At 40.0% G+C, this 72089-nt stretch overlaps 1 protein-coding gene across 7 annotated transcripts; it reads left to right on the top strand.

Annotated features, from left to right (window-relative positions):
- The first annotated feature begins 26409 nt into the window (after positions 1–26409).
- Positions 26410–69487, top strand: ZNF169 (zinc finger protein 169). Of its 7 annotated transcripts, none has more exons than XM_038527359.1 (7): positions 26427–26533; positions 33285–33403; positions 34309–34393; positions 38580–38650; positions 49841–49967; positions 50432–50527; positions 67889–69487. In XM_038527359.1, exons 4-7 carry the CDS (start codon positions 38618–38620, stop codon positions 69403–69405), a joined length of 1773 nt encoding a protein of 590 aa, XP_038383287.1. In that variant the 5' UTR covers positions 26427–26533; positions 33285–33403; positions 34309–34393; positions 38580–38617; the 3' UTR covers positions 69406–69487. The 7 variants fall into 7 exon arrangements, with proteins under 7 accessions (XP_038383291.1, XP_038383286.1, XP_038383287.1 ...); XM_038527361.1 differs by lacking the exon at positions 26427–26533 and adding an exon at positions 27128–27145; XM_038527362.1 differs by lacking the exon at positions 34309–34393 and having other exon boundaries at positions 67892–69487.
- Positions 69488–72089: the final 2602 nt, after the last annotated feature.

Here is a 72089-nt window from a genome sequence, read left to right as displayed (position 1 = left end):
CATTTTCTAGTCATCACATTAAAAAGAGTAGTAAGAAAAAGGTGGAAATTTTAATGTATTTTATTTATACCAGTGTATCTAGAATATTGTTTCAATATGTAACCAATGTAAAAATATTATTAATGAGGTACTTTATGCTCTTTTTTTCATATTCAGTCCAAAATCCCATGAGTGTTTTCCATGTAAATCTTAATGAGGCCTAGCCACATTCCAGTGCTCAATAACCATCACGTGGCTATTGGCTACCATATTGGACAGATCCAGCGTGAGATCTGGCCTCGGGTACAGAGCCATGCTGCCATCTGGTGGTTACGCCATCAAATAGCAGCCTGCGCGCCCCCCACCCGGGCCAGGTCCTGCCAGGCACCAAAGACGACAAAAGTTACTGCTTCTTGCCGGGGTGCCCTCAACCTAGTGTGACAAAAAAGGTGGCAGAGAGAACCAAACTTCAGAGGCTACCCTAGGATTTTAAAAAACCGAGGATGATACTCAGCAGAGATAGACTCTAGGAGTCACTTCACAGATGAAGTGGATGAAGAGGAATGACCTGCTTGGGGTCGCGTGATAAATAAGCAGCCGCCCCAAGGGGAGGAATCCCTTCACCAGGATGCCAGCACCTCTCACCTGGACCATGGAAATTGCTAAAAATTCTCTTTCTTTCCTTCTTTCTCTCTTTCTCTCTTTCTCTCTTTCTCTCTTTCTTTCTTTCTTTCTTTCTTTCTTTCTTTCTTTCTTTCTTCATCATTTTTATTTTTTTTGTTTTTTTATTTTTTTATAATAAATTTATTTTTTATTGGTGTTCAATTTGCCAACATACAGAATAACACCCAGTGCTCATCCCGTCAAGTGCCCCCCTCAGTGCCCGTCACCCATTCACCCCCACCCCCCTCCCTCCTCCCCTTTCACCACCCCTACTTCATCATTTTTAAAATAAAGGTTTTACTTATTTATTTGAAAGGTGGGTGGGGCGGAGGAGAAGAGGGAGAGGGACAAACAGACTCCATGCTGAGTGCAGAGCTGATGTGGGCCTGGATTTCCTGACCCTGAGATCATGACCTGAGCTGAAATCAAGAGTCAGATGCTCAGCTGATTGAGCCACCCAGACACCCCAATACTGTTTGTTTTTAAACTAATTAAGAGTACATTCAATGATTCCAAATCCCAAAAGTACAAAAGCAAACAGTCTCCCTCCCATTCCCACCACTAACTACCCTGTTCCCCTTTAGTGAGGCATCCCCAACAATGCCGTGAGAACCCTGTGCACAAGCTATACCATGTGTGCAAGTATATCTGTAGAATGTTTCCTGAAATGGAATTACTGGGCCCAAAGATATGTGCATCTATAATTTTGATGGCTGAGGAATAGCTTTAAAAAAACAGTTTTATTTAGATATAATTTACATACAATAAATTTGTGGTTTTAATTGTATCATTTGATGAGCATTGAAAAATATATATAGTTGTATAGGCACCACCATAATCAGGATATAGAACACTTCTACCTCCCCATAAAGTCACCTCATGGCCCTTTACAGGAAATTTCCTCACCGCGACCTCAGCCTCCGACAACTACCGATCTGATTTCTGCCCTATAATGTGGCCTTTCCAGAATATCACACAAATGGGAAAGGATATGGAATGTAACCTTTCCTGTCTGGATTCTTTCACTTAGCATATGGATTGTGTGATTCATCCATGTTCTTAGGCATCGTGTGTCAAAGTCATACTCATTTTTATTGTTGATTTGTATTCTATTCTATGGATCCATCACAGTTTATCCACTCAGCAGTGGATGCACATTTGGGTTGTTTCCAATTTGGGGCTATGATGAACATGCAAGTATAAAATCTTTAAGTGCTCCTGGATAAATACAGAGGAGTGGAATTGCTGGGTCATATAGTAAGTGAATGTTTAACTTTATATAAGAAACTGGTATACTGTTTTCTAAATCACTTGTATCATTTGGCATGGCCACTAGCAGTGAGAGCTCCAGTTGCACTACATCCTTTCCAACAGTTGGTACAGATGGTCTTTTTAATTTAATTTCAGCTATTCTAGTAGTATCTCATTGTGGTTTGGACTGCCCTTCGACTGATGCTGCACACTGTCCATGTGCTTCTTTGCTGTTTGTATACATTCTTAGGGGAAGTACATTTCCAAGTCTTCTGTCCATTTTTAATGGAGCTTCTTGTCTTCTTGGGTGATAAGAGATCTTTGTATGTTCTTAGATACAATCCTTATATATCCTTTGCGAGCATTTTGTGTCTGTGGTCTATTTATAATCTTTTAAGATTTTGTTTATTCATGAGAGATACAGAGGCAGAGACACAGGCAGAGGGAGAAGCAGGTTCCCTGCGGGGAGCCCAATGCGGGACTCAATCCCAGGACCCAGGATCACGACCTGAGCTGAAGGCAGATGCTCAACCACTGAGCCACCCAGGAATCCCTGTCTATTCATAATTTTATCAGTGTCTTTTGATGAACAAATGTTTTCAATTTTGATGGAGTGATTTTCTGGTTTTCCTCTCTGTTGTCCTTGGGTTGCGTCATCACTCTGGGGCAAGAAAACCTTTGTTCTGGTTCTCACTGTGCTGGGTGGAATGCTTCTGCATTGGTTCTGGGCTGCGGCTGTTGTCTGAGGCCATGGTTTCCATTAACTCCTCCTTCTCAGAGTCCTCTGTTTTCAGAGTTGTCACCTTTTATGGTCAAGAGATAATATTCTCTTTTTTCAGGTTTCATGTTATAATTTTTAAAATTGATAGTCATTGCCCCAAAACCATCAGGAACACACCTGCAGTCAGAGTCATATTTGTTACTCTGCAAAAGTGGAGAACAGAGATCATATGGAACTGCATGGGGCATCTCAGGGTGGAGCAGGGTGTGGGCTGGGAGGGGACGCCTGGGGGCTGGAGTTGGTCATAGATGGTATTGGCAGGGATTATTCAGAACTTATAAATTAGAGACTTGACTATAACAAATAGTGTTCTATTTTTTAGAATGCACAAGTCTCTAGGTCACTCTTGGGCTCATTCATCTGTGGTTCTATCTTAGAATACATGTGGGGTCAGAACAAACAGGTGTTACAGAGTTGCAGAGTTAGTAATGGACATCACAGTTTGGGTTTGGTAGTTTCTTTTGTGAGTCAGAGTGTGTTTTGTAAGCTGTGCTTTCTTCATTTTTATCTATTTTGGAATTCCTGTGGAGTTTTTAAAAAATATTTTATTTATTTATTTGAGAGGGAGTGAGAGAGAGCACATATGAGTGGAGGGAGCAGCAGAGGGAGAGGGAGAAGCAGACTCCTCACTGAGCAGGGAACCTGATGCTCCTTGGACCCTGAGATCATGACCTGAGCTGAGGACAGATGCTTCACTGACTGAGCCACCCAGGTGCCCCTCCTGTGGAGATTTGGTTACTGAAGTGCAGGGCTCAGGAATATAAGATTAAGAAAACAAAAATAAGTGGTAAAGACCCAGAGGTTGGTAGAGGCTACTGGGGCAAGTGGATGGCTATTTGGAAAAAAATATATTCACATCTCTACTATCTGTATTCATGATTCACCCCATATATAATGGATTATAAGTAAAGTATCTAAATGAATTAGAAGAAAATATGGGAGAATATTTTTAATGTCAATGTGAGGAAGGTATGTCTAATAGTCACAAAAGCTAGGATACATCTATACAACAAAAGATTAGAAATAGTAATATATTAAAATATATAAAATATATAAATATATATGTGTATATATTTCTTGTTGCTAGTGCTTTTGGAATCATACTCATGAAATTGTGGCTAAAACCAATGTCATGAAACTTTCCCCAACATTTTCTTCTAAAAGTTATACCCATTTAGTTGTTATGTTTAGATAGCTGATCTACTTTGAGTTAATATTTGTATGTGGTATGAGGTAAGGATACAATTTCATTCTTTTGAATGTGGATATTTAGTTTTTCTAGCACCATTTGGAGAAAATATTATCCTTTATTCATTGAATGGTCTTGGCACCCCTGTCAAAAATCAATTGATTATATAAGTGAAGGTCTATCTCTGGACTCTACTCTGTTCCATTCCAATAATCTCCACCTGTCCTTCTGCCAGTACCAAATGATTTAGTTACTGTAGCTTTGTAGCAAATTTTGAAGTTGAAGTTGAGAAGTATGCATCCTTCAACTTTATTCTTATTTATTTGAAAGAGTTATTTATTCATGAGAGACACAGAGAGAGAGGCAGAGACACAGGCAGAGAGAAAGCAGGCTCCCCATGGGACCCTGGGATCATGCCCCAAGCCGAAGGCACATAGATGCTCAACCACTCAGGTGTCCATCCCCTTCCTTTTCAAAGGTCAGTTTTTATGGGTATAGAATTATTGGTTAACATTTTTTTCTTTTAGCACTTTGAATTTTCGACCCACTGCCTTCTGCCTTCCAATGTTTCTGATGAAAAATTGGTTGATAATCTTACCAGGAATTTCTCATATGTGATGAGTTGCTTCCCTTTGTTCTTTCATAATTATTTGTCTTTTTCTTTTGACAGTTTAATTATAACGTATCTTATGTGGGTCTTTTTGTGTTTATCCCACTTAGAGTCCATTAAGCTTTATATTTTATCTTTTATTGATATTTTCATTTTGTTCATACCTTGTTTTCCTGTCCTTGTTCATGTATTCCTTTAGCTCTTTGAATATCTATCTTCAAGACAATTTTTAACAAGTATTTGTCTAGTGAGTCTGATGCCTGTGTTTCTTCAGGGCCACTTTCTGTTAATGTTGTTCTCTAAAATGGGCATATTTTCTTTTTCTTTATGTGCCTTGTGATTTGTTGTTGTTGTTGTAGTTGAAAATCAGACATTTGGCTCTTATAATATGGTAACTCTGAAAATCATATCCTCTTTCTTCCCTAGAGTTTGCTCAAGAAAACCCTGTTCTGCTAGTCAAAGGACTGAAAAAATATGGCTTGAGAGGATAGCAAAACAGTTTTAACAATATATACCTTACCCCAGCCAAACACCATTAAGACTCTCCTCCACCATGGACTTAGTGGGCTGAGTAAGAAGTTGATCTTCCATTCCATGTAGCAGGAGGTGGCATTCTTATCTCACTATTTATCCTTTATTTTTGAAGGATAAATTCACAAGGTAAAGAATTATAGTTTAGTATTTTATTTCTATCAACACTTTATATATTTCTTTTTCTTTTTAAGATTTTATTTATTTATTCGTGAGAGACAGAGAGAGGAGAGAGAGAGAGAGGCAGAGACACAGGCAGAGGGAGAAGCAGGCTCCATGCAGGCAGCCTGATGTGGGACTTGATCCCGGGACTCCAGGATCATACCCCAGGCCAAAGTCAGGCTCTAAACCACTGAGCCAACCAGGGATCCCCAACACTTTATATATTTCAAGTCACTTTCTTCTTACTTGCATGGTTCCTTGAAGAGAAGTCATATGTAATTCTTGTCTTTTTCCCTCTGGCCTCTTTCAGAATTTTTTCTTCATCTTTAATTTTCTTTAATTTGAATTACAGTACCTCATGCTTCCACAGGGCAGAGGATGAAATATGGTCAGCCTGACATCACCAACAAGAATTTAAAGCAGCGACATAAAAATGCTTCATCAAGAAATTACAAATTCTCTTAAGGCAAATAAAAAAAAAAAACAAACAGAAAATATCAGCAGAAAAATTCGGAATGCTGAGTGAAGTAAGTCAGTCGGAGAAGGACAAACATTATATGTTCTCATTCATTTGGGGAATATAAATAGTAGTGAAAGGGGATATAAGGGAAGGGAGAAGAAATATGTGGGAAATATCAGAAAGGGAGACAGAACGTAAAGACTGCTAACTCTGGGAAATGAACTAGGGGTGGTAGAAGGGGAGGAGGGCGGGGGGTGGGAGTGAATGGGTGACGGGCACTGGGGGTTATTCTGTATGTTAGTAAATTGAACACCAATAAAAAATAAATTAAAAATAAATAAATAAATAAAGCAGCCATGCAGCAAGGCCACCAGGTGGCAACTGATGCATCAAATGCCCTGTCAATGACAAAAAAAAAAAAAAAAGAAAAAGAAAAAGAAAAATTCGGAATCACAAAAAAAAAAACAAGAAATTATTGAACTGAAATACAATAACTGAAATTAACAACTCATTGATGGGCAGAACAGTCTGCATGTTAGAAGGAAGAATTAATGAAGTCAGTGAAAGATAAATAGGAATTACACAGTCTGAACAACACAGAGAAAATAGAAATGAAATGAAAATATAAATAGAAAAGAATGAGCAAGGTCTCAATTCTTTGGGACAATAACAAAAAACCTTGGTGGTAAGCAATTAAGAGGAAGCGGATAGCCATATAAAAGCAAGAAGCTAATTATAGGCCAGATAGTTTACTAGAGAAAACCAGAGGGAAAACCAGCTCTGAAGAAGCTTCCAGGGGTTAGAGCAAATTGCAAATACTGGCCCCAAAAAATAACTCTTCCTGAATTTAATTATATCTGCTGTGCAGCAGTTTTTCCCACAGGAATTTGTTGAAAACAATAGAGTGACAAATAGCAATTAGTGGAGTTTAATGGATGGGTGTAATGCCAGTCAAGGGGAACAGTATAACAAAGAGATTGGCAAAGCTTTTCCTTTTCAGCAGTTAACTTCCTAAAACTTTTGTTATCCCAGGGTAACTGTGTGAATGCCCAGGACTATACCCTCTGAGGAGTGACATCAGAGTCTTCAAAGTTCAGAGGCAATAGAATAATCTACTCATTAAATTTATCTAGCCAAATCACTAAAAAAATAAACAAGTAAACAACAACAAAAGAAGCCATAGAGAGGAGGTAGGGTAATTAACATTCACTTATTACAATATATTACCTAAAGTGTTCAGTTTTCAACAAAAAAAAATTATAAAACTTGTAAAAAAATATTACTATGACCCATACACAGAAAAAAATAGCAAGGAAAAAAACTGAGAGAAACTAGATGTCAGATTTAGCAAAGACTTCAAAGCAGTCATTATAAATATGTTCAAAGAACTAAAGAAAAAAACTATGCTTAAAGGAAACTATGATGGCAATGTCATCAAATAGAAAATATCTATAAAGAGAAAGAAATGACCACATAGAAATTCTGGAGTTGAAAATTCCAATAGGGAGAATGTAAAATTTATTAGAAGGACTCGACAATACATTTCAACTGGCAGAAGAATCAGCAAACTCAGAAATATATTTATAGGGGTTATGCAATCTGAGTAGCAGAGAGAGAAAAGGATGAAGAAAAGTGAACAAAGCCTTAGAGAAACATTGAACACCATTAAGTGCACAAAAATATGCATAGTACAAGTACCAGAAGAGAAGTGAGACAGAAAGAAGCAGAAAACAATTAGGAGAAATGGCTGAAAACTTTCCAAGTTCGATGAAGAACATGTATTCACATAACCAAGAGGCTTAACGAACTCCTAGTAGGAGATTTATACCAACTGCAAAATAGCTAAAATCTTGAATGACAAAGACAAAAATTAGAAAGCAGCAGCCCCCTACCCCAACTCATTACGTGTAAAGGAACAGCAATAAGATCTAACTAGGGGACTTATCAGTAGTAACACTGGAGGTCAGAGCAAATTAACACATTCAAAGAAAGTGTCAAAGGAAAAAACCTGTGGCCAAGGTGAAAGAGGTTGCTGCCTGGGTTCTCCTCTAGGATTCTGATGGATTCCTGTCTCATATTTAGGTCTGTCATTGATTTTTACTTTTGTGTATGGTATAAGAAAGCAGTCCAGTTTCACTCTTCTACATGTGCCTGTTCAGTTTTCCCAACACTATTTATTGAAGAGACTGCCTTTTTTCCAGTGGATATTCTTCCCTATTTTATTGAAGATGAGTTGACCACATCACTGAGGGGCCGTTTCTGGGTTCCCTATTCTGTTCCATTGATCTATGTGTCTTTGTGGCAGTACCATACTGTCTTGATCACTATAGCTTTGTAATATAACTTAAAATCTGGAATTGTGATACCTCCATATTTGGTTTTCTTTTTTAATATTACTTTGTCTATTTGGGGTCTTTTCTGGTCCCATACAAATTTTAGGATTGTGTATTCCAGCTCTGTGAAAATGTTCATGGTGTTTTGATAGGGATTGCATTGAATGTGTAGATTGCTCTGGGTAGCATAGACATTATAACAATATTTATTTCCCAATCCATGAACATGGAATGTTTTTGTTTTTTTTTTTGAACATGGAATGTTTTTCCATTTCTTTGAAGGCTTACTTTTATATGGAATGTACAGAATTGGTTAATCCATAGATTAGCTAATAGTCTATCCATAAAGATAGAAAGTAGGCTAACATAGGCCCAGCAGCAGTAAATTTTATTTGTGAATCTGAATCAGCCTCAAGGTGCCTGAATGTTTTGTAAAATATTATTTTGAGTGTTTCTGCAAGGGTGTTTTTGAATGAGATTAATGTTTTCCTTGGAAGAGTAGAGAAGATTGCCGTTCATAATGTGGGTGGGCCTCATCCAGTCAGTTGGAGGCTTACACAGAAACAAAATCCTGATCTTCACCAAGTAGGAGGGAATTCTATGGCAGATTGCCTTCACATTCCATCTACATTACCAGCAATTCTGTCTACTGGACTTCAGACTGGAACTATACCACCGACTCTCCTGGGACTTGAGCCTTCTGGTCCCCACTGCATAGTTTGAACTTTCCAGCCTCCATAATTATGTGAATCAATTTCTTCTGTGCAATGTGTGGGTGTGTATACATAAACGTACATATACATACATATCCTATTCTGTTTCTCTAGAGAGCTCTAATAATGATTCCTGTAATGAGAATGGTTCTGGAGGAATAGAATATTTTTTCTTCCTTTTTAAATTGAGTTAAAATATGCATAAAAATTTACCACCTCCACAGTTTTTAAATGTATAGTTCAGTGTATTAAATATACTCACAGTTTTTTTTAAGATTTTATTTATTTATTCATGAGAGACACAGAGAGAGAGAGAGGCAGAGACACAGGCAGAAGGAGAAGCAGGCTTCATGTAGGGAGCCTGACGTGGGACTCGATCCCAGGACTCCAGGATCACGCCCTGGGCTGAAGGCAGGTGCTAAACCGCTAAGCCACCTAGGGATCCCCACTCACATTGTTTTACAGCTGTCACCACCATCCAAACCTATGACTTTTATAAATGAGACTCTGTACGTGTAAAACAATGACCCTCTTCTCCTCTCCCCCTAGCCTTTGAAAACCACCATTACGCCTTCTGTCTTTATGATTTTTGACTATTCTAAGTACCTCATATAGGTAGAATCATATAGTATTTGTCTTTCTGTGAATAGCTTATTTCACTTAGCACAATGTCCTCAAGTTTCATCCCTGTTGCAGCACATTGCAGAAGTTCCTTCCTTTTTAAGGCTGAATAATGTTCCATTGTATGTATGGATCATGTTTTGCTTATCAGTTCATCAGTTGATGGAATCTTGGGTTGCTTCCATGATTTTCCTTCCACAAAAGGCTGTTGTGAATGTTGTTGCTATAAAAATTGGTATGCAAATATCTCTCCAAGACCCTGCTTTCATTTCTTTTGGTTATGTACTTAGAATGGAATTTCTGGGTAATGTGGTAATTCTATTTTTAGTTTCTTGAGGAACTTCCATACCGTTTTCCATAGTGGCTGCACCACATTGCAGTGGGGCGCCAGGGTTTCAATTTACCCATATCCTTGACAATACTTGTCGTTTTCTGTTAGGTTTTTGTTTGTTTGTTCTGTTTTGTTTTTTTTAGTAGGCATCTTAAGGATGTAGGGTGGCATTGCATTGTAGTTTTGATTAGCATTTCCCTAATGATTAGAGATATTGAGTATCTTTTCACGTGCTTATTGGTCATTTGTATATATTCCTTCGAGAAGTGTTTATTCAAGTTCTCCACCAAGTTTTGAGTTGAGATTTGTTGTTGCTGCTGAGTTTTAGGGGTGTATATTATGAATATTAATCTTTAGGCAGATATATGACTTGCAAATATTTCCTCCCACTAGGCAGCATTTTTACTGTGTAGATAGTGTTTCTTGAAGCACACAATTAAAAAATTTTCATGAAGCTCAGTTTGTCTATTTTTTCTTTTATTGCCTACACCAAGAAATCATTGCTAAATCTAATGTGGGTTTTTTTGCTTTATTATTTTAGATTCTTAGGTCCTTTTTGAGCTATTTCCCTGATCTATTTTGATTTACTCTTGTATATGGTGTTAGGTAAATGTGCATATGGAAATCCAGTTTTCGCAGCACTATTTGTTGAAAAGACTGTTCTTTTCCCATTCACTGGTTTTGGCACCCATGTCAAAAATCATCTGATAATATATGAAAGAGTTTATTTCAGGCTTTGACTTTATTTTATTCCAACATAGTTAAAGACAGTGTTAGTTTCAGGTGTAAAATATAGTGATTCAACATTTCCATACAATACCTGGTGCTCATCACAAAAAGTGCATTCCTTAATCCGCATCTTCTATTTTCCCTAGCCCCCCACCCACTTCCCTTCTGCTAACCAACACTGTTCTCTATAGTTAAGAGTCTGTTTCTTGGGCAGCCCTGGGTGGCTTAGCCGTTTAGTGCCACCTTCAGCCCAGGGCCTGATCCTGGAGACCCGAGATTGAGTCCCACGTCGGGCTCCCTTCATGGAGCCTGCTTCTCCCTCTGCCTGTGTCTCTGCCTCTGTTTGTGTGTGTGTGTGTGTGTGTGTGTATCTCATGAATAAATAAATAAAATCTTAAAAAAAAAGAGTGTTTCTTGGTTTATCTCTCTCTTTTTTCCTTGCGTATATGTTTTGTTTATTAAATTCCACATATGAATGAGATCATATCGTATTTGTCTTTCTCTGACTGGCTAATTTCACTTAGCATAATACCCTCTAGCTGAATCCAAGAGGTTGCAAATGGCAAGATTTCATTCTTTTTATGGCTAAATAATATGCCATTATATTCTTTATTCATCTATTGATGGGCACTTGGGCTGTTTCCATAATTTAGCTATTGCAAATAATGCTGCTATAAACATAGTGCATATACTCCTTTGAATTAGCGATTTTTAAAAAATTGGGGGGGGGGGTGGTAAATACCCAGTAGCATGATTACTGGATCATAGAGTAGTTCTCATTTTAACTTTTTGAGGAAACTCCATACTGTTTTCCAGAGTGGCTGCACCAGTTTGCATTCCCACCAACAGTGCAAGAGGGTTGGTTTCTTTTTCTCTACATCCTCACCAACACTTGATGTTTCTTGTGTTTTTGATTTTAGCCATTCTGACAGGTGCAAAGTGATATCTCCTTGCAGTCTTTTTTTTTTAAATATATATTCGATATTTAATAATACACAACTTATTACATATAGCAGAACCCAAGATTTTGGTCCAACTAACAACGTGAAATATTACCACAATATCTTATTCTTTGGTGATATTCAAATGTCGTAAGACACAATTCTGGTTTCTAGGAAAGAAATGAACATACACCTTTCGGGAGAAAATTGTCCATGGGTCTCTCACATGTCTGCGTGCATTATGAACACAGACACTGACACCCTTTGTTTGGGACTGTCCTTTCAGAGAGACATTCTATAGCAAACGGCCTTGGAGGACAGCAACAGTGTCTCCTTCTGGAACAAAAACAAGATTTACTCTCCAGTGTCTCCTTCCAGTGCAAAGGTCAGGCCAGTTTCCCTCCCATTATAAAAGATGCAGGTTCCTTAAGCTCGGGGTTCTTCTCTGGTGCAACCCACTGGATGGACAAGAGTCCCCTGATCTTGATTTGCATTTCCCTGATGCTCAGTGATGTTGAGTAACTTTTCATGTGTCTGTTGGTTATCTGTATATCTTCTTTGAAAAAAAAATGTCTATTCATGACTTCTGCCCATTTTATAACTGGGTTATTTGTTTATTGAGTGTTGAGTTTCTTAAGTTCTTTATATATTTTGGATACTAACCCTTTATCAGATATGTCATTTACAAATATCTTCTCCCATTCAGTACAGATTGTCTTTCAATTTTGTTGATTGTCTCCTTCACTGTGTAGAAGCTTTTTATTCGGATGTGGTCCCATTGGTTTATTTTTGCTTTTATTTCCCTTGCTTCAGGAGACATATCTAGAAAAATGTTGCTGCAGCTCATGTTGGAGACCTTATTACCTGTGCTGTCTTCTAGGATTTTTATAGTTATGGGTCTCATATTTAGGTCTTTCATCCATTTGTGAATTTCTTTATGTGTATATAAGAGAATGGTCCAGTTTCATTCTTTTGCATGTTACTATCTAGTTTTCCGAACACCATTTGTTAAAGGGACAGTCTTTTTCCCACTGCATATTTTTTCTTCCTTTGTTGATGATTAACTGACCACATAATTGTGGGTTTATATCTGGGCTCTCTATTCTGTTTCATTGATTGCTTTGGCTATTTGGGGTCTCCTGTGGTTCCCTATAAGTTTTAGGGTTTTTGTTCCAGCTCTGTGAAAAATTCTGTTGGTATTGTCAATTTTGTTGATCTTTTCAAAGAATGATATATTGGTTTCATTGATTATCTCTATTGTTTTTTCTATTCTCTATTTTATTTTTCTCTGCTCTAATCATTATTATTTCTTCCCTTCTACTAGCTTGGAGTTTGGTTTGTTCTTTTTCTAGTTCCTTAAGTTGTAAGGTTAGGTTGTTGATTTCAGATTTTTCTTTCTTGTTTGTTTGTTTTTAATGGCATGGAAGTGCTTATAGCACTTCTAATCTCTCCTTTAATCCTGCTGTTGCTGTGTCCCATAGATTTTGGTTATGTTGTGTTTTTGTTTTTGTTTTTGTTTATCTCCATGTTCTAATTTCCCTTGTGATTTTTTTTTTAATCCATTGGTTGTTTCAAAGTTTGTGGTTTAGTTTCTACAGTGTCATGAATTTTTCAACTTTCTTTATGTTATTGATTTCTAATTTATCCTCTTGTGGTTAGAGAAGATACTTTATGCAATATGTATCTTTTAAAATATAATAGATTAAATTGTAGCCTAATGTATGCTCTATCCTGGAAAATGTTCCAGGGGCACTTGAGAAGAGTGTGGGCGCTGTTGTTGGTTGAGTGTTCCTTACGTGTCTGTTAGATCTATTTGGTATGATATGTTAAGTCCTCCATTTTCTTATCTTCTAATTTTTGTGCCCATTATGATAATTGGGGGATTGAAGACTCCAATTGTTATTGAAGAACTGTCTATTTCTCCCTTTGATTCTGTCAGTTTTTGCTTCATATATTTTGATGGTCTGTCATTAGGTATGTAAATGTTTATAATTGTTATATTTTCTTACTGTTTTGAGCCTTTTATTAATATATAATGTCCTTCATTGTCTCTTGTAAACTTTTTAAAAATAATTCAGGGTAGTTAACATATGGTGTATTATTAGTTTCAGGGTAGAGTTTAGTGATTCATTAGTTGCATACAACACCCAGTGCTCATTACATCAAGTGCCCTCCTTAATGCCTATCACCTAGTTACCCTATCCCCCTCCATCTCCCATCTAGCAACCCTCAGTTTGTTTCCTATTGTTAAGTGTCTCTTAAGTTAACCCTCTGTCAGGACACTTGGGTGTTTCAGTGGTTGAGCATCTGCTTTTGGCTCAGGTCATGATCCTGGGTCCTGGGGTCGAATCCCATGTTGGGCTCCCTGCAAGGAGTCTGCTTTTCCCTCTGTCTATGTCTCTGCCTCTCTCATGAATAAAATAAATAAAATCTCTTTAAAAAGTTAACCCCCTCTCTGTGTTTCTAACTTTATTTTTTCCTTTCCTTCCCTTATGTTTATTTGTCTTGTTTCTTAAATTCCATGTATGAGTAAAATCATATGGTATTTGTCTTTCTCTGACTGACTTATTTTGCTTAGCATAATATCCTCTAGTTCCATTCACATCATTGTAAATGGCAAGATTTCATTCTTTTTCATGGCTGATGAATACTATATATATATATATATCATACCATATACCTACCATATACACATGTATATATATACCACATACATATGTATATACCATATACCTACCATATACATATGTATATATCATACCATATACCTTACCTATGTGTATATATATATACTCTCTCTCTCTCTCTCTATATATATATATATAATACCATATACCTACCACATACATACGTATATATACCACATCTTCTTTATCCATTCATCCATCATTGGACATCTGGGATCTTTCCATATTTTGGGCTATTGTGGACATTGCTGCTATAAACTTTGGGGCGCAGGTGCCCCTTTGAGTCACTATTTGTGTGTCCTTTGGATAAATACTTAGTAGTGCAATTGTGGTGTCATAAGGTAGTTCTATTTTTAACTTTTTGAGGAACCTCAGTAAATAATCAACAAAACTAAAAGTCAACCTATGGAATGGAAGAAGATATTTGCAAATGACATTTCAGATAAAGGGCTAGTATCAAAAATATATAAAGAACTTATCAAACTCAACACCCAAAACCCCAAAATCCAAAGAAGAAATAAGCAGAAGATATTTCTCCAAGACGACATACAAATAGCTAACAGACACATGAAAAGATGCTCAACATCACTCAGCATCAGGGAAATACAAATCAAAACCACAATGAGATATCAACTCCACTGGTCAAAATGGCTAAAATTAATAACTCAGGAAACAACAGATGTTGGTGAGGATGCAGTGAAAATAGAACCCTCCTACATTGTTGGTGGGAATGTAAACTTTTTTTTTTAATTTAAAATCTATTTTGTCTGATATCAGTATAACCACTTCTTTCTTTTGGGTATTTTTTGCATGAAATATCTTTTCCCACCCTTTCACTTTCAACCTGTTTGTGCTTTTGGATCTCAAGTGAGTTTCTTATAGGCAGTATATGTGTTTTTATCAATTTTGCCAATCTCTGGCTTTTGATTTGAGTTCAATTCATATTTAAAACAATTACTGATAAGGAGGGATTTATTTCTGTTATTGTGTTGTTTTCTATATGCCAGATAGTTTTCTTGTTTCTCATTTCCTACATCCCTGTCTTCTTTGTGTTTAGTTGATTTTTTTTGTTGTCGTGAACTGTTTAAATTCCTTCTTAATTTCCTTTTGTGTATATTCTGTTGCTATTTTATTTGTGGTTACCATGGGGATTACATTTAATATCCTTAAGTTAAAACATTCTAATCTGAATTTATGGCAGCTTAACTCCAATAAGACAAAAAACTCTGTTCTTTTACAATTCTGTCCCCATCCTGATGTCACAAAATTACATCTTTATATACTGTGTGTCTGAAACCCTGAACTAATAATTCCTTTAAGTGTATTAGTCTCCTAAATTATGTAAGAAACAAGATTTGGAGTTATAAATCAAGGTTATAGTAATACCAGCTTTACATTTATAATTGTTTTTTCTTTAAATGCATTAATCTCAAATCATGAAGAAAACAAAAAAATATAGTTACAAGTCATTGTTACAATAACATTAGCTTATATAACCGTATATGTGCTTACCTTTATGGAAATCCTAATTTCTCCATATGCCTTTGAGTGAGTCTAGTACCCTTTTGTTCATCCTCCAGTGCTCCCTTGAGTATTTTTTGCAAGGCAGGTCTAATGTCATAAATTCCCTCAATTTTTTGTTTATCTGGGAATGTCTTGATTTCTCCCTCGTTTTCATGGACATTGGATTCTTAGTTGACAGGTATTCCTTTTAGCACTCTGAATATATTGACCCACTATCTTCTAGCCTCCAAAGCTTCTGATGAGAAATCTGCAAATGTTCTTACAGAGTATTCCTTGTATGTAATGATTCGCTTCCCTTTTACTGTTTCAATATTCATTCTTTGTCTTTGGGGTGCCTGGGTGGTTCAGTCAAGTTAAGCGTCTGACTCTCGGTTTCAGCTCAGGTCATGATCTCAGGATTGTGGGATTGAGCTGGTGTGAGGTGGCATCTCGTTGTGGTTTTGACTTGTGTTTCCATGATGATGACAGATGGTAAGATAAAGAGAACACTGATAGTCAATTATGTGATTTGACAACAGAGCTATATAAAATATTATCACTGGATACTTCTTATTTTATCTTTTAAAATTCCAGCATAGTTAACATACAGTGTTATATTAATTTCAGGTGTACAATATAGTGATTCAATAATTCCATACATTAATCAGTGCTCATCATGATACATGTAGTCTTAATCCCCTTCACCCAGTTCTCTTAGCCCCCTTCACTCGTCCACACGCCCACCTCCCCTCTGGTAACCACTGGTTTGTTCTCTATAATTAAGAGTCTGTTTTTTTTTTGTTTGTTTGTTTGTTTCTTAAATTCACACATGAATGAAATCACATCATCACATCAAATCATTCATCACATCTAATCAAAATTTATAAGAACTAAGAGTCTAAGTGGTAATGTTCATATTTTCAAACATTTTTGTCAAACTAATGAGTATAATGAATTCGGCTGGTTGCTCCTAATGTTACTGAAGGAAATGGAGGGAAAAAAGGATGAGCTCAGGGATTTAAATTTCTAGCTCAATTGCCACACAAATGACTGAAGAGTGTCTATGTCTTCCCTGTAGGAATCTCTTATCTCCTGTAGCCACAGGGTTAGGAATGCTGGAAATTGAGCCCAGAATTGCATTTTGCAATTGGCTGACTTAGAGTGCACATTGAACTTCCAGCTTTTCAGGATGTCTATTGTTAAGGTGGGGGCATTGATTAGGAAGAAATGGGATCCTTAAAGTTGGCATGGGGATGTATGGAAAGACCTTGATGAAGCTGGGGACACTGAGCCCCTAAATTCTTTTTTTTTTTTTTTAGATTTTATTTATTTATTCAAGAGAGACACACACACACAAAGAGAGAGAGAGAGAGAGAGAGAGAGAGAGAGGCAGAGATACAGGCAAAGGGAGAAGCAGACTCCATGCAGGGAGCCTGATGTGGAACTTGATCCTGGGTCTCCAGGATCACACCCTGGGCTGAAGGCAGCGCTAAACTGCTAAGCCACCAGACTGCCCTTGATGAGTCTATTTGCCAGTAGAAGCAGCCTCTCTACCCAGTCTGAGGGGTTAACTCTGCATTATTTGAGGAAACTGTAATGGTCTCTCTTGGGGCAGTTGCCTTGCAAAACAATGCTGATTCTCTTCAGAATCCACCACCACCACCCTTCTCTGCTTCCAGACCTATGGCTTTGTCTAGTTGATTGCGGTGTCTTTAGAAGTGAAATAGACTGGAAGCCTACTCCATTCTTAGTTGGTCTGTATAAGTGAGAGAAGTTCTAGATCAAGTGAACAAAACTTGAACATGAATCATGAAAACAGAGAATCACAGTCCCTGAATCCACTTCTAGACTGGAGCCAGATCCAGAACTCCTTGAGTGAAGGGGAGGATGGGTTCCTTTGAGGAAGGACATGGATATACTGCCAAATTTTGTTAGTTGTTCTCCCAGCCTTCCCAAAGGAACCTGTAGTGTTTACCAGGGTGACTGCATTGGGGAAAAGGGAATAATAATAATAGGTATTTTGAGGACTACTGGGCACTGGCTCTGAGCTGACACCAATTCTGGGAGACTCCATGTCACTCGTGTCCACCAGTCAAAATAGGGGGCTTATGGAGGTTATATGATAAATGGAGTTTTAGCTCACACCCTTCCTGCAGTGGGCCAGTGGGTCCTCAAAACCATCCTGTGGTTATTTCCCCAGTTCCAGAATGCATAACTGGAATAGATAAACTCAGCAACTGGGGAATTCCCACATTGATTCCCTGACCTGTGGAGTAAGGGCTACTATGGTGGGAAACAAATCAGAAGCCACTAGAACCACCTCTACTTAGAAAAATAATAAAATAAAAGTAGCATTGCATTCCTGGAGGTATTGCAGCGATTAGTGCTAGCATCAAGGATTGGGAAGATGCAGGGATGGTGATTCACACCTCATTTCCACTCAGGTGGCAATACCCTTCAGGAATGAGACAAGATTCTTCCAAAGGTTGAATATACTCTGAATCAGCATTCAGTATATGGTGCTATTACTCCCATAGCCAGGATTCACAGGTCTGGGGATCAAGGGGTAGAATTGGGAGTGATACCACTCACAACTACTCCTAGTAATGTGCTAACAATAGTCTTGCTTCCTGTACCCATAGTCTTGTGCTCTGCTGGCCTAGAGGTCTTAGTTCCAAAGGCAGGAATGCTTCCACTAGGAGACACAGCAATGAGTGTATCGAACTGAGAGTTAAGACTGTCATCTGGCTATTTTGGACTCCTCATGCCTCTGAATCAACAGGCAGAGAAAGGAATTGCTATGCTGGCTGGGCTGATTGATTTTGATGACCTAGAGAAGCTGAACCACTACTCCACCGTGGAGATAAGAAAGAGTATGTCTGAAACAGAGGAGATTCCTTGGGGTGTCTTAGCATTGCTATGCTCTGTGATTAAGGTCAATGGAAAAATACAACAATGCAAGATAGGCAGGACTGCTGCTGGCTCAAGCCCTTCAGGAATGAAGGTTTGGATCACCCCACCGGGCAAAGAACCATGACCAGCTAAGATGTTCGCTGAGGGCAAAGGGAATATGGAATCAGTAGTGGACAGAGGTAGTTAGCAATACCAGCTACAACCATGTGAGCAGTTACGGAAATGAAGACTATAATTACCATGAATATTTCTTCCTTATTTTGTCATGAACACATGTGTGTTCTGTGCATGTATATACATAATACAGCAAACTTTGCTTTATCACTCTCTTACCCTTTTATCATGTAATGTAAGCTGCATTGACTTTACATTATAGCATTTAAATATTGTTTTGTTTATACTATAGTATTTAAGTTATAGGATATAGCATATATATATATATACACATATATATATTTAAGTTAAGGAGAAGAGTGAACATTATTTAAGGTCTTTGCATCATCTTCTTGAAAAAGTGTTAGTGTCCTCATTTGTATGCAGGATAATTGTATATTTGGGGGAAGTATGGCCATATCATTCCATACTTATGCATGCCTGAGATATAAATTTTCTAAATATTGTCATTTTGATAACCCAAAGCTGTTTTGCTACCTCTGGGCTCTTGTCCTCTCCAAGTTATACAGTGAAACCCATGGAAAATAGGAAGAAATTCAGTATTTGTTCCTCCCTCACAATCCTCACTTCCTCCATTCCTCCTGAACTATAGTTCTCTTCACCATATGGTCCGCCTATGTTCCTACTATCACCAAAATGACCACTCTTCCTTGGACCATAGTTATAAGGCTGCTAGTTATAATAACCAAAATCATTGTAATTTCCACTGCATAATTTCTTCCTACATCATCGAAACCACATCCTGGTTCCCACAGCCTATATCTCCACCACCATATCCTCATTTTTCTCCTTCATAACCATGCTGCCTCCAAAAATGCCACCTCCAAATCCTCTTCCATACCCATTATAGCCATCCCCAAGTCCACATCTTCTTCCATGCCCATCAAAACCTCCCCCAAACTTACCTCCTGATCCACTGCTTCTGCATTAATCATTCAAGGCAAAATACCTTCATCTGCCACTCCTAGAACTTTTGACTCCCTGCATTTCTTGTCTACACAAAGCCTTTCTTATTTCTGACTACAGATGGTATGGTATTTTCACAGTACAATTTTATCCATAGGGTCATGATCATCAAAAGTAATAAAACCAATGCCTCTCTTCTTTCCAGACTGCCTACCAGTAATGATCTCAAGTGGTATCAACCTTTCTATACACATTTCATAATCTCTAAGGTGGTGTTCCTTAATATCTTCTTTAATTCCACCACAAGTAGCTTCCTTGTAGTTACATGAGTGCCAGGTCTTCCAGATTCTCTTGCTACAGTACACTTTGACTCAACTGCTCTCCCATCAATTGAATGACATCTTGCAGCCATGACAGCACCAACCTCTGCCGTGTATGAAAGTTACAAAATGCAATACTCTAGCTCTTGCTTGCAGGATTCCTTATTGTCACACAGTCTGTAAATTTTCCCCATGGCTTGTAGTAGTTCTTCAAACTTTCTTCTGTGGTTTCAATACTTAAGTTCCAGAATGTCCCTTCTCTTTCCCCATAACAGACTCAGTCACTTCAGCTGGACTTCAGCCCAGAGCAATGAGAGAGAACTCTGCCCATGAGCATGCTTGTCCTGGTGCTACTGTATTGGCCTCCTTTTCTTGTCTCTACTTTGGTGTAATTCATACAAAAACCTTCCATACTACAAGGTAGTTTTCAAAATCATTTATACTCCATCATATAGTATCTTTGATTTCTCTTTTTACATTTGTTTTGTGATCTAGCTTAACTTCCCACAAACAACTATTTTCTCAAGCATTTCAAACCAATTTGAAATCATTCTCACTTTTCTTCTCTCTTTCTACTTCTCCCTTCCTAATTGCTTTACTGACTTTCCCTTTAGTTCCGTTCAGCAGATTTGCACCATCATCACACTGATTATTATAGTTTTATATTGAAATGCTACTAATACAGGAAGTTAAGCTTTATTGTTTATCACCATTGTATTTGTAAATATAGTAATCCAGATAAATATTAGAATTACTTTGTGGGGTTGAAAAGTATGCAGATGTTATTTTAATTGGATCTTATTAAACGTACAGCTCACTTTGTGGAGACCATGAATTTAGGCTTCTTTAAAATTTTATTTTTATTTATGTGTAATTTTGCATACGTAATTCATGCAAAAATGAAAGCGACTTTTAGGATCCCTGGGTGGCTCAGTTGGTTTAAGCGTCTGCCTTCAGTTCAGGTCATGATCCTGGAGTCCAGGGATCAAGCCCCATGTTGGGCTCCCTGCTCAGTGGGGAGTCTGATTCTCTCTTTCCCTCTGTCCCTCCCCTTGCTTATTCTCTCTCCCTCTCAAATAAATAAAATCTTTTAAAAAATGAAAGCAACTTTTAAGATTTCTAAGACATATGTTTTCTCTCCCCAAATTTAATATAACAATTATGTCTATCAAGCATTCAAGCCTAATTTTGCCCCACTATTGAGGCAAAACCCTTTTGAGTACTTTCCTCCATGCCCATGTGAATTATGAAGGTTTTTCAGTCTGAGGGGAACAGGCACTATTCCTGGACTATGTGAGCTCACAGTATTTCCTCCTAATCCTGTCCAGGGGTTCTTTCCTAAGGGTTGCACAAGTGTGACTTGCTCAGCACTCAGCTGATACTTGAAGAGGGAGAGCCTCCACTTGGGTTTCCCTTCTCTGGCTTATGACCTGAAATTTCTCTCCATCCAGGGAAGTTCAAGTGCTTATGTGATTTATTACTTATTCATTTCTCAAGGTCACTGCTCTTCATTGTCTTATATCAACCATCTTCAAACCTATCTCCTCATATATTTTGTCCTTTTAAAATTTATTATAGGCAGGAGGCTAAATCTGGTTCCTATTACTTCATTTTGATCCAAAGTTAATAGGAAGTAATTTGAAAACATTTGTCAAACTCCTAGAAAAAGAATGTGTGTTTCTTTATAAACACCTTGATATTTCTGAGCTCTCTGTTCTGTTACAACTAATCAATGATTTTTGTATAAAAATAACTTTAAGGGACACCTGGTGGCTTAGCAGTTGAGCATCTGCCTTTGGCTCAGGGCTTGATCCCAGGGTCTGGGGTCAAGTCTCACATCGGACTCCTTGCAGGGAGCCTGCTTCTCCCTCTGCCTGTGTCTCTGCCTCTCTCTCTGTCTCTCTGCTTCTCATGAATAAATAAATAAAATCTTTTAAAAAATAATTTTAATTATTATAGCTTTAAGTGTTTTCACATTTACTTTGTAAATATTGAATAAAAGGAAACCTGGTTTAGAATAGAGTCAGAAGGACAGCAGGGAGCACTCTCACACCCTCCCACATTACCACTCATGGGCGTTGGCAGACCCAACAGGAAGAGATGTATCTTGTAAATGGACTCCTTTACTAATCCAGCAGGAGGAAGGAAGGTTTCTTCTTTCTCTGCCACAGCTCAGCCAATGAGAAGTCACTACACTGCCAGCTCCCTATTTATTCCAATGGACTTTTAGTTTACAACAATCCCTCCCAAATTCTCCTTTCCTCTATAAAAGGACCTTTCTCTCCTTTGATTTCTGGATTCACTGATGGTTTGCCACAGCTTGCGTGTCCTGGGTTGCAATCCTTTGCTATTCCCAAATAAACCTATATTTTGCTGGTAAAATAACTGACAGTTTTATTTCTAAGTTTAGCATTACTTTTGATCAGAGGTGAGATTCAGCAATGACCCTCAATCACTCCAAGGCTAGTGAGCAAACAGGTGCTGGTGCCCACACAGCCAACTGGGCTCACTGGGTCCTGCTGACCATTTAGTTTGAGTTTAAATTTTTTCCTGGGTTTTGAGCTCTGCTCTGTGTTCTAGCTCTCTGGGCTTTATTCAGGCTCAGTTGTAAGGTTTTGTTGTACCTATTAAGCCTCCAGTCTGATCCCTTTTGGGAACTGGGCTGTCCTTACTGGAACCATGCTGGCCTTTGGTCTGATTCCTTTTGGAGCCAGACTGTTCCTGTTGAAACTGTGTTGTTTCAGGATTTTTCTTTATACTCTAGATAAAAACCTCTAAGAAATGGGATCTCAGTACTTTGAGGGTACCCACTCACCCCCACAAACATTGGGACTCCAGCTGCTTTTATTTTTAAAAAGACTATGATCCTTCCTCATGTGCACCGACTTAACCCAAAAGTAATTTATTTTACCTTTTTTATTTGAGGATAGCTGACACACTCTGTTATATTGGTTTCAGGTGTACAACATAGTGATTTGAAAAGTTTATACAAAAAAAAGAAAAAAGTTTACACATTATGCTATATTCACCTTAAGTGTAGCTACCATCTGTCACCATACATCACTATCACAATATTATTGACTATATTCCTTATGCTGTGTCTTTTATTCCCATGATTTATTCATTCCATAAATGGAAGTCTATATGTCCCACTCTCCTTCACCCATTTTGCCCATCACTTCACCTTCTTCCTTTCTGGCAACCAACAATTTCTTCTCTGTATTTATAGTTCTGATCCTGCTTTTTGTTTATTCATTTGTTTTTGTTTTTTTTTTAAAGATTCCACATATGAATGAAATCATATGGCATTTGTCTTTCTCGGTCTAATTTATTTCACTTAGCATAATACTCTTTAGATCCATCCATGTAGTTGTGAATGGCATGATCTTATTTCTGGCTGTGTAATATTCCATTGTATGTATGTATGTATGTACCATATCTTCCTCATCCATTTGTCTATTGATGGACTCTTAGGTTGCTTCCATAACTTGGCTATTGCTGATAATGCTGCAATAAATATAGAGGTGGATGTATCTTTTCAAGTTAGTGTTTTAATTTTCATTGGGTAAATACCCAATAGTGGAATTATTGGATCTTATAGTATTTCTATTTTTATTTTTTTTTTGTGGAACCTCTATACTGTTTTCCACTGTGGCTGTACCAGGTTATACTCCCACCGAGAGTGGATGAGGGCTCCTTTTTCTCCACATCCTCGCCAACGCTTGTTATTTCTTGTCATTTTGGTGTTAGCCATTCTGACAGATGTGAGGTGATATCTCATTATGGTTTTGACTGACATTTCCCTTATGATTAGTGATGTTGAGCATCTTTTTGTGTGTCTTTTGGCTATATTTATATTTCTTTGGAAAAATATCTATTCAGGACATTTATTTGTTTATTAATATTTATTAAATTGGATTGTTTGGTTTTTTGGTGTTGAATCATACAAGCATTTTTTTTTACATATTTTGGATATTAACTCATTATTGGATATATAATTTGCAAATATCTTCTCCCATTCAGTAGGTTACCTTTTTGTTTTGTTAATGGCTTCCATCACTAGACGAAACATTTTTATTTTATATAACCCCAATAGTTTATTTTGGCTTTTGTTTTCCTTGCCTTGGGAGACATGTCTAGAAAGTACAGATTTCCCAGAATGGAAGCAGACGGCACCTGACCACATAGATTTCCCACGATGTCTGGACCAGGCCAGGATACCTTCTCACTGTTGTTTCTTCTCTCTTTTGTAGGAAGACAATGCCCCTTTCTGCTTTATCCAGTCCTTGTGAAAGAGGGAAACCTCTTCTTTGTGTCTTTTTAAAACGGCCTCATTATGATCCCAGGACAAGTTAATTTTCACTTGCTTTCTTCAAAGGGTTAGAAGATTCAGAATTCACAAAAGCCTTCTTTCTCCTGAACTGTTAACTGACTTTGGATTCTTATCCAAATTCATGGTCTCTGAATTGGCAGGCTTATAAGCTGTATCATCAATAGCAGATTTGATTCCAAAAGTTCTTTTGAGATAACAACACTGTTTTAGAATGTCTTTGAGTTGTGCTGGTTTTGCAAAAAGTTCATCAGCTGTTGTTTCATATTTATATCTGCATGGTATCTTCCCAAATGTACTTGGTTAATTCTTTCCGTTTGCTCCTGCGCTATCCATGAATCAACTTTTGTGGTTGCTTCTGGCAGAAACTTCCAGGAGGTATACATGACCCCACATTTGCCTTTGTGAGAACCACTCTTCTCTAAGTTGGAATAAATGCCGATAGATATATCAGTTGGCTACTTTTAGACCTAGATTCCTGGTTTAGAACCATTATGAATTGTTATCTTACTTCTGTTGTGTATAATTAAGTTTCATATCTTGTTGCCTGTGAAACCTAAAACAAACAAACAAATTTGATGTACTCAAAAAAGCAATGCAGGCTCAGCCCTTCAAGGTGAGCTTCAACACTTACGATCTTGAGAAGATATGGACTTCAGGTTAGAGTACCTGAGAGTTCTCCCTCCTAAGCTTTCTTGTTACTCAAATGTGGCCTTAAGTGGTCTCCAACTGCTATGCATTTTCCCTCTGATGTAGGCCATGACGACCAGGAAACATTTTTCCTGGCAGAAAGGGACAAAACCACTAAACACAAAAAACCTGACTCTTGATCAGCAGTGCTTTTGAAGAAAGATCTTGATCAAAAGAGGCAAAGGTGGGGCACCTGGGTGGCTCAGGAGTTGAGAAGCTCCCTTTGGCTCAGGGCGTGATCCTGAGGTTCTGAGATCGAGTCCCGCACCTGGCTTCCAGTAGGGAGCCTGTGGCTCCCTCTGCCTATGTCTCTGCCTCTGTTTCTCGTGGATAAATAATCTTTAAAAGAGGGGGGAACGTGAAAATAAAAGGAAATCTCATTTAGAATAGAGAAAAAAAAAAAAAAAGAATGGAGCCAAGAGCCTGGCAGGGGGAGCTCTCAATTCTTAGCTCTCATGGACAATTGGAGATCCAATATGAAGAGATAAACATTGAGATACTTCTTTACTACTCCAGGAGGAGTTAGTTTTCCTCCCCTCCCCTGCCCCCTGTAGCATCTGTGCCAGTAAGAGATGATCACAGCTCAGCCAATGAGAGAAGGTGACAGCCCAGCCAATGAGAAGCCGCTACACTTCCGGCTCCTGATTTTCTCCAATGGACTTTTACTTTACAACAGCCCCTCCCAGCCTCCTCTCTTCCATAAAAGAACTTCCTCTGCTTTGCTCCTGGACTTAATGGTTTTCCCAAAACCTGCTTGTCTGGGATTGCAATTCTCTATTTCTCAGTGAACCCGTTTTTGCTGGTAAAATAGCAGTTTTATTTATGGGCTTGAGCCCATTGTGGGACTTGAACTCACAAGTCAAGATCAAGATCTGAGCTGAAGTCAAAGAGTCTTACTTAACCGAGACACCCAAATGCCTCTGGCAGTTTTATTCTTTTTTTTTTTTTTTAAGGAATGAATTTATTCATTTGTTTTAATTAATAAATTAATTTAATTAATCAATTAATTAATTAAATTTGAGAGCGCACGCATGGGTGCGCAGGAGCCAGGGGTAGGGGCAGCGGGAGAGGGAGAGGCAGACCCCCTACCCAGCTTGGGGCTCCATCCCAGGACCTCAGGATCATGACCTGAACTGAAGGCAGATGCTTAATCGCCCCTGGCAGTTTTATTTTTAAAGTTAGAATTTTTATTCCATTTTTGTTCTAATTACTATTTTTTATGATCCAGTATCTTCTTTGAAAGAGAACAATGCCAGTAACTTTGGCATTTTTTAGAAGTGCTCTCATTTTTACTGTAATTTAAATGTAAACACAGTGGTGAATCTCTGCAGGATGGACAAGTACACAGTCATGTAACTATTTTATTATTCAGCAAAAAATACAAGGGCCCTAGAAATCAATAAGATTTTCCAGTCACGTGAACCACCCTTCTCTTGTAGGGGAAAGTCAGGTTGACTTGACCTGCCTGACGACTTCCCCACGTCTGCGAAAGCCCAGGAGACTACGCGAGTCCCGGAGTGGAGGGGTCCGGCGAGCGCTGCCCGCAGCCACCGCCTGGGGTCGCCCGCGGCGCGGTGCAGTCGGGAGGCGACGGCGCAGGCGCGCTGCGCACTGAGGCACTGTGGGTAATGACGACCCGCGCCCGGGGCGCTGCGGGTAGCGCCGCCCCCCCGGCCGCCGGCGTCGCTTAGGCGGGGGAGCGCTGGGGCTCTGAGGGTGAGCTCGTCAGCCGCGGCCGCGGCCCGGGGAGGCGGGGGCTCGGGGTTCTCGGCGGGGTCGCAGCGGTCCGCCTGGGAGGGGCGGTGGGCGGCCTCCCCGCGGGCGGGGGTGGGGGTGGGGGCTGCCCGGGCGACCTGCTTGGGGGCGCGGGGCGGTGGAGCCCGTGCGCCCGGACGTGGGGGAAGGTCGGCCCGGGGCAGCCTGGAGACGCTCGGGCCCGCGTGGCCTCGGGCCGGCGGGGTCCCTGGTCGCGGCCCCCCAGGCCCCGCCGCCGGCCGCCCCCGCCGCCGGCCGCCCCCGCCGCTGGCCGCCCCCGCATCGCCCGGCGCGGGGGCCGCGGAGGCTAAGACCCCGCACCGAGGTCACGTTTGAATTTCGTTGTGAAAGTGAAAGGAGGCGTAGGCGCGTGCAGGGTGCCAGGGTGCCCGGGTGCCCGCCGTCCTGGAGCCGGCGTCGCGCGCGTCCTCCGACCGCCAGCGCGTCCCGGGGGAGCTGCGGGCCGGCACCCGGTGCGGCGGCGGTGCTGCGGCGGGCTCGGCGGGCTCGGCGGTGCGTGGGCGCGGAGCCGCAGGGGGCAGGCCGGCTTCAGTCGCGAGCTTCCAGCGTCTCGTAGGTGCCCTCCGCCGTGTTCGCAGGGCTTGGGCAGCGAGGGCAGGACCAATACGGGAACAGTGCTGTTTCGGGGACGGTGGTGTGTGTTGGCCGCATTGGGATTTCCGCGGCCGCCCTGGGGACCGCGCGGGGAGCGGGGGTGAATGGCGCGGTAAGGACTGCCGAGGCTCTACCTCACCTCCAGAGTTGATAAAAAAAATTTAAAAGAGGTGCTCTATTTTAAAAGATTATCTCATACATTTAATGCTGATTTAAACATTGATTTTCTCCTGATCCTTGGTCGCCTCCCCTAATGTTACTAACAGGAACCAGGCCGTCCAGTGTTTGCAGTCTGCATATCCCGCCCTTTGTTTATTCATTTTTTTAAAAAAGATATTCCCTTACTTTTTTTTTTTTAAGATTTAATTTATTTATTCATGAGCGACACAGAGAAAGGCAGAGGGAGAAGCAGGCTCCGTGCAGGGAGCCCGACGTGGGACTCCATCCCCGGTCCCCAGGATCGGGCCCCGGGCTGCAGGCGGCGCTAAACCGCTGCGCCACCCGGGGCTGCCCATATCCCCGCCCTTTAAAGTTTCTCCTACTTATTTTGGGGGATGTGGAGGGAGATGGGGTTATTACATTTAAAATTTATTGTGAAAATTTTACAAACACAGCCCAAAGTAGCAAGAATATTGAAAGATCGTGTCTCTACCCCTCACTCAGCTTCAGTATTTGTCAACGTTCTCTTTTTTTCTCCCTTTTGGTTTTCTCTGCTCAAGTGTTTTGCAGCAAATCCCGCACATCATTTTACCTGTGAATACTTCAGTATGCATCTCTTATGAATAAGGAATTTTTTAAAATGTTTATTAAAATTTGTATTAAAGTATAATAAACATAGAATGTTATATTTGTGTACAGCATATTGACTCAGCAATTTTCTACACGACTAGATGCTTACCTTGATAAGTATAGTTACTGTCACTATACAATGTTATTGCAGTATTATTGGCTATATTCCGTATGCTGTACTTTTCATCTCTGTGACTTATTTTATAACTGGAAGTTTGCACCTCTTAATCCCCTTTATCTATTTTGCCTATACCCCCACCCCCACCATTTTGTTCTCTGTATCTTTGAGTCTGTTTTAGGTTTGTTCATTTGTTTTGTTTGTACATTGGTTCATCTATCAGTGGACCCTCAGGTTGCTTCCATATCTTGGCTGCTGTAGATAATGCTGTAATAAACAGGAGTGCGTGTATCTTTTTGAATTAGCATTTTCATTTTCTTTGGGTAAATACCCAGTAGTGAAATTACTGGATCATATGGTAGTTCTATTTTTAAGTTCTCTAGGAAGTTCTTTTTTTCACGTAGACAAGTCTTTTTAACACTAGCCATTCTGACAGGTGTGAGGTGGTATTTCATTGTAGCTTTGATTTGCATTTCCTTGATGAGTGATGTTGAGCATCTTTTCAAGTGTCTGTTGGCCCTCTGGATGTTGTTTTTGGAAAAACGTCTATTCAGATCCTCTGCCAATTGGAAATTTTTTTTTTTTTTTTTTTTGGTGTTGAGTTGTGTAAGTTCTTATGTATTTTGGATTATTAACCACTTATTAGATATATCATTTGCAAATATCATCTCCCATTTAGTAGAGGTTGTCTTTGTTTTGTTGATCGTTTTTTACTATACAAAAGCTTTTTTATGTTGATGTGGTCAGAATAGTTTATCATTACTTTTGTTTTTCTTGCCTGAAGAGGCATATTTAGTAAAATGTTGCAACAGCTGATGTCAGAGAAATTACTGCCTCTGTTTTCTTGTAGGAATTTTATAATTTCAGGTTTCACATTTAGGTATTTATTTATTTTTAAAGATTTTATGTATTTATTCATGAAAGAAACAGAGGCAGAGACATAGAGGGAGAAGCAGGCTCTTCACAGTGAGCCTGATGACATTTAGGTGTTTAATCCATTTTGAGGGTTTTTCTCTTTTTAAAATTCCAAGACAGTTAACATCAGTGTTACATTAGTTTCAGATGTACAATATAGTGATTCAGTAATTCTATACATTACTTAGAGCTCATCAGGATAAGTGTATAATGAATCATTTTCACCTATTTCACCCATCTTCCCCTCCCCTTCTTCTCTAGTAATCATCACTTTGTTCTCTATAGTTGAGTCTGTTTTTTTGTCTTTTTCCTCCCTTTGTTCACTTGTTTCTTAAATTCCACATATGAGTGAAATCATTTTGTATTTGTCTTTTTCTGACTGGCTTATTTCACTTAGCATTATACCCTCTAGATCCATTCATGTTGTTATGAGATTTCATTCTTTTTTTTTTTTAATGTCTGATAATTCCATTTTTTTCTGTGTGTGTGTATCAAATCTTCTTTATCCATTCTTCTGTCATTGGATAATTAGTTTGCTTCCATATTTCTGCTATTGTAAATAATGCTGCAGTAAACAGGGGTACATATATCAGTTCAAATTAATGTTTTCATATTCTTTGGGTAAATACCTAGTAGTGAAATTACTGCATCATGTGGTAGTTCTATTTTTTTTTTTTTTTTGAGGGACCTCCACACTGTTCCACGGTGGCCACACCATTTGCATTCCCACCAACAGTGGAACCCTGCTTGAGGGTTCATTTTTCACCACATCCTTTTTAACACTTGTTTCCTGTATTTTTTATTTTAGCCATTCTGACAGGTGTAAGGTGGTATTTTGTTGTGGTTTTGATTTACATTTCCCTGATGATTAATGATGTTGAACATCTTTTCATGCATCTCTTGGCCATCTGTCTTCTTTGGAGAAATGTGTTCTGCCTATTTGTAATTGGTTTATTTGGGGGCTTTCTGGTGTTGAATTGTACAAGTTCTTCATATATTTTGGATATTAACCCTTTATTGCCTGTATCACTTGCCAATATACCCATCCAGGATGTGTTTTAGGTTTGTTGATTGTTTCCTTTGCTGTGCAGAAGCTTTTTATTTTGATGTAGTCCTAATAGTTTATTTTTGCTTTTGTTTCTCTTGCCTTAAGAGACATATCTAGAAAAACGTTGCTGTAGCTGATATCAGAGAAATTACTACATGTGCTCTTACCGGATTTTTCGGTTTCAAGTCCCACAGTTAGATTCTTAATCAATTTTGAGTTTATTTTTGTGTATGATGTAAGAAAGAGATCCTGTTACATTCTTCCACATGGAGCTGCCCACTTTTCCCAACACCATTTGTTGAAGAGACTTTTTCCCATTGCATATTCTTTCCTGCTTTGTTGAAGATTAATTGACATTCTAATAATGGGTTTATTTCTGGGTGTTCTTTTCTGTTCTACTGACCGATGTATGTGTCTATTTTTTGTGCCAGTACAATGCTGTTTTGATTACTACAGCTTTGTAATATATCTTGAAATCTAGAATTGTGATACCTCCATTTTTGTTCTTTCCTAAGATTGCTTTAGCTATTTGTAGCTTTTTTGTGGTTCCATACAAATTTTAGGATTTCTTGTTCTAGATCTGTGAAAAAGGCTAATGATGTTTTCATAGGGATTGTATTTAATGTGTAGATTGCTTTGGTAGTATGGAGATTTTAACAATAATTATTCTGATCCATGAGCATGGGATATCTTTCCATTTATGTCATTTTCAATTTCTTTCATCAGTGTTTTATAGTTTTCAGAGTATAGGTTTTTTACCTCCTTGGTTTAGTTTTTTCCTGATTTTATTATTTTTCAGGCAATCATAAATAGGATTGTTTTCTTACTTTCTCTTTCTGCTACTTTTAGTGTGTAGAAATGCAACAGATTTCTGTATATTTACTTTATTTCCTGTGACCATACTGGACTCATTTATCAGTACTAGTAGTTTGTGTATGTGTGTGTGTAGTTTGGCTTTTGTTTTGTGGTTTTTTTGTTTGTGTGTGTGTGTGGAGTCTTTAGGGTTTTCTGTATATAAGTTTCATGTCATCTGCAAGCAGTGCAAGTTTTACATCTTTTTTACCAGTTAGGATGCCTGTTATTTCTTGTCTAATTGGATTGCTATGGCTAGGACTTCCAGTATCATATTGAATAAAAGTGGTGAGAATGGATATCCTTGTCTTGTTTTTGATCTTGGGGGAAAAGCTTTTAGTTTTTCACCATAAGTATAATGTTGGCTGTGGCCTTATTATGCTGATGTATGTTCCTTATAAACCTGCATTGGTGAAGGTTTTTATCATGAATGGATGTCGTTCTTTGTCAAATGTTTTTTTCCTTTTTGCATCTGCTGAAATGATTATATGGTTTTTGTGCTTTCTCTCATTGATGTGATATATTACATTGGTTGGTTTGTGGATACTGAACCACCCTTGCAGCCCAGGAATAAATCCCACTTAATTGTTGTAAATGATTTTTGTAATGTATTGTTGGGTTTGGTTCACTAATATTTTTTGAGAATTTTTGCATCTATGTTCATTAGAGATGCTGGTCTGTATTTCTTTTTTCTTTTTTTTTCTCTTTCTTTTTGTGGTGTCTTTATCTGTTTTTGGTATCAGGGTAGTGTTGGCCTCATAAATGAATTTAGAAGTTTCCTTCTTCTATTTTTTGGAATAGTTTGAGAAGAGTATTTATTCTCTTTTAAATGTTTGGTAGAATTCACTTGTGAAGCTGTCTGGTCCTGGACTTTCGTTGGTTGGGAGGTTTACCAGTGATTCAGTTTCACTGCTGGTTAAATGAATAAGATGCTGGTTTCATTGATCTGTTCTATTGGATTTTGTAACTTCTATTCCATTTACTTCTGCTCTAATATTTATTATTTCTTTCCTTCTACTGGCTTTGGGTGTTTTTTTTTTTTTTTTTTTTTTTTTCTTTAGGTGTAAGGTTAGGTTGTTTGAGATTTTTCTTCTTAGAGGTAGGCCTGTATTGCTGTATACTTCTCTTTTGGAAGAGCTTTTGGTGCATCTCAGAGATGTTGGACTGATATGTTTTCATTTTTATTTGTCGCCATGTACTTTATTTTTTTCTTAAAAAATTTTAAAGCCTATTTTTTAAAAAAGATTTTATTTATTTATTCATGAGAGACTCAGAGAGAGAGGCAGATACACAGGCAGAGAGAGAAGCAACCTCCATGCAGGAAGCCCGGTGCAGGATTTGATCCCAGGATTCCGGGATCATGTCCTGAGCCAAAAGCAGACACTCAACTGCTAAGCCACCCAGGCGTCCCATTGCCATGTACTTTTTGATTTCTTCTTTGATTTCTTAGTTCACCCATTCATTAGTAGCATGTTATTTAACTTCCATGTATTTGTGCTCTTTCCAGATTTTTTTCTTGTGGTGATTTCTATTTTCTTAGTGTGTGGTCAGAAAAGATGCATGGTATGATTTTGATCTTATTGAATTTGAGACTTGTTTTGTATCCTAACATGTGATCTCTTCTGGAGACTGTTCCATATGCACTTGAAAAGAATGCATATTTGTTTTAGGATGGAATGTTGTGGATAATTCTGTTAGATCCATCTGGCCCAATATGTCAGTCAAAGCTAATGATTCCTTGTTGACTTTCTGTTTGGGCAATCTATTCATGTAAGTGGGGTGTTAATTAAGTTCCCTTACTATTATTTTATGACTATTAATTTTCTCCTTTATGTTTATTAGTAGCTGTTTTTTGTATTTGGGTCTTCCCATTTTGGGTCACAAATATTTACAATTGTTACATCTTTTGTTGGATTGTTCCCTTTATGATTATGTAGTGTCCTTCTTTGTATCTTGATTTTGTCTGTTTTATAGTCTGTTTTGTCCTAATATATATATATATATATATATATATATATATATATATATATATGTGTGTTTTTATATATATATATATATATTGCCACCTTGGCTCTCTTATCACTTCCATTTGTGTGATAAGTGCTTCTCCATCCCTTTTTTTTTTTTTTAAGATTTTATTTATTTGACAGAAAGAGAAAAGGAGAGGGAAGCAGGGAGGGAGGCAGGCATAAGCAGGGGGAACAGCAGGCAAAGGGAGATGAAGAAGCAGGCTTTCTGCTGAATAGGGAGCCCAAGGCGGGGCTCCATCCTAGGACCCTGAGATCACGATCTGAGTCAAAGGCCAACACTTAACCAACTGAGCCACCCAGGCGCCCCTCCATCCCTTAACTTTCAATCTGTGTGTGTGTCATTAGGTATGAAATGAAGCTCTTGTGGACAACATGTAGATGGGTCTTGTTTTTTATCCATAATGCCATCCTGTGTCTTTTGATTGGTGTATTAGTCGATCTACATTCAAGGTGATCATTGTCAGGTATGTATTTATTGCCATTTTGTTACTTCTTTCATGGTTGTTTTTGTGGTTCTTGTCTGTTCCTTTTTTCTTTTTGTCTCTTAGTTTGCTGGCTTTCTTTAGCAACATACTTCACTTTCTCTTTGTTTTTTGCTTATCTGTTACTGGCTTTTGATTTGTTATTATTAGATTTATAGATCTCATGTATATAGCAGTTTATGTTAAGTTGATGGTCGCTTAAGTTTGAACCTGTTCTTTATTCTTCTCCCTACCATGTTTTAGGAATATATATCATATTTTACACTCCTTTATTTTGTGAATCCTTTGATGTTTTTTAAAGATTATAGTTTTATTTATTTGAAAGTGAGAGTATGCAAGTTGGGAGAGAAGTAGAGGGAGAGGGACAAGCAAACTCTGTACTATGTGCAGAGTCTGACATGGGGCCTGATGTCTTGACCCTGAGATCAGGACCTGAGCTGAAATCAACAGTTGGACACTCAACTGACTGAGCCACCCAGGAGCTCCTCCCTTGACTGATTTTTATAAATATACCTAGTTTTACTGCTTTTGTGCTTCCTACTTTTTTTACTCCTTCTTATGGTCTTTTGTTTCCACTGATAAAGTCCCGTTTAATGTTTCTTGGAGGGCTGGTTTAGTGGTCATGAATTTTCTGTAACTTGTTTGTCTGTTAAACTCTTTATTGGTCTTTCTATTCTGAATGATAGCCTTCCCAGACAGAGTATTCTCCGTTGCAGATTTTTTCCTTTTAGCACTTTGAATATTTTATGCCACATTCTCTGGCCTGCATAGTTTCTGCTGAAAAATCAGCTGATGGCCTTATGGGGTTTCCTTATTTGTAACTGTTTTCTTTTCTCTTGTTGCTTTTAAATTTCTCTCACTGCCTTTTGCCATTTTAATTACTATAGGTCTTGGTGTGGACCTCCTTGGGTTTATTTTGTGGGAGACTCTATGCCTCCTGCATCTGGATTTCTCTTTCCTCCCCTAGATACAGTAAGTTCTCAGCCATTTTTTTCTTCAAATAAATTTTCTGCCTCCTATAATCTCTCTCTCTTCTCTCTCTCTCCTTCTGGGATCCCTATAATACAAATGTTACTACTCTTGATAGTGTCTCTTTGTTTCCTAAGTCTGTTTTCATTTTTTGTTGTTTTTTCTCTTTCTTGTTCAGCTTGATTACTTTCCATTTCTCTGTCCTCCAGGTCACTGATCCATTCTTTTGCTTCCTCTAGTCTACTGTTTATTCCTTCTGATGTATTTTTAATTTCAGTTATTAAGTTTTTCATCTGTGATTAGTTTTCTTTTATGTTTTTTATCTCTTTGTCAGGGGGTCTCATTGAGCTCCTCCACTCTTTTCTCAAGTCCAGTGAGTATCCTTATGACCATTGTTTTAAATTCTCTACCAGGCATATTATCGCCATTTCATTTAGCTCTTTTGCTGTGATTTTGTTCTGCTCTTTCATGTGGGACATATTTCTCTCATTTTGTCTAACTGTTTTTGTGTGTTAGGAAAGTCAGCTATGTCTCCTACTCTTGAAAGTCATGGCCTTTTTTTAAAAAAAAATTTTATTAGAGAGCACAGGATGGTGGGGAAGGGCCAGGAGGAGGAGAACCAGACTGCCCACTGAGCAAGGAGCCTGCTGTGGGACTCGATTCCAGGACCCCAAGATCATGACCTGAGCTGAAGGCAGACGCTTAATGGACTGAGCCACCCAGAGGCCCCTGAAAGTCATGGCCTTATGGAGAATAGGTTTAGTGGTGTCCTGCTGTGTCTCCTGTTCACCAGAACCTGGCACTTCAGGGCTCTCCTGTGTGTTGCATGCACCCTGCTACCGTGGCAGAGCCGCTCTTACCTTTAGATTAGTCATCTGCGGTGGCTCTCTTTGCCTGTTGAAGGCAGGGTTTGGTCCCTGTGTTGTTGGTCAGCCAGTCTGGGCTGCCTTGGGCTTAGTTGAGTCAGACCAGGTGTCTGCCAGAGCTGTGGTAGCACCAAACTGCAGGGTGCCTCTCTGTGTTGTCCCCTGAGAAGCTTTTGTTGGTGGATGGGCCCTGCAATGTGACCAGTTGTCTTACTCCAGCCCTCTGTTGGGGCCGCAGTGGGACTTGTGTGGCTATCTTTCTTTCTCTCTGGGGCAGGAGTCACTGTGGAGGGGAAGCTTGCCCAGTCCCAGGCTTGTGGCACCAGTTTGGATGGGCTCTGCCAAGAGTGTATTGGAGGGGACAAATTCGCAGGGGAATGTGGATATAGGCCCTAAGGTCTCAGCAAGGATTATGCAGGTCCATTGAGGGAAGGGACCTGGAGCTGCTTTAGAAGACTGCTGCCTCACTTCGGGGAGCATGGTGCACAGGGCCAGCAGGAGGGACCAGCATCCCCTGGGCCTGAGGTCAATTGGGTTGGAGGGGATGGATCCTCAGAAGAGTGCAGGGTCAGGCATGGATTGTTAGCAAGGGTTGTGTGGGGCTGTTCTGGGAGAGCTGCAGCAAGGCCCGGCCTGGGGACAGGGGTGGACAGATCTGCAGGAGAACACGGTGGGATGGTGCTTTTAGCACATTAGGTGGCTCGTGTTCATGCTGTGCTGGTTCCTGTAGATGCTCATGTGCCTAGGCTGGGGGGTGAGGAAGGAAATGGTTCTAGCCAGCTCCTTTTTCCTGGAGAAGCCCCCAGAGATCCCTGCCCCTCCAGCACCTGCATGAGATTAGTAAACAGATGTCCCTCCCTTATCTCAGGCATTTCTCATAAAGGTGTTTCCATGCTGTATCTCCGAAGGGCCATTTGTTGTGCTATCTCTTTAAGGACAGGGACTCAGTTTCCTATCACCCTCGGCTCTTCCAGAGCGGAGCCCACGGTTTTTAAAGTTCCAGGTATTAAGCTCCACAGGTTGATTGTAAGAACTTGAGAAATTAGGCTCCTCTGGCTTTCAAAGCCCAATGTTACCGGGACTGGTTTTCCCTAGAGGGTCCCCCATGCTTGGGGTGCAGAGTGTGGGGCTCTGTTTTCCTCTCCTCTCTGTGTATCTCTCTGTGTATATGTGTCCCTCCCTCCCACAGACCATCCCGCTGGTCTGTTTAGCGCCTGTCTGTGCCTCCAGCCTTCCTATGCTGTTGGATGTGGCCCGTTCTCTACATGTATTTGTTCTGCCGGTCCTTGGATCCTTTTCTGGGTTATTTGCACTGATGTAGGTGTTATCTAGTTGTGTCTGTGGTACGAATGGAGCTTAGGACCCTCCTATTCCTCCATCTTCCCCAGAACTCTTGACTATTACATTTCCCTTTTGCCAACACTGTGCTCTTTTTCATCACTGCAGCTTTATAGTTAGTTGTGGAATCTGGTCACGTTAGGCTCCTGACTTTGTTCTTCAGTATTGTGTTGGCTCTTTGGGGTCTTCGGCTTCTCATATAAACTTTAGAACGGGTTTGTTGATACCTCAAGATAATTTGCTAGGATTCTGATGGAGATTTCACTGGATATATGGAGCAAGTTGGCCTGTCAACAACATCCTATCTCCCTATCCATAACACAGACCATCTCTCCATTTATTTAGGTATTCTTTGATTTCTTTCAGAAATTTTGTGGTTTTCCTCATAGAGATTTTGTACAAATTTGTTTTAGATCTAAGTATTTTATTTTCTGGGTGCTAATATAAATGTTGTAGTGTTTTGAATTTAAAATCCCGTTTGTTCTTGGCTGGAACGTAGGAAAGCAATCGATTTTTGTATAATAACCTTGTATCCTGAAGCCTTGCTATGCTCACTTGTTAGTAGTGCCAGAAATTTTGTATTGTTTTGTATTGTATTGCTACACTCACTTGTTAGTAGTGCCAGAAATCTTTGGTATTTTCTAAATAGTCAATCAGGTCATCTGCAGACAAAGATATTATTGTGTTTCTTCTTTCCCATCTGTGAATCTTTTCTTATTTTGTATTGACTCGTACTTGCAGTGTGATGCTCATAGGAGAGGCGAGAGGGAACATCCTTGCTTTGTTCTTGACCTTCAGGGACAGCAGCTACTTTCTCAGCACCCAGCAGGGTATGAGTGGTGGCTTTTCCACTCTTTCTTTAAGCACAACCACAGTTATCTGCAGAGGCTGTCAGCACAGCCTGTTCTTAACTTGAGCCTGACAAAATTAGTATCACTTCTTTACTGTTCTCTAACATCTAGCCAGTGTTCATATTTCCTGGATTGCTCAAAACTGCTAACATGGTCTCCACATGTTGCATTTGGTTGCTGGGTCTCTAAAGTCCCCTTTTATTCCATCAGAGTTCTCTCTTTTCATGTTGTTAACTTGTTGAAAGCTTCACATTTTAAATAGATTACACGTATGTCAATTCGCCCCTCAGTATTTCAGCACCATTTCTTAGTAACAGCTTGTTTTTCCCATGTGCAGAGTATCATGATCACAGCTCCCAGTGTTCACAGTGGTTCTCTAATACCCGGTTCATCCTGAACTATCCTCTGTAACCCCCCAAATGCTTTCTAGTTCATTTGTGCAAACTAGGACCTGGCCAAAGCAAATAATCGTAACCGAAGAATCGTTATCTAATCTTTGCATTCAGGAAAGTCTCTCCTCTTAATAATTTCTTCATGACACTGGCTTGTTGAAGCCCTGGGCCATGTGCTGACTTCTTGTTTCTTAAATTTCAAATCACATTTAAAATCTTGGGAACTCAATCTTGGATATATAAATGGGGGTGGAGGGGCAGCCAGATGTTGGCACCAACCCTTCTTCATGTCCCTGTCCTGGCCCCCCCTCCTTCCCCCCAATCTGCATTCTTTGGAGACCTGTAGCACTCTTTCTGGTTGGGTTTCCTGCAACTTGCCCTTTGGCTTTAGGGCAGATGTGGGTGGGGAATTTCTTTTTTCCCTCTGATGGGTGACTGTCTCTCACCATGAGTGCTCTCCTGTGCCTACTCTGAGGCCCTGTCCTTAATAGAGTCTCCACAGTGAGAAAAGTCTCATCTACCTGCAGGGGTCTGGGCTTTAATTCCTAACTTGAGATTGGAACTGAGTTTACTGCTGATCTGACTCTGGGGGCCCTTTTTAAAAATAGGACACTGGTTACAAATGGGCAGCTCTGATGCCCCCTGCAACCTGCCTGCCTTATCTGTGCTCCCCCGCTGAGCTGGGAGGCTAGTGGAAGGGTACTTCTCCAGAGCGCCCCTTCACCTCTGTTCTTTTCCTCAGCTCTGCCATCTAGGAACGGCACTCAGCTGACCAGGAATATGGCCCCAGGGCTCCTGACAACCAGGGATGAGGTGAGTCCTGAAATTTTTTCTTAGTTCTTGGCAGGATGGACTGATTGCCTTTCTTGGTCCTGGGATTGCCCTGATGGTGTTAGGTCCTATCTAGCCGTGATTTTGGGGGTGTGGCCCATCTTGCCTGGAACCATTTCTCAGATTCCTCTGCCCTATTCATGACTCAGGCATTCACCGAGTAGCAAACCATAATCACAGTTAAGATACAGATACTTACTGGGCACGTAAGCATGGACATACATGCTTACATGCCCAGTGATTCCCAAGGCCTAAAAAAGTGAAGGAAGACTTTTAGGAGACAGCTCTCTTCCGAGCTGTCTGAGCTGCCCCTGATGGACTTGGCAGGTTGAAGAACTTCCAGTGGGAGTATGACAGGAAGTCTACTGTGTCTCAGAAACCGGGTGACTGGCAGGCCGTCCCTCTTCATTTAGAAAGCTTTGAGCAGCCAGTGGCCTTTAGTCACATTAGTTTTCTGTGTGGTGGTGAGGGTGCTGACCTGTTGTCTGTCTGCTTGTGACTCAGGATACATTTAGTTTGGCCAGTCTTGTGTTTTATATATATGTACACACACACACATAAATTGTGTGTGTGTGTGTATTTTTTTAAGATTTTATTTTACTCGAGAGAGAGAACAAGAGAGAACACAGAGGGAAAGGAAGAAGCAAACTCCCCCCTGAGCAGGGAGCCCAATGCAGGGCTCAATCCCAGGACCTAAGATCATGATCTAAGCCAAAGGTGGATGCTTAAGTGACTGAGCAACCGAGGCGCCCCCTGTAGTTTATATTAAATGAGTTTTCCACACTTAAAAATTGGAAGATTATGTCTGAAAGTGTAGATTGCCAACTTCTCTGAGAATAGGTCGTTCATTCACCACTCTCCAGAGTCCACTCTCTTGGCAGATGACAAATAGTTGAAGCCAAACAGTGTCTCCACAGTGTGGTTGTACTCACTTTCACTCCCAGACCCCAAGGCTGAGGAGACTGCTTCACTCATTCCTTTCCTGTCTCCTGAAGGCTTTGCCTTCACCTGCTCTGAGCCTGGACAGCCAAATCACCAGAATCTGGAAAGCTAGGCTGAGGATTGTGGGCCTGAACTTGGAGCAAGCTGGATTTTGAGGATTTTGCCATGTCAAAATCAAGGATTAGGAAATAAATAGTATAGTTGATCCTTGAACAATATGGGTTTGAATTGTGTGGGTCCATTTATATGTGGATTTTTTTCAGTACATACAGGACAGCACTTTAAGTGTATTTTCTCTTATGAATTTCTTAATAATACTTTTTTCTCTAGTTTATTGTAAAAATACAGTATATAATACACGTAACATAAAATATATGTTTATTCATTGTATCAGTGAGGCTTCTGGTTAATCATAGGCTATTGGTTAAGTTTTTGGGGAGTCAAAAATTATACGCAGATTTGTGACTGTATGGTGGATCGGCACCCCTGTAGCCCCGTGTTACGGATCAACTGTAACTGAGTGAATATATATCCTAAAGGAAAGATTTTTATAACCTGTAAGATTAGGCAACAGGTGAACTTGACATAATTGGATAAAATTAACATTTACTAATCACCTAAATAGAGAGCAGGTGGGCTATCTTGTGTTGATTATATCAGTTACACAAAAATAGTGTCAATTGGATTCAGTTTTTCATTGCCTGTCATATCAAATATAGAATTTTTTTGCAAGAAGATCTGAACTTGATCTTAGTACTGGGTTTGTATGGTGGTTATTTGTATGTTACTGTACAAATTAAAATTGATTGGTTATCAGAATCATTAAGAGCTGTATGTCCCTCAGTTGTCAAATATTTTATACCTTTGAGGGAAAATGTTTATGTAGTATATTTAATTCAGCGTGTTACTTAAAGTAAGAGAAAACTTTTGTATGTTTTACTTTACCATTTATGATGTTAATAGAGAAGCATTCCTGGCCAAAATGGAATGTGTCACTGGCTCAATTTTTCTGTCCCTACTGTGCCACTTCCTGTGGGATCCTTAGCACACCCTGAATCTTATCATCCTGTTATCCAAGTGGGGAGGGGTTGAGGAGTGGGCAAATAGGTGAAGGGGATTAAGAGGTACAAATTTCTAGTTATAAAATAAATCATGGGGATGCATTGTATAGCAGGGGAAATATAGTCATAATACTAGAGTATCTTTGGTGACAGATGGTAACTAGATATTGTGGGGATATATTTGTAATGTATAAAAATATTAAATCACTATGAAGTACAATTGAAACTAAGGATATTGTGTGTCAATTATATTTCAATTTAAAAGGAAAAGTTACAAAAGATTAAGAAGGGGGGCAGCTGGGTGGCTCAGTGGTTGAGTGTCTGCCTGTGGCTTTGAGTGATCTCAGCATCCTGGGATCAAGTCCTGCATCAGGCTCCCCACAGGGAGCCTGCTTCTTCTCTGCCTATGTCTCTGCTTCTCTGTGTGTGTCTCTCATGAATAAATAAATAAAATCTTCTTTTAAAAAAACAACAACAAAAACCACGAAAGACTAAGAAGAATATCATATGTTGATAAAAAGTTCACTATGGAGAGAAGATATAACAATTATAAATATGTGCATACCTAGCAGTATAGTCTCAACATATATGGAGTAAAAATGGGCAGAATTAAAGGGAAAAAATGGTTCTACAATAATGGGTGTAGACTTCAATACCCGCCTTTCTATAATGAATAGAACAGCCAGATGGGAGAGCAAAGGAAATACACAATTTGAACTACACTATATATCAGTTGCAACTAATAGGCAAACAACACACACCACCACCACCCAACAACAGCAAAGTAAATATTTCACTCAAGTGCACCTAAAACATTTTCCAGGCTAGACATCTATTAGGCCACAAGGTAGGTGAATTTGAATTTGAAATGATTGAAGTCACACAAAGTAACTTCTGATCGCAGTAGGATGAAACTAGAAATGATCAGAAAGAACTCTGGAGGGCACCCCTGGTGGCGCAGCGGTTTAGCGCCGCTTGCGGCCCGGGGTCTGATTCTGGAGACCCAGGATCGAGTCTCTCGTCAGACTCCCTGCATGGGGCCCGCTTCTCCCTCTGCCTGTGTCTCTGATTCTCAGTCTCTCTCTCTGAATAAATAAATTTAAAAAACCAAATACTTATCTAAAAAAAAAAAAAAAAAAAAGAACTCTGGAAAATTCACAAATATGTGGAAATTAGGTAGTACACTCAAGCAACCATTCTACCCAAGAAGAAAAATCAAGAGAGGGTAGAAAATACACTGAGACAAATAGACATGAAAACTCGACATTCTAAAACTTACGGGATACAGCAAAAATGATGCTTAGAGGGAATTTTATAGCTATAGATGCATAATGTAAAAAGAAGAAAGATCTAAAATCAGCAACCTAATTTTACAATTTAAGAGCAAACTAAACCCAAGCTAGAAACAGGAAGGAAATAATAAAGATGAGATAAAATAGAAAACAGAAACATGATAGAGAAATCAACAAAACTTAAAGCTGGTTCCTTAAAAAGATCAACAAAATTGACAAACCTTTATCTAGATTGACTAACAACAAAATAAGTAAAATAAAAAATGAACTTGGAGACATTACTGTCATTTTTTTTTTTTTTTAAGTAAGAAGGGTTATAAGGGAATACTTACATAAGAGAATAGCTGTATGGCAACAACTTGGTTACCCAAGGTGAAATGGATAAATTTTTAGAAATGCACAATCTACCCAAACTGACTCAGGAAAGAATAGGAATTCTGAATAGACCTAGAAATAGTGAAGATATTAAATCAATAACCCCCCCCCCCCCCAACAGAGAAAACCTCACAACCCGGTGGCTTTGTTAATTCTACCAAACATATAAAAAAAGTTAACAAAATCTTTCTCCAACTATTCCAAAAGATTTAAGAAGACACTTCCTAATTCATTCTATGAGGACAGCATTACTTTGATACCAGGTCTCAAACAGAGACACTACAAGAAGACTATAGGCTAATATCCCTTATGAGCACAGATGGAAAAATCTTCACCAAAATATGTCTAAAGCTAATTCAGCAGCATATTAAGAGTTGTACTTCTTGAGCAAATGAGGTTTACTCTCAGAATGCAAGAATGTTTCAACATGTTAAAATTAATTCTATAATATACCACATTAGGAGACAGCAGGGTAAAAATCACTCATCATCTCTTAGTTGAAAAATCATATGACAGGGACACCTGGGTGGCTCAGCTGTTGAACATCTGCCTTCGGCTCAGGGCGTGATTCTGGGGTCCTGGGGATTGAGTCCCACATCAGGCTCCCTGCGAGGAGCCTGCTTCTCCCTCTATTTCTCTGCCTCAGTCTCTGTCTATCATGAATGAATGAATAAAAATTTTTTTTAAAAAAAGAAAAGTCATGTGACACAACTAAACACCTTTCATGAAAAAACATTCAGCAAACTAGGAATAGAAGGGAACTTTCTCAATGTGATCAAGGCCATATATGAAAAATCCACACTAACACTGTTATTGGTGAAACACTGAATGCTTTTTTCTGAAGAACACAAATGAAATAAGGATGCCAGCTTTTGCTACTTCTGTTCAACACAGTACGGCAGTTCTAGCCAGAATAATTGGTGAGAAAAAGAAAACAGGGCAGCCCTGGTGGCACAGTGGTTTAGCGCCACCTGCAGCCCAGGGCGTGATCCTGGAGACCCTGGATCGAGTCCCATGTCGGGCTCTCTGCATGGGGCCTGCTTCTCCCTCTGCCTGTGTCTCTGCCTCTCATTCTCTGTGTTTCTATGAATAAATAAATAAAATCTTAAAAAAAAAAAAAAAGAAAAACACATCCAAATTAGAAAAGAAGTAAAGTGATCTCTTCACTGAAGACATTCTCATATTCATAAAGCCTTAAAATCCACACAGGTTAAAAAAAAAAGTCAGAGCTAATAAATAGATTTAGTAAAGTGGTGGGATGCAAAATCAACATCGAAAAGCCAGTTTTATTTCTGTATGTTTTCAACAAACTATCCAAATAGAAAATACATATATTTTTAAGTTCCAATAAAATAAATTCCAAAGAATAGATTGCAATAAAGTTTCAAATTACAATAGCATCTAAAAGAATCAAATACTCAACAATAAATTTAACTAAGGAGGCAAAAGACTTGTTTACTGACAACTACAAAATAGCGTGGAAATTAAAGAAGACCTAGGTATATGGAAACACTTCCCTGCTTATGGACTGGAAGACTTAGTATTGCTAAAATGACAGTACTACCCAAAGTAATCCATAGATTCAGAACAATACCCATCAAAATTCTATTCATGATTAAAAAAAAAACATAAATAGAAGAAGCTATCCTAAAATTCATTTGGAATATCACAGGATCTTGAGTCTTGCAGAAACAAGTCTGGAGGAGTCAACTGCCTGATTTCAGTACTTAGTACCAAGAATACAAACAGTGGCAAAATAGGTTCTCACTGACTTAAGGATAAATATATAGAACAATGGAATACAACTGAGAGCCTGAGCGGGGAAAAAAAAACAACCTTCACATATATGGTCAATTGATTTTTGACAAGAGTGCCAAGATCATTCAATTGGAAAGGGATGGTCCATACAAATAGTGCTTAGACAACCGGGGATCCACACTAAAACACATGTGATTAATGAAAAATTAGCCTCTGAAGAAATAGAGATACAATGAATAAACATGGAGATTTCAGAACAAAAAATACATACTTGAAAGATAAAGCTCAATAGATGGGCTTACCAGATTAGAGGTTACAGAGAAATCCGTGAACTAGAAGATAGAACAATGGAAATTACCCAATCTGCACAACAGGGAGAAAATATGCTGGGAAAAAATAATGAACAGAGCCTCAAAAACTGGGAACATAACACAATATCTAATATTTGTGTCATTGTAGTTCTAGAAAAAGGAATGAAAGTAGGCTGGGCTGAAAAAGCATTAGAAGAATTAGTGGCTGAAAACTTCCCAAATTTGGCAAGAGATGTAAACCTACAGATTCAAAAAGTTTGAACATATGCCAAATATGACAAACTCACTGAAATCCATGCCAAGACACCTTATAATGAATCTTCTAAAGCCTAAAAATGAAGAAAACATCTTGAAAGCAGCCAAGGAGAAACAACACATTTCTCATAAAGGAAAAGCTATTGGAATAGTAGTAGATGTCTCATTAGAAACCAAAGAAGTTGGGTGGAAGAGGTGTGATGTTCTTTAGGTGCTGAAAGAAAAGAATTACCAACCCCAAATCCTGTGCCAAATGAAAATACCTTCCAGGAATGAAGGGGAAATTGGATATTCTTGAAAAAGAAAAAACCTGAGAATTTGTCTCCAGGAGTGTGGATAGAGGTGATTTTATAAACAAAAAGGAAACCATAAAAGAGGGAATCTTGGAACATCTGTGTGTGGGAAAGTGTTAACATAACAGGCTATTCTTAGGAAATCCTGCTTGCAAGATTATCCGTTGGCTGGCATTGGGATCTTGCATTTCTGGAGGGTTAGCACCATTCCCAGAACTGATAAGGATGTCTCACCGTGCCTAAAACTATGCAAACTGTAGGGTTTATGCTGAAAGTGCCTGTGTGACCAGACCCCACTAAAAAAGTTGGACACAGCCTCTAATGAGCATCCTTGTTAGACAATATTTAACACGTCACAAGTCCTTGGTGGAGGAGTTAAGTGGGTCATGTGTTATTCTACTGGGAGGGGATTCTTGGAAGTTTGTTCCCGGTTGCCTTTGGACTTTGTCTCTTGTACAATTTCTCTTTGCTGATTTTGCTTTGTATCCCTTTGTTGTAGCCATGGGTAAAACTATGTGGATGAATCTTGCATATCCTAGTAAATATCAAACCAGGGATTGGTCTTGGGGACCCCGACACAATCAGAAAGAAAGAAAACATGGAGAAAATATGGTTATATAGAGGAAACACTCCTTTACACATGAATTTTCTTTTTTTAAGATTTTATTTATTTTTTCATGGGAGACAGAGAGAGAAAGAGAGAGAGGAGAGGAGAGGAGAGACACAGGCAGAGGGAGAAGCAGGCTCCATGCAGGGAGCCCGACGTGAGACTCAATCCTGGACCCCCGGATCATGTCCCAAGCGAAAGGCAGACGCTCAACCACTGAGCCACCCAGGCTTCCCTACACATGAATTTTCTAAACTAATTTTGATGGTTGAAGGAAAAATTATTACAGTCTGATGTGATTCTAAATAAATAAAGAGGAAATACTTAGAATTATTGGAAGGGCAAAGGATGTAATGGGAGGTAAAGTTTCTATATACTTCATTCAAACTGGAAAATGAAGATACCAGTAGACTGATTAGTTATGTGTACATAAGGTAGCTCCTAGAGTAACCACTAAAAGAACCTATACAAACAAATATACAGAAAGCACTGGATAAATAAAAGCAATTCTAAAGAAAAGTCCAAGTAACCCAAAAGAAGTCAATAAATAGAAAACAGACCAAAAAGAACAAAATTATCTAATATACCAACCAAAAGAGACGGGTAGAATAAGAAAAAAAGCCACAACAAACCATATATGCTATCTAATGAAACTTCAAATATAGCATAGGCCAGTTAAAAGGATAAAAAGAAACATCATGCAAATATTAAAGGATAGCAGGAGTAGCTATATTAAATCAGGAGTAGCTATATGAAATCAAGTAAGGTAGATTTCAGCACAAGGAGAGTCATCAGACACAGAAGGTGATAAATGGTCAATTTCCAGGAAGATAGTGACCTAATATGTATGCATCACATAACAATTTCACCGTATGTGAAGAGGAAAATGCAAAGAAGGAATAGACAAATCAACAATTGGAGACGTCGACACCCTTCTCTCAATGATGGAAAAACTAGACTCCAGTAAGAGTTTGTTAGCATCATCAACCAATGAAATCTAATCTTTATAGAATAAGAGCAGGATACATATTCTTTTTAGATACCCACGAAACATACACCAAGATAGATGTATCCTGGGCCATAAAACAACACATAGAACATAAGAATTTGTCTTAACAAATATAAAGAATTGATACCATACAAGGTGTTTCTCAGACCACAATGGAATGAAACCTGAAGTCAGTTGAGAGAGAGTTGACAGAAAGGTCTATAAACACTTAGAAAATAAACTACATGCTTCTAAGTAATCCATGCATCAAAAATGAAGTTTCAAGGGAAATAAAAACATACATGAAAGAATGGAGAAGAAAATACAATATATCAAAGGATGTGGAATACAGCTAAAGCAGTCCTCAGAGGAAAGCCTGTAGCACTGAATATGTATGAAAAAAAGTCTCAAGTCAATAAGTTTGACTCAGGAACCTAGAAAAATAAGAGCAAAATAAACTCAGAGGAAACAAATAGAAGGAAATAATAGTGATAAAAGCAGAAATCAGTGAAATTGAAAATAAAACTAGAGAAAATCAGTTAAAGAGCTGCTCTTCTGAAAATAACATTGAAACAACCTCTAGTAAGACTAAGAAAAAGAGTAGACACAAGTGACCATATCAAGAATGAAACAATATCTCTACGCACTCTGAAGCCATCAAAAGAATATCCACCCATAACTCTCACAGCTTAGATGAAATGACTGCTTCCTTAAAAAGCCCAAACTACCAAAACCTACCCAATATGGAGTAATTTGAACAGCTCTGTAATTCTTCAGTCCAATTTACAATCTAAAAATTCCTGCAGAAGAAATCTATCGGCCCAGACGTTTTTACTGTGGAATTCTCCCAAATCTTTAAAGAAGATGTGACACCAGTGCTATGTGGTTTCTTGCAGAAAATAGGCGAGGAGGAAACACTTCCCAGCTCACTCTGGAGCAGGTGTTGGGTTGATAGGAAATAATCATATGTGGGCAGCCCGGGTGGCTCAGCGGTTTGGCGCCGCCTTTCGCCCAGGGCATGATCCTGGAGACCCAGGATTGAGTCCCACGTCGGGCTCCCTGCTTGGAGCCTGCTTCTGCCTCTGCCTGTGTCTCTGCCTCCCTCTTTCTGTGTCTCTCATGAATAAATAAATAAAATCTTTAAAATACTTCATCTTAAAAAAAGAGAAAGAAAATAATCCTATGCTATTACCAAGTACAGTTTACTTTAGAAACGCAAGATTAGTTCCATACTTGAAATTTAGTGTAATCCACCATATTAACAGACTAAAACACCACATGATTGTATCAGCTGAAGTAGTAAAAGCATTTATTTGACAGAATTCAAGAACCACAGTGGGAACAAAAGGCCTGAGAACAGAAGGAAGGTAGGGGAACTCCTCTACTTGCATACGGATATCTACAAAGATATCTGTATCTTTTTTTTCCCCTCAGCAAGGCCTTTCCTGATTACTTATCTAACATTTCTTTTTTTTTTTCTGACATATACATAACATAAAATTTACTGTTTTTAACTATAAGTGTACAGTTAAATAAGTACATTAGTTCATTAAGTACACTCGCACTGTTGTGAAACCGACCCCATTCTCCATCTCCAGCACTGTTTCATCTTCCTGGACAGAAACTCTGTCCGTTAAACACTGACTCATCATTACCCACTCCTCTCAGCTCTTGGTAGCCTCTATTTTACTTTGTCTCTTAGGTTTGCCCATTCTGCATACCTGCTGTACACTTTTTGGCCTGTTACTGGCATATTTCAGTTAGCGTGTTTTCAAGGCTAATCCTCGATGTCAAATATCAGTTTCCTTGCTTTTTTAAGGCTAAATATATGCCAGTGTATGCATATACCACATATTCTTTATTTATCTATTGATAGGTATTTGAGCTGTTGTTGGATAATGCCATTAGCAACGTTGGCATACAAGTATAGAGAGGTAGATAGATAGGAATGGAATTGCTGGGTCATAGGGTCATTTGTACATTTAATGTTAACGGACTCTTCCACAGAAACCACACCAGTTTACATTTCCCACCAGAAATGCACAGAGGTTCCAGTGTTTTTTCACACTCTGCCAGAATCTCTTCTTTCCTTTTTCTTTGGTAATAGCTATCCCAGTGGGTATGGCATGGCATCTCACCATGGAGTAGTATTCTTAATGCTGTGAGACATAACGCTTTCCTCCTTATGTGAAAAATAAAGCAAAGATGTCTGCTTTTACCACTCATTCTTTATTATGCTAGAAGTTCTGTAATAAAGCAAGAAGAAATAGAATGCATACAGATTGTAAGGGAAGAAGTAAATCTGTCCCTATATGCAGACGCCATGCTTGTCAATGTAGAAAATCTCAAGAAATCTAGGAGGAGGAAAAAAAAACTCCTAGAACTAAGTGAGTTCAGCCAGGCTGCAGGATTTAAAATAAACACAGAAACAACTGTATTTCTGTATCGTAGCAGTGAACATAGTGTCACTGAAATTAAAAATATAATACCATTAAATTCACTTAAAGAAGTTCTTAGGCAGTCACCTGGGTGGCTCAGTGGTTGAGCGTCTGCCTTTGGCCCAGGTTGTGATCTCGGGGTCCTGGGATTGAGTCCTGCATCGGGCTCTTTGCAGGTTGTCTGCTTCTTCCTCTGCCTGTGTCTCTGCCTCTCTATCTCTGTGTCTCTCATGAATATATAAATAAAATCTTAAAAAAAAAGTTCTTAGGCATCAGTCTAATAAAACATGGATTTGTCTGCTATAAACCACAAAATGCTGATGAAAGAAATTAACGTCTCAATAAATGGAGAGGCACATCGTGTTCATGGATTTGAAGAGTCAAAAGTAAAAATGTTAGGTCTCCACAAATATAAAGGTTTAAATACATTGTCAAAATTCCAACAAGGTTTTTGGGTAGATACAAATTAAGATTATAAAATTTATATGGAAAGGACATGTCTTAGACTAGCTAAAATAACCTTTAAAATTAAGAATAAGCAGGAGAAATCAGTCTCCCTGATTTCAAGACTTAGTGATATAGCTAAACAAAACTGCATTTCTGACAGCATCACAGACATCCAAGAGAAGAGAGGAGGGGACCCTTAACTAGACCCATGAGCAATGTGAGAAGGGGATTAACAGTCTTGAACACATGGCACTAGAGTTTGAGTTAAAAGCAGGATCTGTGAATCTCCCCCAGGGTGCCCCACACCAGCATTCTTCCTGCCTTGGCCCTGGGTAGTGGTTTGGGTTTGGCCGACTAGTGCATGTGGCTGGCTTCTGGGTGAGCAGGAATGTGTTTATGTTACAGGCAGTAATGGCCTTCAGGGATGTGGCTGTGGCCTTCACCCAGAAGGAGTGGAAGCTACTGAGTTCTGCTCAGAGGACCCTGTATCGGGACGTAATGCTGGAGAACTACAGCCACTTGGTGTCGCTGGGTAAGGATGGCTTGTCTCAGATCTCAGACTCCCTGTGAGCACCTTAGGGTTTTATGTAGCAGCTGCCATGCTTTTGGCTCAGAAAGAAAAGCAGTATTTTCCCTATACCCCCAGAGAACGTCTGGATTCTGTAGAGTTGAAACAGTAAAGGTGTTTGGGGAGGTGTGGTCTGACCCTGAATTGCCATGCCTCTTCCAAGGCTGGGCCTCTGTCCAAAGTGATCTTTCCTCAAATTTGGGAATACTGGTATTCACTTACCCACAGAGGAGAGTTAGTGTACTGCCTTTAGATCGGGATCCCCACCCCCCCTTAGTCATCCTTTCTCGGCACTCTGGCAAGCCTTTGCACATCGTCCTGCTGCCCGGCCCCCTTCTGAGTTTTTGCCTTCGCCTGCTGACCGAGTTCTGCCATTGCCTCTTAAGCCACTAACCCAGGGTCACCTTGGTTTCTTTCCCTGTGAGCAGGAATTGCCTTTTCCAAACCCAAACTCATCACACAACTGGAGCAAGGCGATGAGCCCTGGAGAGAGGAGAACGAATGTTTTCTGGACCTTTGTCCAGGTGAGTGGGAAGCAGTGGGCAGAGTAGGAGACCGGGCAGTGAGGCACTTAGCAGATGAGGAAGGAGAGCCCATGAGCTCCTGGGGAGGGCTCTTCTGCTAGCCTCCCTTCCATGCCTTCTCCACTCACCCAGAGAGTGCATCCCTGGCAGCCTCCCCTCTCCCAGCAGCCTCATCCCACTCATGTGGTGTCTCTTTTCCAGCACCTTTTCTAGTTCTTTCATCTCCCCATTCTTGGGCTTTTATTGGTTGGCCTGATACTCTGCATAGTGTTTGCCCTCTGAGACCGAGTCTGCTGCCCCTGGGAGACACTGTCCAATTTCTCTTCTTAACCTGGTAACATCTTAGTGCATCAGTTCTACCCCACACATCCCCATAACCTTGTTTCTTTTATGTTGATTATTTAAGATTACAACAGGGTGTGTAGAATTATATGATGCCTGTGTGCCTTCCCTGCGGCCTAGAAACAGACATGAAAGACCTGAAAACAGTCCCTGCACCTTCTTCCAGGTGTGTCCTGCTCCTCTGCACTAGCATTCTCATGTGCCTTTCTTTCCCCACTTGATGAGTCCTTCAGCCAGATAGTGTCATTTTGCATGTTTATAAACTTCTCTGCACATAGTATTGTAATATATACATCCTTCTGGAACACGCTTTTTTTTTTTTTTTTTTACCACCTTAATGTGAGAATCATGAGAAAATGAGTAGATTTATACTTTTAAAAACTGTTATATTGATTTCATTGTGAATATTTCAAATTTTTTTTTTTTTTAATTTTTATTTATTTATGATAGTCACACAGAGAGAGAGAGAGAGAGAGAGAGAGAGGCAGAGGGAGAAGCAGGTTCCATGCACCGGGAGCCTGATGTGGGATTCGATCCCGGGTCTCCAGGATCACGCCCTGGGCCAAAGGCAGGCGCCAAACCACTGCGCCACCCAGGGATCCCTCATTGTGAATATTTCAATTCAGTGCAGTTGAATTATCAGTTCCCTTCTTTTGGATATTTCCAATTTTTGGCTTTTAAATAATGCTGCTATATATTCTTGTTATTTCCATGGAAATAAGGGTAAGAGTTTGTCCAGGATGCAGCACAAAATTTGGTAAGTTTTGACATATGAAGCACAGCTGTGAAACCATTGCCACAATCCAAATACCAAGCATATCTATCACCCCAAAGTTTTCTTGTGTGTTATTATAATCCCTATCTCCTGTCCCTCCCTGTCTTACTCCTTCTCCTCCCTCTCCCCAATACCCAGGTAACCACTGATCTACTTTGTGTCATTACAGACCAGTTCACATTTTCCAGAATTAATATCAAATAATACAGAATATATACCAGATTCTTTCACTCAACATAATTATTTTGAATTCCATCCATAATGTGTGTATTATAGTTCACTTCTTTTTACTGCTGAATAGTATTCCATTATATAGATATTGCAACTTATTTAACTATTCACCTATTGAAAGATCTTTAAATAGGCTCCAGTTTTTTTGTTTTTTTATTTTTTTATTTTTTAATTTATTTATTCATGAGAGACGCAGAGAGAGAGAGGGGCAGAGACGCAGGTGAGAGAGAAGCAGGCTCCACGCAGGGAGCCCGACATGGGACTCGATCCTGAGACTCCAGGATCACGCCCTGGGCTGAAGGCACTTAGGCACTAGGGTTCTAAACCGCTGAGCCACCCAGGAATCCCTCCAGTTTTTTTTTTTTTTTTTAATTGGAGTTCATTTTGCCAACATTTAGCATAACAGCCAGTGCTCATCCCGCCAAGTGCCCCCCTCAGTGAAATAGGCTCCAGTTTTGACGAATACAAGTAAAATAAGTGTGAACCTTCATGACAAGTTTTTTATTTCTTTTGGATAAATATCTGGGACTGGAAAGGCTAGGTTATAAGAGGCTTTTCATGGAACTCAAAAACTGTTTTCCAAAGAAGCTATACCTACCATTCACATTCCCACCAGCAGAGTGTAAGGGTTCAGATGCTCCACATCTTTGTCAAAATTTGGTATTGTTATTTTAATTTTAGGCATTCACATAGCTGTAGAGTGGCATCTGTGTTTTGTTTGACATTTACCTAGTGACTGATGTTGAGAATCTTTTCATGTGCTTATTTGCCTTCTGTATGTCTTTACATCTGTATGTATGTCTTTGGTGAAACGTCTTCTCAAATCTTTTGCCCACTTAAAAAACTGGTTTCTTATATTTTTGCTATTGAGTTCTGAAAATTCTTCATATGTTCTGTATAGTAGGTCATTATCAGACGTTTGATTTACAGATATTTTCCCTATGGCTTTCTTTTCATTCTTTTAATAGTGTCTTTCAAAGAAATTCTCAATTTTGGTGAAGTCTAATATTTAGTTTTTTATCTCATGAATTTCACTTTTGGTAGTGTATTTAAGAAAACTTTGCCTGATCTAAGGTGAAACAAATTTTCATATATTTTTTCTTCTAAAAGTGTTATAATTTTTATTTTATATTTAGCTCCATATTTAGAGTAAATTTTTATACTTAGTACCAGCTCTGGATTTAAGTACATTTGTTTGTTTTGCATACAAATACCCAGATTTTCCAGCGCCATTTACTGTAAAGGCAAGCTGTTCTTTTTTTTTTTTAATTTTTTTTAAAGATTTTATTTATTTATTGAGACAGAGAGGCAGAGGGAGAAGCAGGTCCCCAGGATCACACCCCAGGTTGCAGGCGGCGCCAAACCGCTGCGCCACTGGGGCTGCCCAAGCTGTTCTCTATTGATTTGCTTATTTACCCTTGTGGTAAACTAGTTGACCAAATGTATAAGCGGTCTATATTTGGACTCTCTTTTTTTTTTTTTAAGTTGGCTCCATGCCCAGTGTGGAGCCCGGCACAGGGCTTGAATTCATGACCCTGAGATCAAGACCTGAGCTGATATAAAAAAAATCAGATGCTTAATCGAATCGAATCGGTTAAGACTGAGCCTCCTAGGTCGCCCTGGACTTTTTTTTTCCACTCCTTTTTCTTTTTTTTTTTTTTTAGATTTATTTATTTGAGAGACAGAATGGGGTGAGGAGCAGAAGGAGAAGTAGACTCCCCGCTGAACAGGGAGGGCCAGTAAGGGGCTCGATCACATAACTCCAAGATCATGATCTGAGCTGAAAGCAGACACTTAACCCACTGAGTCACCAGGCGCCCCTCTTTGTCTTGATGTCTGTACCACATGGTCTTGATTAATGTAGCTTTTTAAGTCTGGAACTCAGTATAAATCTCCAACATTTTTTCCTTTTTAGTTTATTTTAATTATTCTAGATTCTTCATATTTCCATATTGATTTTAGAATCAGCAACTTTACAAAGCCTGCTGGGATTTTGATTTGGATTGAGTTAAATCTACCTCATTTTAAATATCATTAACATTGTATCACCCAATATGTGAACACTGTTTATCTCTCCATTTTAATTTCTGTCAGCCTTGTTTTATAATTTTTTATTATACAAATCTTTACATCTCTGGTCAGATTTATCCCTCTATATTTCATATTTTTGATACTACTTAAATTAAGCTATTTTCAAGTTTAGTTTGTAACTGTTGAAAGTTTAGAGAAATACATTTAACTTATGGTTAAGGATCTTGTATCTGATAAATTTCCAAAACTTACTTTTTAGTCCTAATAGCTTTTTTCAAAAATTCTATAGCATTTTCTACATAGATGATCGTGTTATTTGTGAATAAGTTTTACTTCTTTACATTCAGTATATTTTTCTTTTTTCTTGCCTCATTGCACAGGCGAGAACATCCAGTGCAATGATGAATTTAAATGGTGAGAGTGGACATCCTTTCCTTGTTCCTAATCTTTTGGGGAATGCTTTCTCCTAAGTATAAGTTTTATAGCTGCCCTTTATCAGCACAACAAATTTCTATTCTTTATTTTCTGAGAGTTTATTGGGAATGGATGTTGGATTTTTGCCAGATGTTTTTTGGGCATCTTTTAAGATGATCATATCTGGGGTTTTTTTAGTCTTTGATTTTTTTTTTTAAGTTTTAGTTTTAATTTTATTTAACATACAGTGTTATAGCATACAGATTCAAGTGTACAGGGTAGTGATTAAGCAATTCCATACATCACCCTGTGCTCACCTCAACAAGTGCAGTCATTTTTTTTAATGTTTCAAGTTTAAAATCTAGCTAGTTAACATATAGTGTTAACATATAGTATAGTATTGTTTTCATCACTTACGTATAACATCCGGTGTCATCACAACAAATGCCCTCCTTAATACCCATCACTCATCTAGCCCATCTCCTGCCTACCTCCCCTCCAGCAGCCCTGTTTGTTCTCTGTAGTCAAGCGTGTCTTATGGTTTGCTTCTCTTTTTTTCCCCCCTTCCTCCCCTATGTTCATCTATTTTCATTCTTAAATTCCATATATGAGGTAAATGACATTTCTTTTCTTGTTAAACCAGCCCTGTATTTTTGTTAACACAATGCAGTGATCTTACTCAGATTTCACCAGTTTTCCCTTTGCTCTTTTGTGCATGTGATGGGGTGTGTGTTTATCTAGTTCTATGAAATTTTATCCCATCTAAATTCCTGTAACTGCACTATATTCAAAGATACAGAACAACAGCTGCATCACAGGGATGCCTTGTGCTGCTTTTTTATAGTGACAGCCAACTCCCTCAACCACCCACCCCTTCCCCGCCTCTCCTACCTTCTGGCAACCACTAATCTGTTCTCTGTCTTTATGATTTCTGTCATTTCAAGAATGTTATATAAAAGAAGTCATATAGTATGTTACATTTGGGATTGCCTTTTCAGTGTAGTGCTCTTGAGATCCATCCAAACCTAGCACGTACCAATACTTCATTCCTTATATTGCTGAGTCATATTTGTATTAATGTACTACAGTTTGTTAAACTATTCACCCACTGAAGGACATTTGGATTGTTTGCAGTTTTTGGCTATTATAGATGAAGGTGCCTTACACATTTCTATATAGGTTTTTGTGTGAACATAGGTCTTATTTCTGGGATAAATGCTCAAGAATGCAGTTGCTGAGTCATATGGTAAATAAATGTTTAGTTTTATAAAAAAGTGGAATACTCATGTCTAGAATGGTTATACCATTTAAGTTCCCACTAGCAGTGTTGGTTTTTATTTATTTATTTATTTATTTATTTATTTATTTATTTATTTATGATAGTGTCACACACACACAGAGGCAGAGACACAGGCAGAGGGAGAAGCAGGCCCCATGCACCGGGAGCCTGACGTGGAATTCGATCCCGGGTCTCCAGGATTGCGCCCTGGGCCAAAGGCAGGTGCTAAACCGCTGCGCCACCCAGGGATCCCCCCACTAGCAGTGTTTGAATAATCATTTCTCAATCTTCTTGCCTGCATCTGGTATCAGCACTACTTTTTATTTTGGCCATTCTGACAGTTTTTTAGCAAGATCTCCTTGGTTAGTAAGAGTGATAAGTTTAGTGTAAGCAGTTCCTCTTAGGGAGAGCTGGATAGCTGAGCATATCTGAGTAAGAGCTCTGTGTCAAGACTTTATTCTTCCTGGAAAAGAGACTATTGTTCTTTCTGTGGGTAGGTAAAGAGCTTATGATGTCCTGGTTATGGGTGGCTATTGCTGTCATTTTGTGAGGTCATTTGGGATGTCCTTGTTCATTTCTCCTTAGATGCTCTCTATCCCTCAAGAGTAATTGACAGATATAAGTGTGTCTAAAGATCTGATCTGACCACTGAATGGATCTGGCAAAGACATTCTAACAAGTGAGAGGAAAGAGAGTCTGCTCCTGAGTTGGCTCATATGGGTGGATGGCAAGCAGGGACCTATGGACTCAGGTCTAGTGTGTCCACTTAAGCATCTTCAGACACCACATTTTAAGAGGGCAGTCCCTGGTAGTTCATCTCAGCAAGGGAGTGCCATGAAAGGTGGTGGGTAGATGTGTATAATTACCTAGAGTAGTGTACTTGTTCTTTTTGGGTGGAATTTACTTAGAGAAAATACAAAGTCTTATGTTTGCTGGTGTATGAATCCAAATGATGTATACATCTCTAAAACCCAAACTCTATCAAAAACAGATCATTACCATCCCAGATAGCTCCCTTCTGACCCATTCCAGTAAACCCCCACCCTATTCCTCAGAGGTGCCACTGGTCTTGATTTTATTTCATGGTAGATTAACTTTTCCCACTCTAAAATTTTGTGTGAATATAATCATATGTACTCTTTTGTGTAGATTTCTTTTGTTCAGTACATAGTTTTTGAGCTTCAGCCATGTTGTTGCATCCATCAGTAGTCAGTTCCTTTTTAATGCTGAGTGGCATCCCATCATATAAATATACGACTATTTATCCTTTCTCCTCAGTAGACACCTTGATGGCTTTTAGTCCATAGTTATTGTGAAAAAGCTGTTATTAGTATTCTTATGCTATGTTTTTGTTTTGTTTTCATGAACCTATGTTTTCATTTCCTTTGGATAAATACCTAGAGTAAGTTTGGGTGTTTTAGTTTCTTAGCATTCCTATAACAAATTACCACAAACTGAGAGGCTTAAACAAAAGAAATCTATTCTATCACAGTTCAGAAGCTGGAATTCCTTCTGGGTTGACCAGGGTTGGTTGGTAGGGTTGGTTCCTTCTGGACATTCTGGGGGAGATCTGTTCCTCACCTCTCTCCTGGCTTCTGGCGGTTGCTGGCAATCCTTAGCATTCCTTGGCTTGTTGCTGTGTCATTCCAATCCATGTCTTTGTGATCACATAGCCTTCTTCCTTCTATGTATCTCTGTATCCAAGTCTTTTTCTCCTTGTGAGGATGCCAGTTGTTGAATTAAGGCTCACCCTAGGGCAGCCCTGGTGGCGCAGCGGTTTGGCATCGCCTGCAGCCCGGGGTGTGATCCTGGGGACCTGGGATCGAGTCCCACGTCCGGCTCCCAGCATGGAGCCTGCTTCTCCCTCTGCCTGTGTCTCTGCCTCTCTCTCTGTGTGTCTCTATGAATAAGTAAATAAAATCTTAAAAAAAAAAAAAAGGCTCACCCTAATTTAGTGTGACCTCTTCTTGTGTGACCTCTTCTTAACCTGATCACATCTGCAAAGACTTGATTTCAAAGTAAGTCTACATTCACATGTTCTAGGTAGACATGAATTTTGGTGGATACCATTCAACCTAATACACTGGGTTCTAGGGTTACAATATATGCAGTTTTATGAGAAGTGACCATTGAGAGTTCCTTTGCCTCACATCCTGACAGTTTTCATCGTATCTGTAATGGGTATGTAGTGGTATCTTACAGGGGCTTTAATTTCCATTTCCTTGATGGGTCAGTGTTGAGCACTTTCTATGTATTTTTTAATCATTCATATGTATATATCATATACTTTGTGAAGTATACATTCAAATCTTTCTCCAGTTTCCAGTTTATTGCATATTTAAAATTGTTGAATTTTGGGAGTTCTTTATTAATTCTGGACAGTAGTTCTTGGGCATATGCACATTTTGCAAAAATTTTCTTAGTCTGAAGCTTTTCTGTTCATTTTTTTAACAGTTACCTTTGATGAGCAGATGTTTAATTTTGATGAGGAAGTCTAATTTTTATTTAAAATTTATTGTCATGAAAATACATTTTCTAAATGCTGTAAAGTTTTAGCTTTTACATCTAAGTCTGTGACCCATCTTGAAGTAATTTTTTGTGTATGGTGTGAGGCAGGAATCAAGATTTTTCTCATGCATATGGATACCCAGTGGCTCTAGCATTTTTTGTTGAAATGACCTGATTTCCCCTCCTTAAATTGCTTTGTTGAAAATCCAATGACTGGCTGGCTAAGTGTGGATCTGTTTTACATTTTCAGTTCTGTTTCTTTCATTAATAGGCCTGTCCTTTTTTTTTTTTTTTTTTTTTTTTTTTTTTTTTTTTTTTTTTTTTTTAAAACTCTTTTTTTTTTTTTTTTTTTTAGACTTTATTTATTTATGATAGTCACAGAGAGAGAGAGAGAGGCAGAGACACAGGCAGAGGGAGAAGCAGGCTCCATGCACTGGGAGCCTGACGTGGGATTCGATCCTGCGTCTCCAGGATCGCGCCCTGGGCCAAAGGCAGGCGCCAAACCGCTGCGCCACCCAGGGATCCCAATAGGCCTGTCCTTAAACCACAGTCTATATTACTGTAGGACCATTGTCTTGAAGTCAGATAGTGTAAGTCTCTCCCTCTCTGTCAGGTTTTTGGTTTTGGTTTTTTTAAAGATTGCTTTGGGTAGTGTACATCCTTTGCATTTCCACTTATATTTTAGTGTCAGCTTCTCATTAAAAAAAAAAAAAAAAAGAAAGAAAGCAAGGGGAAAGGAGGCAGGGAGGGAGGGATGGAGGAAAGACAAAGAAAACCTAGATAGTGTTTACTATTGATATTTTGGTGTATCTACAGATAACTCACCTTACCAATATCAAGTCTTATAACCCACTCTCTAGGTCTTTTAAAATTCTTTTCAGCAATGCCCCTGTGTGTTTACAGGGACATTGATAGCCTAAAGTGGTTATATTAGAAGAGAAGGAAGGTTTGTGATCAGTGATTTAAACTTTTTACCTTAAGAAGTCATGCTAAGCGAAATAAGAGACAGTTTTCATATGATGTCACTCATGTGGAATTTAAGAAACAAAACAGAGGATCATACAGGAAGACAGGAAAAATAAAACAAGACCAAATCAGAGAGACTCTTAACTCTAGGAAACAAACTGAGGGTCTCTGGAGGGGAAGGAGGTGGGGGATGGGGTAACTGGGTGATGGACATTAAGGAGGGCAGGTGATGTGATGAGCACTGGGTGTTTTATAAGGCTGATACATCATTGACCTCTACCTCTGAAACTAGTAATACATTACATGTTAATTAAATTTAAATAAAAAATAAAACCAAAATAATAAGTCATAGAGATGGTATGTTATGAAAGTTGTCTGATTTCCAGGGATTAATTCTGATTAATGTTGAAAACCTATCCCTTTTACCTGTGGACCAAGGCTCAGAATTCTGAAACTTGTTTAAAAGCAGTGAATGCATGGCATGCCTTCTCTCAGGGGCCAATGTCTAAGACCATTCACTTAACACACAACTACACTTTTCATTCCTCAAATGCAGCTGCAGAAGGAAAATTTTCTTTAAGGAACCATTAGGCATTGATCTTTTCTCTTTGCTTTGTAAAGTTTTGAGTTCATGTACAATTACTGAAGTATTTACTCGTCTAAAAAGTCAATTAGCACAAGAGCAGTTGGAGATTTTAACAGTTTATATGCTGCTTAATTTTCTTTTTCATCCTGAAAAATTTTATGATTAACTATATTTTGTTGGTAAAAATTGTTTTTATTTTTTAAAGAGGGAGGTTGGTGGGAAGAACAGAAGGAGAAGGAGAACCGTAAGCAGGCCAGCTATCATTTCCATAAAGGTGACACTTAACTATATTTAAATCAGCCACCATATGTAATTGGGAAGACACACAAAAGTGCTTCCTCCACTGGAAGGCTTTATGACCCAGTAGGGGTATAAGCAAGCCAAGGCAGACAGAACACTCTGGTTAGTTATTTGATCCCTTTCTTGTAGGAAAAAAAAAATCACTAAAGAAATTTGTAACAAGTCACAGTTACTTAAATTTTATTTAAATTCCATTTAGTTAATGTACAATATTATATATATATATATTTTACAGTATTATATTAATTTCAGGCTTACAATGAAATGATTCAGCAATTCCATATGTTACCCTGTGCTCATTACAAGTGCACTCCTTAATCCCCATCACCCATTTAATGCCATTCCCCTACTCCCCTCCCTTCTGGTAACCATCAGTTCTCTATAGTTAAGAGTATGTTTCTTGGTTTGTCTTTTTTTTCCTTTGAGCATTTGTTAAATTCCACATAGGTGAAATCACATTAATATTTGTCTTTTTCTCACTGATTTATATTTCACTTAGCATTATACCTAGCTCCATCCATGTCATTGCAAATGGCAAGTTTTAATTCTTTTTTTTGCTGAATAATATCCCAATTTTGTGTGTGTGTGTGTGAAAACACAACATCTTTATCCTTTTATTTGTCAATGAACAGGCTGTTTCCATAATTCTGTTGTAAATAATGCTGCAATAAACATTGAGGCACATGTATCCCTTGAATCAGTATTTTTGTATTCTTTGGGTAAATACCTAGTGGTGCAGTTGCTGGATCAGATGGTAGTTCTAGTTTTCAATTTTGAGGAACCTCCATACTGTTTTCTACAGTGGCAGCACCAGTTTGCATTCCCATCAAACAGTGCAAGAGGGGTGGGTGGTTCCTTTTTCTGCACACCCTTGCCAACACCTATTGTTTCTTGGGTTTTTGATTTTAGCCATTCTGACAGGTGTAAGGGGATATCTCATCATAGTTTTGATTTGCATTTCCCTGATGATTAATGATGTTGAGCATCTTTTCATCTGTCTTTAGGCCATCTTCTTTGGAGAAATGTCTGTTCATGTCTTCTGCCCATTTTTAATTGGATTATTCATTTTTTGGGTGCTGAATTTTAGAAGTTCTTTATATATTTTGGATTCTCTCCCTTTATTGCATAGGTCACTTGCCAATATATATCCCCATTCAGTAGACTGCCTTTTAGTTTGATTGTTTCTTTTACTCTGCAGAAGCTTTTTATTTTGATGTTGTCCTAATAGTTTATCGTTGCTTTTATTTTGCCTCAGGAAACATATCTATAAAAATGTTGCTTTGGCTGATGTCAGACATTACTGCCTATGCTGTCTTCTAGGATTTTTTATGGCTTCAGGTCTCACATTTTGGTCTTTAATCCATTTTATTTTTATATATGTTCTAAGAAAGTGGTCTAGTTTCATTCTTTTGCATATAGCTGATCAGTTTTCCCAACACCATTTGTTGAAGAGAACATCCCACTGGATATTCTTTAATCCTTTATCAAAGATTAACTGAGCATTTAATTGTGGGGTTATCTCTAGGTCCTGGATTCTTTTCTGTTGATCTATGTGTCTGTTTCTGTGCCAGTGCCATACTGTATTGATTACTACAACTTTTGTAACATAAGTTGAAGTCTGGAATTATGATACCTCCAACTTTGCTTTTCTTTTTCTTTTTTTAAAGATTTATTTATTTATGATAGAGAGAGAGAGAGAGAGGCAGAGACACAGGAGGAGGGAGAAGCAGGCTCCATGCCGGGAGCCCAACACGGGACTCGATCCCAGGACTCCAGGATCACACCCTGGGCCAAAGGCAGGCACCAAACCGCTGAGCCACCTAGGGATCCCCTGCTTTTCTTTTTCAAAACTGCTTTGTCAGTTTAAAGTCTTCTGTGGTCCCATATAGATTTTAAGATTGTTTGCTCTAGTTCTGTGAAAAATGCTGTTGGTATTTGGTAGGGAGTGCATTAAATGTGTAGGTTGCTTTGGGTAAGTATTGGCATTTTAATATTTGTTCTTCCAATCTATAAGCATGCAGGTCTTTCATATGTCCTTATGTTGTCTTCAGTATCTTTCATTGGTGTTTTATAGTTTTCACACCACAAGTTTTTCACCTCTTTGATTAGGCTTATTCCTAGGTATCTTATTTGGGGGGCAGATGTAAATTGGATTTTCTTAATTTCTCTTGCTTTATTATCAGTGTATAGAAATACAAAAGATTTCTTCACATTGATATTGTATCCTACAACTTTACTGAATTTATCTATCAGTTGTTTTTTTTGTTTTTGTTTTATCAGTTCTTGTAGCTTTCCGGTAGAGTCCTTATGATTTTCTAAATATAGTCTCATGTCACCTGCAAATAGTGAAATTTTTACTTCCTCCTTACCAGTTTGGGTACCTTTTTTTTCTATATATTATCTAATTGTTGTGTCTAGTACATCCAGTATTATGGTGAATAAAAGTGAGAGTGGGGTGGGGGGTGCCTGGATGGTTCAGTCAGTGTCTGCCTTCAGTTCAGGTCATGATCCCAGGATCCTGGAATCAAACCCCATGTTGGGTTCCTTCCTCATGCTCTCTCTTGCCCTTGCTCTCTTCTTCTCAGATAAATAAATCTTAAAAAAAAAAAAAAATGGTTAGAGCAGACAGACATCCTTGTTTTGTTCTTGACCTTAGGGGGGAAAGCAGTCAGGTTTCTCCCCATTGAGGATGAAGTTAGCTGTGGGTTTTTCATGTATGGCCTTTATTATGTTGAAGTATATTCTCTCTAAACCTACTTTGCTGAGGGTTTTTACTATGAATGGATGCTGTACAAATGCTTTTACTGAGTCTATGGAAATGATCATACAGTTTTTCTTTCTCTTATTGATGTGATGTTTCATGTTGATTTCCAGTTATTGAATCACCTTTGCATCCCCAGAAATAAATCCCACTTGATCCTGGGTGAATGATTTTTTTTTTTAAATGTATTGTTGGAATCTCTTTGCTAGTATTTTGTGAAGGATTTTTGCATCTGTGTTCATTAGAGATATCGACCTGTAGTTCTTTGTGGTGGTGTCTTTATCTGGTTTTGGTATCAGGATAATAGTGGTCTCATAGAAGGAATTTAAGAAGAATATTAACTACTCTTTAAATCTTTGGTAGAGGGATGCCTGGGTGGCTGAGCTGGTTAAGCATCTGCCTTCGTCTCAGGTCATGATCTCGGGGTCCTGGGATCAAGCCCTGTATCAGTGGAAGTCTGCTTTTCCCTCTATGTGCTCTCACGTACTCTCTTTTTTTTTTTTTTTTTTTTTTAATTTTTTATTTATTTATGATAGTCACAGAGAGAGAGAGAGAGAGAGAGGCAGAGACACAGGCAGAGGGAGAAGCAGGCTCCATGCACCGGGAGCCCGATGTGGGATTCGATCCCGGGTCTCCAGGATCGTGCCCTGGGCCAAAGGCAGGCGCTAAACCGCTGCGCCACCCAGGGATCCCTCTCACGTACTCTCTAAAATAAATAAATAGTCTTAAAAAAAAAAAAAATCTTTGGTAGAATTTGCCAGGGAAGCTGTCTGATCCTGGACTTTTGTTTGCTGGAAGTTTTTTTTTTTTTTTTTAAGATTTTATTTATTTATTCATGAGACACAGATTAAGAGAGAGGGGCAGAGACATAGGCAGAGGGCGATGTGGGACTTGATCCCAGGACTCCAGGTTACGCCCTGAGCCCAAGGCAGACCCTCAACTGCTGAGCCACCTAGGCATCCCTGTTGGAAATTTTTTGATTGCTGATTCGATCTCCTTGCTGCTAATTGGTTTCTTCAAGTTTTATATTTCTTCTTGCTTCAGTTTTGGTAGGTTATATGTTCCTAGGAATTTATCCATTTCTTCTAGATTGTATAACTGGTTAGTATATAGTTTTTTGTAATTTCTTAACTGTATTTCTGTGATGTTGGTTGTTATTTCTCTTTCATTTCTGAGTTGGTTTATTTGAACCTGAATAAGAGTTTGTCAATTTTATGTTTTCAAAGAACCAGATCCTGGTTTCATTGTTTTATTGTTTTGGGGATTTGGGAGTTTTTAGGGGGGAGGGGTCTCTATATCATTTATTTCTGCTCTAAGCTTTATTATTTCTTTCCCTCTGCTGGTTTTGGGTGTCTTTTTTTTTTTTTTTTTTTTTTTTTTTAGCTCCTTTAAGTATATAGGTTAGGTATAAGGTTTAAGGTATAAGGTTAGGTTGTTTGAGAGTTTTCCTGCTTCTTGAGATAGGCCTGTATTGTATATACTTCTCTCTTAAAACGGCTTTTGCTGCATTCCCAAAGGTTTTGGACCATTGTTTTCACTTGTTTCCATGTACTTTTAAATGTATTCTTTGGTTTCTCAGCTGACCAACTCCTTGTTTAGTGGCATGTTATTTAACCTCATATATCTGTAGTCTTTCCAGATTTTTTCTTGTGGTTGATTTCTAGTTTCAAGGTGTTTTGGTCTGAGATGCACAGTATGACTTCAGTCTTTAATTTGTTGAGGCTTGTTTTGTGGCCTAATATGTGATCTGTTCTGGAGAATGTTTCCTGAGCCCTTAAAAAGAATGTGTGTATTGTGCTGTTTTAGGATGGAATGTTCTGACTATATCTGTTCCCCGTGCCATTCAAAGCCATTGGTTTCCTTGTTTTTGTTTGATCTATCCATTAATGTGTTAAAGCCCTCTATTATTTTTTTATTTCTACCAAATAGTTCCTTCGTGTTTGTTCTTAACTGTTTTAAATATTTGGGTGCTGCCATGTTGGGTACACAACTATTTACAATTGTTATATCTTCTCGATTCTATAGTATCCTTCTTTGACTCTTTTTACAGACTTTTATAGTCTGCTTTGTCTGATAGAAGTACTGCTACTCCAGCTTCTTTTGACGTCTATTTGTACGATGTTCTCCATCCCCTCACTTTCAATCTTCATGTGTCTTTAGGTCTGAGAGGAGTCTCTGCAAGGCAGCATATAAATGGGTCTTGGTTTATTTACTGTGTCATGCTATGTCTTGTGAGTGGAGCATGTAGTCCATTTTACATTGAAAGTAATTACTGGGGATCCCTGGGTGGCGCAGCGGTTTAGCGCCTGCCTTTGGCCCAGGGCGCGATCCTGGAGATCCGGGATCGAATCCCACGTCGGGCTCCCGGTGCATGGAGCCTGCTTCTTCCTCTGCCTGTGTCTCTGCCTCTCTCTCTCTCTCTCTGTGACTATCATAAATAAAAATTAAAAAAAAAAGGAAAGAGAGTAATTACTGATACATACGTATTGCCATTTTGTTACTTGTTTTGTGGTTGTATTTATAGCTTTTTTTCTGATTCTTCTCTTTCACAGCTTGTTGGTTTTCTTTAGTGATATACCTGGGTTCTTTACTCTTTATGTATTGCTTATCTGTTTCTTGATTTGTGGTTACCACTTGATTATATAGAACATCTTCTGCATATGGCAGTCTGTTTTAAGCTAATGGTCACTCAGTGTTGAACTCATTCCTTACTCCTCCCCTCCCTTCCATGTTTTAGGTGTATGGTATCTTAATTTACATCCATTATTTTTTTTGTACTTTTTCATACTCTCCCTTATCTTTCCATTGAAAAGTGTTCCCTTTCATCTTTCTTCTACAGTTAGTTTGGTGGTCACAGACTCCTGTAGATTTGATCTGGGAAACTCTTTCTTCCTCCTATCCTGAATGATGGTTTTGCTGGATATAAAGTATTCTTGGCTGCAGAGGTTTCCCTTTCAGCACTTTGAATATATAATGCCACTCCCATCTGGCTTACAAAATCTAATAGCCTTAATGGGGTTTCTCTGTGTATGCACATTTTCTTGCACCCTTTAAATTGTCAGTTTGATTCCTATGTGTCTTGGAGTTAATCTCCGTGGGTTGATCTTGTTGGGGGTTCTCTGTGCCTCCTGAATCTGAATGTTTCCCTTCCTAGATTTGGGAAACTTGGAGCTATTATTTCTTCAAATACATTTTCTTCCCTGCCTCTTCTGAGATCCCTATGTAGATGCAAATAGTTACTATGTTTGAGGGAGTCATGGAGGTCCCTAAGTCTGTTCTCTTATGTAGTGTTTTTCTCTCATCTGCTCAGCTTGACTGCTTTATATTCCTCTATCTTCCAGATCACTAATACATTACTCTCTGTCCTGTAGCCTATTTATTCCATCCATTGTATTCTTAGTTTCATTTGAGTTCTCATCTCTGATATGTCATCTCTGTGTTAAGGGTCTCACTAATAACCAGTTTTTTTCCATCCAGTAGTGTCCTTATGGTCATTACTTTAAATTCTCTATTAGGCTACTCTCCTGCTGTGGTTTTATTATGGTCTTTCACTTGGGACATACTCCTTGGTCTCCTCATTTTGTTTCTGTTTCTACGTGTTAGGAAACTCAGCTGCATCTCCTCTTGAAAGTAGTGCTTCTATGAAGAAAAGGTCCTGCAGTGTTCCCTGTTCACCAGGACCTGGCGCTTCAGAGGTGTCTGTGTGTGTTACCTGCACCCTGCTATTAGCGTCTGAATAGCTTTTCCTTTCAGTCCAGACTTCTGCACTGACTCTGCCTGCTGTAGGATGTGCTTGCTGTCTGTGGTGTTAGGGAGACCCAGGCAGGCTGGCTTTGAAAGGGAATGACCATAGGAGGGCTCAGGGGTGGGATGGTGGCAACCTAATTTGCATGGAGTCACTAGTCCTAGGGCAGATTTCCCCACAGTGTGGTAGTGGCCAGGGGTGTGGCGTACATTAGCGGCAGTGGCCTGGGGGAAGCTCAAGCAGCTGAGGTACCAACAGAGGGCACCTGGGGAACCTGTGGTGGCTGGACATAGGATGCACAAGGTCAGCACAACTTGCACTGGGCCACTAGTTGTAGGTTGATTCCCCCAAAGCAAGGCGACAGCCAGGGGTCCAGTGCCTGGGGTGTGCAGCAACTGGGCAAGGCCTATGCAGGAGCTGCCAGTACAAAACCAGACCCCCTGAAGAAGCGCAGTGGCCACAGAAGTTCTGCTCAGCCCAGGCCTGGGGCTAGTGAACTTGGTGTGGCAGGAAAAGCAGCAAATGTCTGTGCTCCCATTCCCAAAAGGTGGCTGTGTTTCTGCCACGGGGGCCGGAGCAGGAGCAGCGCACCTGCCCACTCCCTTGTTCCCAGAGTCCCCCAATATGCTCCAGGATCAGTAGAAGCCGATCTCCCTCCCCTCGTGCAGGCTGTCGCTTCTATGCTGCTTCTCAGGCTGCTGTCATGTTAGGGCAGGCCCTGGCTTACTCACCACCCAGCGCTGAGTGGCTGACATTTAGAGCTCTAAATCCCACTGGTTACACAAACTCATGGAACTCAGCCCCTCTGGTTTTCAAGGCCCAACATGCTGGGGATTTGTTTGCTCTGTGTGGGCTCCATGGTGCTTTCTCCTCTGTGACCACAGCTCCCCGCTTCGAGCACCTTCCAACTGTGGTTTCCGCTTTCCATAACCTCTCTGATGCAGCTTCTCTGCATTCAGTGCTGGAGTCTGTTCTGCCAGTCTTTAGCTCACTCCCTGGGTTACAGACTAAGTAAGACGTGAGTGGTACCTAGTTGTAAACCTAGGCCTGGGTGTGATTCAGGTCCTCTTACTCCACTGTCTTGCTCTGCCTCCCCCATGAGTCATGTAGTTTTTCAGCAGAAGCACCTAGCTGTGGAGAACACTTGCATCACTTTGCTGACTCTGGCTTGCACAGCTGTACTAGGGGACGTGTGTAACCAACAGCAGTGATTCATAGGGCCAGGCTGCTCTTGATGCTTTCTTGCTGGGCTGGTGTTTGTTTGGAACTGGCTCATCACATGTGTCTTCTGTGCTAAGATATGCATGAGTGTCAGCGAGGGAGGAAAGGTGGGACTGTAAAGGAAGTCTGGGTTGCGGGAACAGCTAAGGAATGACCACTGGGCAGGTGGAACCAACCATTCTGACCAACATCTTCTTTCTAGCAGAACCAGGGCCAGAATTCCAGCCACGTGGCCACTCATGCCCAGTGACCTTTCCTGGTCCACGGTTCCTCCAACAGTATGTGCTGTGTGGTCACCTTCCTCGGATCTTCCCAAGCTCCTACACAGAAAGCCCCATCCCAAGCTGCTCAAGTGAACAAGCAGATGATGGAGAGAGGGAAGGGAGACTCCAGCTGAGTGGGGTTTCCAGGGTGCTCTTCAGACCTGCTCAGGGTCGGCCAGTAGACTGGGTGGAAATTGAGAGAGTTAGGTGTCCTGAGGAGGCATCTGAAGCAGCCATGTGTGGAAAATACCGACTGGCACTTGGTCCCAAATCTAGCCTCTTGAACCTCCAGAAGCATCACGTGTGCCCTGAGTGTGGCAAAGGCTTCTGTCAGAAGTCAGACCTCACCAAGCACCAAAGGACACACTCAGGGGAGAAACCTTACAGCTGTAGGGAATGTGGGCGAGGCTTTGGCCGAAAGTCCTCCCTCGCCATCCACCAGAGGAAACACTCAGGGGAGAAGCCTTACATGTGCGGGGAGTGTGGGCGCCACTTCAGGTACACGTCCTCACTCACCAACCACAAGAGGATACATTCCGGGGAGAGGCCCTTTGAATGTCAGGAATGTGGGCGAGGCTTTCGCCAAAAGATCGCCCTCATCCTGCACCAGAGGACACACTTGCAGGAGAAGCCCTTTGTGTGTCCTGAGTGCGGGAGAGGCTTTTGCCAGAAGGCATCACTCCTTCAACACCGCAGCTCACATTCGGGGGAAAAGCCCTTTTTGTGCCTTGAGTGTGGACGTGGCTTCAGGCAGCAGGCGCTGCTCCTCAGTCATCAAGTCACACACTCCGGGGAGAAGCCTTACGTCTGTGCTGAGTGTGGGCACAGCTTTCGCCAGAAGGTCACCCTCGTCAGACACCAGAGGACACACACGGGGGAGAAGCCTTACCTCTGTCCAGAGTGTGGGCGTGGCTTTAGCCAGAAGGTCTCCCTCATGGGACACCAGAGAACACACACAGGGGAGAGGCCTTACCTGTGCCCGGAGTGTGGGCGTGGCTTTGGTCAGAAGGTTACCCTCATCAGACACCAAAGGACGCACACAGGGGAGAGGCCTTACCTGTGTCCAGAGTGTGGGCGCACCTTTGGCTTCAAGTCCCTCCTCACCAGACACCAGAGAACACACTTAGAGGAAGGGGCTGATGTGTACGGAGTGTGTGAGCAAGGACTCAGCCAGAAGTCTCACATCACCTCTGACCAGAGATCACACTCAGGGGGCAAGCCATGTGTATGCGGTGAGTGCGGGCGAGGCTTCGGCTTCAGGTCGGCCCTTATCAGACACCAGCGCACCCACTCAGGAGAGAAGCCGTATGTGTGCAGGGAGTGCGGCCGGGGCTTTAGCCAGAAGTCTCACCTTCACAGACACAGGAGGACCAAGTCCAGCCATCGCTTCCCACCTCAAAGCTGTTCTCCTAATCTTTCCTTTCCTCATGAGTGTGAAGGTGGCAGGAAGCACTAGGAAATGTTTCACTTCCCTCAAATGCAGTAGAGGGAAAAAATGTATTCTTTCAGTGCTTGAAAGACAGTCGATTCATGGTTTATGTTCTGTGCTAGCAATGTGTCTTAATTTGCCAGGGCTGCCATAATGAAACACCACAAATTTGATGGCTGAAGAACAATTTCTCACAGTTCTTGGCACTAGAAGTCCAAGTCAATTTATGCATGTTGGTTTCTACTGAAGCCTCTGTCCTCGGCTGGCAGATGCCTGCACCCATACTGTGTCCTCACATGGCCTCCGTATATGCACTTTCCTGGTGTCTCCCCCTCCTCCTCCAAGGACACCAGCCTTACTGGATTAGGACCCCACTCTGTCACCAAATGAGGTCATATGTGGGTTGACTTCAACATATGAATTTGGAAAACTCAACCCCTGGGGCCCCAAATTCATTCTTCTTCAGGGTATGTTCTTAACAGCTCCCAAAGTGTTGACCTATCCCAGCACTGACTCTGTCCAAAATGTTATGTAAATCAAGTGTGGGTGAGGCTAGGAATAGGTTTCATCCTGAGACACAGTTCTCTCTAGCTGTGAACTAGACAAGTTACCACAGATGTAGAATTTGCATTCCCTTTCCACAAGGGGGAAGAAGAAAAGATGGGTCCCCTGAACATGTCTATGGCCTAGGAGGCAAATTCTATTAGATTTTAGGGCTTGATAATAATGTCTCGTTGGATGCTTTGCCCTATGGTCCTGCTGGGCAGCAGCAGTGTACAGCCCCCTGAGACCATGGACGCATTCACCCCCCGGGCCCACCATGGGAATGGCAGACCTACTGCTCTATTTCCTGTTGGACTCACAACTCTTCTGTGGTGCTACTCACTAAGAGGTCTTACAGCCAGCCTATGCTGTGTCCTATCTGTACCATCCTTAGTTCAGGCTTGTAGTTTCCACTGAGCATTAACTGGTTCCAAACTAATCTATCAAACGAGTGTCCAGCAACACCACTGGTGTTCTCTCCAGAACATACCTTCTCATTGTCGCAATAGGAATGAGCTAAGAATTCCCCAAATCTTCAAGCTCTGGCTCCTTTTTGCTCAACAGTTCCTTCGATTTACCTCCCTCCTCACATATTTCTATGAGAAGCAATAAGACACAGGTATACCTTTCAACCCCTTGCTTAGACATCTCAGCTAAGAAGTGGTCACTTGTCACCTCAGACTTCTACCCTCTACTAAACAATGGAGCACAACCCGGCCACGTTTTCACTGCCTCATAATCAGGACAGCCTTTCCTTCAATTTCCAGTAACCTTCCACATTTCTGTCTGAGGTCACAGCAGAATTTCTAATCTTCCTGTTCCTACCATGGCCTCTTTGAGGCAACCTTGGCTTTCTCCAGCAAGTACCTCAAGACTCTTCCCACCCTCTACCCATCACCCAGGTCTAAAACCATCTCCACAGTTTGTCATACTTAGTATGTGTTCTTTTGCCAGGGCTGCCATAACAAAACCTGGGACTGCAAGCCCACGATCACCCTGATCTACTGACCCCTGCCTGGCAGGTGGCACATTCTCCTTGCGTAGCTGTTCCCTTGCATGTGTGCTAGAGAGCAAGTGAACTCTGGTGTCCTTACTCTTGTAAGATCAGGGCTCCACTTTTCCAACATCCTTTATCTTTCAGTACTGCCTTAGGTCCTGTACCCAAATACTGTCACATCAGGAAAGGGCTTCATTATCAACTTTTGTTAGAAAATTTAGTTCATAACACTTGGCCCTATGGACCAGCCCCTCCCCCCCAAATTCCTACTTGCCCTGAACCCCCACCATAAAAGGTCATGACCTTTATGTGAAGCCAGCAGGAAGCACTGGGCAGTGCTATGCTTTCCTGAAGCAGAAAGCAGGAAGAACACTGTTCCTCTTGGCGGCCTGGGGGGGGGGGGGGGGGGGGGCGGGGGCGGTGGTTGTCAGGGAGTGAGTTGGACACACCTGATTTCCAAGCCTTCCTCCACACCCAGGTCTGTTTAATAAACTGCTCCTTTATAAAGATGAACACCAACCATACACCCTCATTTATTCAGCTGTCAAGAATCCTGTGGTCCTAACCCTCAGGATACATAGAGGGTCATGGTCTATTTGTTCTGGACTCTGGCCCTGTGTGGGGGGAGGGCCTTCATCATCACCCTTTCTTAGGTCCTCCAGTAATGCTAGTGAGGGCATCTTTCTGAACCACCAACCCTGCATCCTATTAGCCACACACCAGTGATTCCACCTGAGGACTCCGGGCCTTTCTTCCACAACCCTCCCTAGTCCACCAGACAGGGGCTAAGGAGCTAGAGCACCTGTCTTTCCACCCAGCCCAAGGTACTGTCCCTTTAGCTTGCTTTGTGCCCAGCCCAGGGCTGGCCTTGTCCCTTTGCCTGGGGCACAGAATGGTCCCCACAGTCATTTTCCCCGGGCCCTGAGGCAATAAAAAATTAATACCCCCCAAATAAAATAACCAAAATTTTACATGGCAAAAAATATATATATCAAAAAACAAATGTCAACGTATTTCACAAATAAAAGGTCATTTAACAGACTTTCAAAAAATCAAAAGACCAGAAATGCCAAAGAAAGTGGACAAAAGACCTGATCAGTTTACCAAAAGAGGTATATTGAGAAGCTGCTGAGCTTCACTCATGATAAGATAAATGCAAACTACAACTACA

The sequence above is a fragment of the Canis lupus genome, chromosome 1 (genome assembly GCF_011100685.1).
Source record: "Canis lupus familiaris isolate Mischka breed German Shepherd chromosome 1, alternate assembly UU_Cfam_GSD_1.0, whole genome shotgun sequence".
In the NCBI taxonomy this organism is placed as follows: domain Eukaryota; kingdom Metazoa; phylum Chordata; class Mammalia; order Carnivora; family Canidae; genus Canis; species Canis lupus.
The sequence above is the reverse complement of the archived record's forward strand: the minus strand, read 5'-3'. Positions and strand labels throughout refer to the sequence as shown.

What these genes read in the sequence shown, in the direction of transcription:
- ZNF169 (XM_038527358.1), top strand. Translation starts at nt 38,618, where the DNA reads ATGGCCCCAGGGCTCCTGACAACCAGGGATGAG. An exon ending in TCCTGACAACCAGGGATGAG is followed by an intron (nt 38,651 to 49,840) that starts GTGAGTCCTGAA and finishes TTTATGTTACAG; the next exon opens with GCAGTAATGGCCTTCAGGGA. An exon ending in CAGCCACTTGGTGTCGCTGG is followed by an intron (nt 49,968 to 50,431) that starts GTAAGGATGGCT and finishes CCCTGTGAGCAG; the next exon opens with GAATTGCCTTTTCCAAACCC.